Source organism: Ictalurus furcatus, chromosome 8 (genome assembly GCF_023375685.1).
Source record: "Ictalurus furcatus strain D&B chromosome 8, Billie_1.0, whole genome shotgun sequence".
NCBI lineage: Eukaryota > Metazoa > Chordata > Actinopteri > Siluriformes > Ictaluridae > Ictalurus > Ictalurus furcatus.
This window is the reverse complement of record NC_071262.1, coordinates 12,858,639-12,929,639: the sequence shown is the minus strand read 5'-3', so window position 1 is coordinate 12,929,639 and position 71,001 is coordinate 12,858,639. Positions and strand designations below refer to the sequence as shown.

The window sequence follows — 71,001 nt, the reverse complement described above, 5'->3', positions numbered from 1 at the left end:
TGTTCCAGTACTCACATGCTCTGAGTCCCTGGACTTTTTTCCACTTTAATTTCAATATCTTGCCTGTGGCGAATGTATAATGAAAAAGAAATAGAACTTGAGCATGAATGTAGCTGCATTGCCATATTGAGCTGACAGGGGATGCTGTGGTATAGTGCACCAGCAAATGTACATGGATCAGACATGACATTAAAACCCCCTGCCTAATATTGTGTAGGTTCCCTTTGTGCTGTTGATCAAACCTGGAACCCAGGGGCTGTGAGGCAACAATGCTACCTGCTGCATGAACGGAATGTGACGAGAACATTTTCCCATCCAATGATGTTAAGAGATACAAGCACCTCAAATTAAATCAGTTAATGGCAGCTGACTGCTTTTCACGCTGCGCTTATCGTTCTAAACCCCGCTTTTCACCCCACGTAGAGGAACGTTTCACACTTGTAATTTAGAAGCAGGGTTAGGACTGCTTTTTACCCGGGGTTTAACCTCGCATTGCTGAGCCAGATGCGTACAGTGCTGATAGAATGCTGTTAGAATGTTAAGGCTAGACGCTTGGCGACGGACACCCAATCAGAAATTGAACAGAGCGTGCCTCATATGATGTGCTTTGTACAGTCACGGAAACCCTGCTTGTTGTGTAAACAGTAGTTGCAGTGTTTGGGGGTAAAATTAAAAAAATTTATAATGTCAAATGGTGATGGACCACGCGCCAATTGGAGGCGAAGTTTTATTTTTTATAGTTATGGTCAGATAAGTCATTGTAGCAATTCCCTTTTTGGTTTGGAGGGAAATGAGGAAATGGGAGGCAGGCTTGACAACTCAGAAGGGGCTGTTTATTTACTTAACCGTTTTTATTTTCGCTTTTCAGGGAGTTTTTTACTGCTCATACACACACAACCCCAAATCCAAAAAAGTTGGGACGCTGTGTAAAATGTAAATAAAAACAGAATGCAATGATTTACAAATCTCATAAACCCATTTGTTATTCACAATAGAACATCGAAAACATATCAAATGTTTAAACTGAGGAAACGTACCATTTTAAGGAAAAAACTAGATAATTTTGAACTTGATGGCTGCAACATGTGTCAAAGTTGGGATGGGGGCAACAAAAGGCTGGAAAAGTAAGTGTTACTGAAAAGAAACAGCTGGAGGAACATTTTGCAACTAATAGGTTAATTGGCAACAGGTCAGTAACATGACTGGGTGTAAAAAGAGTATCTTGGAGAGCCAGAGCCTTTCAGAAGTAAAGATGGGATGTATATACCACAACTAATAAATAATAATAGATTTTGAAAATCGTTGTCAACGAACCTCATTATCGTTTAGTTGGTCTGCGCGGGGCATGGGGTACGTTTACTCACTGTATTACTTCTGTTCCGAAAACACGCATCGGTGAGTACAGACCAAAATTGTCTCCCAAATGATGCACTTACACTATGCACTATTCAGTATGTACTATGTACTTTACCTTCTAGTGTATGAATTGTAAAAGGGTAGTATCGTCTCCTGGTACGCTAGCAGTTTTTACTAACTGGAAGTATAAGCCGTTTCCCCGTCCATGGCACATGACGTCAAACGCACGTAATGCGAGGCTGCTAGCTTTAGATGAATACCCAGAATCAACGAAAATTAATTTCTTCAGTTTACTGTTTGTCAACGTTGCCTTTTATTCCCAACATGACCTCAGTCACAATCAGACAGAGATATAATAGTCACGCGACTGCAGAAAAACGTGTGCGGCCTCCCAGTCCTCTAAGGCAGGAGAGATACGATCACTTGTCACGTTCTGTAGAGGACGTGTTTAAAGCCTTCAGGTAGTTTTTGTTGTTTAGCTTTCCTTGTGTAGTAATGAAGGTCATGTAATGTTTTGTAGCATTTCAAGCATTGAAAATTTTTTTTCTTTCTTTTTATTCCTAGGATATATCCGAGCAGACGTTTTGTGGTCTATTATTTATGTTGACGATCCTTAATATTACCCAGTTTAGCATTCTTCAGTTCATAAGAAAGCTGTTTGTGATCATTATACTGTACAGTGTGTTATATATTTTAATACATCCTGTCACTTTACTGTTTCTCTTTGTGTTACAGAATGGTACACTGGCAAAACCCAACCATAATGCTCTTAAACAGCGGAGTGACTTCACACTCATGGCAAAGTAAGATTTGTAACTATACAATGAAATTTATTTTTAGACAACTACATTTTATATAGCGCTTACAGTTTTCTCTACATTTCATTCCCCCCTTTCGTGCCTCTCAGGAGAATTGGAAAAGACTTGAGTAACACGTTTTCTAAACTGGAGAAGCTCACAATTTGTAAGTACTTGGCTGATTAAAATGGGCTGTATTGTGCTGTATGTCCTGCGACGTGTGTCAGTAGGCTTTGCATTCGTTAGTAACACTACTCTTTTTTTTTCAGTGGCCAAAAGGAAATGTCTGTTTGACGACAAGTGTGTGGCGATTGAAGAGTTGACCTACATTATAAAGCAGGTCAGAGGTCATTCATAAAGTTTTGCATTCAGGTCTATAAATATTTGGATATTGACAAAGTTGTTGTTTTAGCTATTTAACACAGTACCTAGGAGTTGAAATTAAGTAATGACTTGTGAGCTCAAAGTGCAGACTTTCACTAATTAAGAAATATCACACAATTATACTCGATATCGGCATGACAGTGGGTTCGCCGTAGGTAATCGTAGCCATGCTGATATTTAGTATAACCTCATGATTGCGAGTGCAATATTAATTTTATACAACAGCTCTGTAAACAAGAAGTGAACATGAAGTAAGTGACATTTTGTACATAGCATGGCCAAATGTTCTGTTTATTTTTGCTCCCTTAGAGGAATTAGATTCCAAAGAAGCCACATTCATTTTACAGCACTAGCTGGCTCATGTTGATGTGTACTTTCCTTTTAAAGGTGCTTCCTGCAAAATTGGTGTCCTTTCTTCCTTTTCGTCTTCATCTGACGAGCTTTCATATTTTAAGTCAAAAGTTATATTCGTGAAAAGTACCATTTGCCGTGTCCGCTGAGGTCGGAACACTACCGTAGAAACGGTTTCAAACTAGGAAGTGGAATTTTACTTGGCAGTGGCAGACATCTGGAGTGATACACACAGTGAAGCATCCCAGAGTGGTTACAGGAAATATAGACACTCTTGGAATGCTGCTCAACCAATCAAATTAGTGGACCGAACTAACTCTTATAATGTGTGTTATTTCCTCATTATTACACTTACAAGTGCGCTTGTATTTGGAAACTGTTGCTGTTAGCTCTCAACAGGAAGTCCAGAGGGCTGTCCCTGCCAGTGAAGCAAGCTTTCTTTCATTAGGCTGAAAAATCAAAACAAAACCCATCAGAGAGATAGCAAAAGCATAGGTGTGGTCATATAACTACAGTGTACAGTACTGTGATAGACAGCTGAAAGAACAATAACTTTGCACAAATATTTATTACCTGACTGTACATAGCATTGCTGCTGGTTTTTTTTTTTTTTTTTTTTTGGGGCAAGTCAGTTATTTCCAATTAATTCTATTTATATAGCATTAACAAGGTAACAAAGTTGGTGTCTGAAAGTTGTCTGCTCTAAGTCACGTCATAAGACCGACTAATTTAAATGTATAAGCCTGTTTGCAAGCGCACAATGACGTGGAATTTTCTCATTTTATTAACATACCAGGAAACAATGTGGATTTCTCAATGCCTATACGGAAGCAAAGTTTGCGTTTATTATTAAAAAAACCCCCAAAACAAACAGATTATAAGTCTGTGTGGTTTTAAAACTATAAGTCTGTCTATATATTGATTTTGGGGCGTGTCTGTCTTTGTTTCAGGACATCAACAGCTTAAATAAACAGATAGCGCAGCTGCAAGACCTGGTGCGCTCCCGAAGCGGACAAAATGGACGTCACATTCAGACACATTCCAACACGATTGTTGTCTCCCTCCAGGTAACAAGTCTTATCTGGTCATCTCCAAGAAATCCTTTAGAGATGATCATCTCTCTCATGTTTCGTTCACATCGGCTAGACTGGTTATCCTGCCGTAACACGTAAAAACGCAACAGAAGCATCCTGCCTTGCACTGAAGTAAACTGTCCTCTGTTTTGATGTTTGCAGTCAAAGCTGGCATCGATGTCTAACAATTTCAAGTCCGTGTTGGAATTGAGAACCGAGGTAAAATTTATTTAGTCGTTCATTGTATCTCATATGCATGGAGCATAGCATTTTTTTCCTTACAGTGTATTTTTGTTTCTCTCCGTGTAGAATCTGAAGCAGCAGCGCAGCAGAAAAGAACACCTCTCCCGGGCGCCGGTGTCCACCTCACCTCTGCACGCTGACAACTTCAGTAAGTTAACAAGCCACTGCAGTTTCAAGTCCTCAGAACGGAAATAACATTAGCAGACATTTTCTGCATATTGATCCAGAAAGGACTTTGATCGAGTTTTTGTGTAAATAAAAGAAAGAACTCTATCTTAATTTATAGGACTGTTCTGCACTTTTCTTTTCAGGTAGCTCAGTATTGATGCAGAATGAATCCAGAAGCCTCGGCAGTGATGTGGCCATTGACATGGATTCAAGAGCCAATCCCCTCCAACTGCAACTTATTGACGAACAGGTATGATTCATGTTTGAAATACTGTTTATTACGGGTTTCAAAATGACGTGTGTCTGTTTTTGTTATTTTAGATGACTGAGCTTATTGAAGCTCTTATTGATTTAGTCATTCCTTGCTCTGGCCTCCATATATGTTCCTATAGCCTTTAAATGTGGCTTCAATATAACAACGTGATTTTAAATCAGTTTCTGTGACTCATTTCTCTTTTTTTTTGGTGATTGACGTCATGTGTAGGACTCGTACATCCAGAGTCGAGCAGACACCATGCAGAACATCGAGAGCACCATTGTGGAGCTGGGCTCCATCTTCCAACAGCTGGCACATATGGTCAAAGAACAGGAGGAGACCGTACAGAGGTGAGGAGGAGAATGCTTGAGTAGCGTTGTGTAGTGTTAAGTACAAGAATATTTAAGGACAATGTATAAATTTATCAGCTATTCCATCGGTTAAGTAAAAATTAGTGTCCTGATGCATTCAACATATTTAGGCTGCCTGAAAACTGACTAGGCTGAAAAGTGTTCGCTAATGAAATGGCGAGCTAGTTAGCTAATTAAGTGCACTAATACAAACTAAGGGTAACAAATGAGTATGTGATTATTTTTGGCCAGCACTTTGCCTACAAGCTGTGGTTTGTTGTCCTCCCGTTGCACGTATTATCTGCATCTGGCTAGCTTTATCCATCCCTATGCATGTTGTGCTAGCAGGAGAGTTATACGATGTGCTGGTGTTGCTCAACCTTTTATTTTGCTCGCTTTCGTACCTGCTTCCACATACCTGTGTGTTCACGATGCTGAAAAGATCAACTGCCATTCACACCTGCTAAATAATCCAGCTACTTAAGACCATTTTACCACCATTTCATCATTGTTCAGCCAATTTGTTTAGTGCAGCAGTCTTCAGGAACATATTTAAGTTGCAACATTGTTTAAACATAGCTACATACCAAATGAAAGTTTGTTTTGAAAAAGAATGTCAATAAGGAATGGCTATTTTTCTTTTTCTGGTTGTTAAATTATGGAACTATGAATAGAAAACTAAGAAAACAAATCAATATGCTTAAACGACACAGATGCCAGGGCTGATTTGTCCACGTCTGAAGTAGGTATAAGTTGTTAAGTAGCATTAAGGGGATGGTAATAATCAGCAGATAATTGAATAATAATAAAAATCACTGGATCTATTGAGTCAGTCAGCTGAATTCTTCATATTAATTCATTCTGTAAAATGAGTTAGAATATTATTTTGTTTTTACTATTCATTAGCCAGAATTATTTATCGTTGTTTGTGTGTGTGTGTTATATGCATAATGTACTGTATGAGACTGTATAAAGGCACTGGCATATTCTTATGGCAAACAGAGAGAGTATATAGCATTAAGAGTGGTTAAACTGGATTTTCATGTTTGATATCTGTATTGAACACCGCTGGAGGCTAATTTCTCCTTGTTGGTCTGTAGGATTGATTCCAACGTGGAGGACACGCAGCTGAATGTGGACATGGCCCACAGCGAGATCCTCAAATACTTTCAGTCGGTCTCCTCCAACCGCTGGCTCATGATTAAGATATTCCTCGTACTGGTGGTGTTCTTCATCATATTTGTGGTCTTCCTTGCCTAAGAGGAAAGGACCATGAGGAACGATGGGATTAAGAAGTGGACGGCGTGAAGCAGCCATGGACTCTTATTGGGCGATGTGCAAAAAAAAATAAATGAAGTAGACTGGACAACAATAGCTTTGCCACGAGAGCGGACAAATTGTACCACTTATGCGTTGTATGCTTTTACTGAGAATGAAAGATGTTAGTTAAATTATAGAAACTTGTGGGGTTAGTCTTGCTCTCTGGATAGGTGATGACGGCAGTTTTAAAACATCTTGCCCTATTCAGGGAGTGGTGTCAGATTTCATTCTTAGATTTTCTCTTTGTTACCTTGAGACATAAACATTATAAAAACTGAGCCTTCACTTACCATACTTATTTTCAGGAGAAGGTTAATTTTGTGAATGGTTTGATTCTGCAAACTGGTTTCATTCGATTATTTTTCTGACCGTGTTGTCAGCAATCAGTGATAACATGAATGATGTAAAAGACTCGCTTTTACGATAAATTAATATGATCACGTGTACAGGTCTCCTTATGATAAACATTCTAACTTACATGGTCGTCAGTCTGTCTCCTGTTTGTATAAAGGAGAATTAGTCATTTGATAAAACTAATAATGGCCTTGTAATGGCTTTTTACTGTAAATTGTTGAAAGAGTTCCTTATTTTCCAAACTTGTGTTTTCCAAAGCTTATAACAAGCTAGGTACTCTTGTCTCATGATTTTATGCTTTTGCATAGTGTAAATGAAGACTGTTTTTAGTGTTGATGAGTTGTGAGTTAACCTTAAAGTGAACCAAAACAAAAGCATGACTTTTAAAACAGTAATGTGAAATTGTAAAGTTTTGGATCAAGCTACATTAGGGTCCTCGGTCACTATGAATGCAGAGTTTGTAAGATACCCAGGTTTATATTATGAGGAACAAACTCAGCAGTAAATATTAAAAGATTAAGGCATCAATAGATATTAACATGAGCATATGTAAAGTATTTCAACCTTCAGTTTCTCATTCAGTGCTTTCATTAGACAATTCAATCTGCATACACCAGTGTACAGCATATTATTTAATGAGCAATTTTTTTTTTAGGCATGTATGTTTCATGACTTTTTTTTTTCTTTAAGCTGATTGACTTGCCTCAAGTAAGAACTGAACATAGTAACTGATTTCTGGAAAGGAACTGCATATTAAAAACACATTTACAAACCTGGATTATTTTTCTTTTAGGGAAATTCATCAGTTCACCTATGTAGTTTAACATTATAAACTTTGCTGTGCATTCTGGACATAAACTTGACATAAACTATACATAAACACTTAGGACAGTATAAGTGATGAAAAAACAAACAGAGTAGTGTGATATAGCCTGAAGTTTTCCAATAATAGCATCCATTTATTATTACATGTTAGATTATGTGGTGCATCTGCCATACAAGTCCCTGTGAATGAGCTGCTACCATGTAGAATGATAAGGTGTTAGAATTAGCATGTTCATATAAACATGTGATTAGCCTTGAAGCAGGCACTACTTTCAGAGTTGCTGTTGTAGAAAATTAATCAACACCTTCTGACCAATCAGATTTGAGGATTCAACAGCGCTGTGGTAGAAGCAGTTTTATTCATGTGAAACTTTGGAAATTATGTACAGTAATTATAAACAAATCTTCAAAAAATATGCAAAAAGTCACTAGGTTTCAACTGTTCATACTTTTGATCTTTGGTATAAGTAGATAGTAGTGTGAATAACAATGTAAGCACAAGCTCTCGTACACACTTTGTCATCTCTTACACACTTTGCTACTCTCTTAGATCTCCATCTTTCCCTTCTCCTCTCCACACTGCCCTGTTCCCTTGCTCCTCACTCTGTAGCTCTAAGCAGACCCATTTGTAGGGATTATTTCTGGCATGCTGTGGCTCCTCCCTCTTCTCGGCCGTGGCGCCCCTGATATCACCTGCTCCGCCGCTTCATCCTCTTCTTCCTCAGACCATGTGTTTTCCTCCTGCAGGTTGCTACGAGAACCACCGAAACTGCCCACGCCACGGCTAAGCGCGCGGAACTTGGATCGGAAGGTGACAAACGAAAGGCTCTTACTGCGCCGCTTCTCCCAATGGGCTGCGCGCACCTGCAGCTCTTCATCTGCTTGCTCCTCATCCAGACAGGCCCTCAGCACCGAGCGGAACAGCTGAGGGACCTCGTGCACTTCAGGCTCAATCTCAGACACTAGATTACGAAATCTGAGGATCATCCAAGAATGAGACAATAACAGTGGATAACATAATAGCATAATAGTGGACAGCATAATATAACAAAAATAGTATTATTAGTTGTAATGCAGAAGTATAGAGCCCAAACCATATTTACGTTACTAAATTTATTTCATAATAGCACACCATCATGGATATAAAAAACATGTAAAAAGAGCCCAGAAGGAAACACACACACACACACACACACACACACACACACACACACACAGCCTCTGAATTGTAAACGGGTGTAACACAATCAGTCTACATGGTGTCCCAGAAGTCCCCATACATAACAATTTTTTAGGAAAATGTTTGCCTTTGACAAAAAAAATGTATTGAAATCATTCTTATGGCTGGATTGGGAAGCTGTTGCAAGGCTGCGATGGACTTTAACAGAAACACTGTAAGCTCATCACATACGACACTGTTGCCAAAACTTATTAACAAAGTCAAAAAGCCTGGAAGTGTTGCAGACTAACCGAGAACTGGACGTCCACAAACATTTACTGATGAAGGCACAACCAACGTGGTGCTGACAAACATAGTCCCCTATGTATGGAGACTTTTAGGACACCCTGTTTAACTTATTATAATACAATATTCTATATTGTTTCAAGAACTTTGCTTTATACTCCTTTGAGTTAACCAGTCTTTTTTTCCCTTGTTATTTTCTTTTTTTTTCAGCCAGAGATCCCTATATATGAGAAAATGTCTGTCTAGTGTAATTAGCCACAAAACTTTCAGTAAATGTGGAAACGCTTACCGCAAAAACAGCTGACCAAAGCATTTGGCAAAATGTTGGAAATACCGTATAATCTCATCTGATGAGTTGCGAAGTATGCATAAGTCTACATTTTTGACCACCGTAGTTTGATAAAGAGACACTTCAGACAGTTTATTCTTCATATTAATGGATTACCAAACCCTCCTGGGCTCTCCATCTGGCCTGGGCCCAGGACAGCTTCCTTGGTTGCTCCCCCCCTAATGGCAGGGCTACAGTACAGTGATATTCTCAAGTACAGTTGTCTAGTAACTTAGAGCCTACCAAATTATGTCAGGTTCATGATCCTTCCTACCTGACAATGACAGGACCACACTGTGCAGGTGGGATCCGTGAACAGAGCTCCCGCAAGTCCACCACGTCTCTAGGCGTGAGCTCGTAGGGTACATGGGGTTGAGGCCCAGCCAGCCAGCTGTAGTCTGGTGAGGATGAGGATTTGCTACTGCGACGCACCTCGCTGGCTCTCTCCAAACAGATACGTTCAGTACGCTTCACCATGGCACCCAGTTCCAACATCAGGGTGTTTGTGACCAGCTCCTCCGGAGTGCGCTGGCCAGGCACCTTTGGCTCCAGTGAGAACATAGCAGACCAAGGGAACATCTGAGAGAGAGGAAGAAATATGGCTATTCAAGGCTATTTCTTTGATTTCTTTTTATTATTTTATGTTTTATATTACGTGTGTTTAAAGCATATAGTATGTTCACACTAAAGACAGTAGTGTGCAAATAAATGAAGTAAGTCCCTCCATTTCAGTCCTAAATATTAGAACAGTTATTGCACATTAGCCCTTACCTTTTCGATAGTTTTCATGCGCACCCATGAATTCTTGCAGCAACACAGCCTCTCTGGTCTATATGGTAATCACTTTGCATAAGAGTGTAATCCCGTAGAAATAGTGATTGACATGTCTTACCAACACGATAAGCTTATCTAGGAAGGTGTACATGGGTTTGTATGAGTGCAGATATAACAGACATATAACAGTGCTTTATAGTTGCAACTGAAATTTGCTAAATGCTTTGATCACAATGTAAAATGATCACAATTATGCTATATTGTCTGTGCATCTTGTATACATCAGTGCTGTGATAATTCAAATCAGACCACTTGTTTCCCAAAGAATATTTTTGTTAGATAATGAAACATATCTAAAGCTGAAGGCCTGATGTAAATATTTTTACTGTAAACAATATAGTTGGTGATAACGTGATAACATTTACTAAAATATTGCCGGATAGATTATTCGCAAGAAACTTTCACTACTCCAAGCCTACAATTAACATGTAGATTACTAAATACACATTACATAACCTGAGTATCATCTTAATTGTTACCTCTGTGCCCCCTTTAGTCTTTGCATGATAGTCAGGTATATCTGGCAGACTATGAAAGTACTATGAATACTTCAAGGGTTTCCACTAAGCTCAGCACTAACAGGGCATTATTCTTAGTTTGTATTATCTGGGATTATATAACAGTTACGTGCCACACGTGTCAGGAAGCACATGTTTCTATTGCTAATATAGATTAATGTGTGTAGCTCCTTTTTACAACAGGAAAACTGGTATATAGTCACAATTAGTTGTTCACAACAACAGCATATATGGCTGTAATAATTGGTTTAGAACAAAAGAACCTGGTCGTGAAAGCAGTAAAATGATTCAAATTAAGGATGCATAATTTATTACCATTTCTGTTCATGTCCAAGAAGACTGGTCAAAATGCGTTTATGTCTCTGTTTTCTCTTTGCACTTACATTTACAGTTCATATAATGAACTGTTCATGTGGCAGATGCTCATATCAAATGTGAGTTTCAAAAAGTGCAAATAACTGAAGGTCCAACATACAAAGCACATGGAGACTCAGTAGCATTCTAGTTGGTAACTTATACATGATATTGTCTGAAGAGGTCTTTAGACCTTTGATGAGGGAATAGAGACTCTGCATTGTTCTGACTGACAGAGGAACCAGTGGAATGATCTCCACAGGGGAGTCACACAAGAAGACTTAATCATTCAGTCAGTTGGTATAGTGTGTAGACAGTGAACACCTATCATATAGGCACACCTTATCAGACACAGCTAACTACTTCTGTTGGTCTACATTTACAGAATATACACTCAGGGGTCACTTTTATAGGGACACCCATACACCTGCTCATTTATGCAGTTATCCAAACAGTCAATGTGGCAGCAGCACAATGCATGAAATCATACAGATACAGGTCAAGAGCTTCAGTTAATGTTCCCATCAAACATCAAATTGGGGAGGGGGATGGGGGTCTGAAATACTCAAAGCAGTCCATCTGGCACCAGCATCCATGCCACAATCAAAGTCACAGAGACACTTTTTCTTAATTCAGATTAATGATGTGCACATTACCTGAAGCTCTTAATTCGCTTTGGGGGTTTCCTCTGGGTACTCTGGTTTCCTCCCCCAGTCCAAAAACGTGTGTTGTAGGCTGATTGGCATTTCCAAATTGTCCATAGTGTGTGACTGGGTCAACTGGGTGTCTGTTCGACTGTGCCCTGCAACGGGCAGTGTGTCCCCCTGCCTCATGCCCCGAGTTCCCTGGGATAGGCTCCAGGCTCCCTGCCACCCTGTGAAGGATAAGTAGTACAGAAAATGGATGGATCTATATCTATATCTATCTATATCTATCTATCTGTCTATCTATCTATCTATCTATCTATATATATATCTATATCTATATATATATATATATATATATATATATATATATATATATATATATATATATATGTTGGAAATGAATCTAAATGCGATTTTCTCGTCTTCCTTTTTTCACTTTTGGGGGTAACCAGAATTTAAAATGCTATAACTAGTAAAAGGGAGACATATTTTAGTTCCTATTTTAGCCAGTCGTTTCGGGAACTACTCTATATACCAGAATATGTGAAATATCTGTCCATTTGAAGGCTGTCCTCAGACATTATTATGGTTGTATTCTGCCCACTTGGGGTTAAAACTGGAAGTGCGTCCTGCGTTGCCCCGCCCCTTTTCGTACGTCACTCACTCCACCTCGTGTCAAATGAACGTTGACTAAGCGCGGCACGAGACGCGATGCGCGCGCATTGTTCGGTTGTCGTTCCGTTCCGCCAGTTTACAAGAGCGTTATTTTTTTTCTGTAGTAATTCCACAACACATATTTACTCTAGAAGTCATTTAATAAGAAATTAAACGTCTGAAATGGGTTATGGTCATTCACAAATCTCAGTAGAGGCGGTAAGTGATAACAGAATGGTTTGGGCTAGCTCGGTAACCAGCCGGTTGTTTCTAATATAATGTCATTCTTTGTATTGAGCGACTGGTTTGTTTTGGTCGTTTGTAACCGTTTAGCATCAGGTGTAGCTTCCAGGCGGCTGCATTCATTCGCTGTTTTCTCTGTGTTTGATTCTGTACGCTTGTGATAATATCCGCTGTAATGAAGCAGCTGTGACATGGGAGTTTGTTTACTCTTTTGTTATTAGCTGCTTCGTTAGCTAGAGCGTTAACGTTCATAAACGGGTTAAGTTTAGTTAAGAGTGAAAAGCGTTAGAATCACATGAACACAGCTGAAATACTCCAGTGAATTTATTTGATTAAGTTTTTTGTTTTTTTTTAAAGCCCGATTTCTTAATACAGATGTTGCCAAGACAGCTGTGGTATGATCCTTTGTGCCATTTGGTGGTGGTGGTGGTGTTGGTGTTATTAAATGAGTCCTGTGCTCACCCTGTCTTTTATTTTGTTAATCAGGAAGATCAGAAAGGTTGACCCATGCGTGTTCACATGGCCGTCTGAAGTGATGTTGAATTTGTGCTCCGGATTTTCCACATTCCTGTTTGTGTGACACCTTTCCAGGCCTAGATGAATGGAAATGAATCTCCACTGGATACCTTATAGCGCGATTTCGGTTTAAAATATTGTGTGCGTTATCTTCCACTGACCTTTGTGTTGTTTATTGGCTGTTACGCAAGTTCGCCAGCAAAATTCCCTTGAGTGTGTTTCCATGAGAACCTCAACAAGGATACAAACACACTCAGACATGCAGCTCAACCAGCTTAAATCTGCATCATCTAGATCTAGTCACTCTCTAGACCTGTTGCTGGAGCTCGTGGCAAGTAGGGACAGAATTATTTCCCTGAGGCAGAGTACAGGTTTCTCACTGACTGCAGTTATTAATCCTGCACAGTAAACAGACTTGGCGCTTCCCTTTTCACACATCCTACACACTAACTAAAGCCGGGTGCACACTGTGAGATTTTTAATAGTCCTTTGTGACTGTTGTTGTCGTCAGACTGTTCGAACACGATCCCCGCTGTAAGCTAGGTCACACTGTAGGATCTCAGTTGTCATTAATGTCAGACTACGACAGTCAAGACACACAGGAAAACTCGTACGGAGTAGGAGATGTAGGACAAGCTACACTACTAGACACTGCCAGAATTTAATCGGAGGAATAATTTGATCGCAATGGCCGTTAATCGGCTGTCGGGGAACACGTCAAACTAGCGATCAATGACGCTTAGGATTATAGGAATCTTTTAGGATTCTCAAAATTTGTCTCAGACCACCAAATTGTGGCCAAAATCATACAGTGTGAACCAGGCTTTACTCATATCCCTTCTTTCTGTTCTCCAGAACCAGGAATGATCAGCCTGTGCCCCAGTGGACCTCAGTAAATGGTTATTGTCCTGCTGTGCACGTTACGATGAGCTGGGCTGCGGAGGACTGGACCTCAGGGCTTTCCGGCCTGGTCCTGAAGAAAGTTCAAGAGCTTCAAGTGCAAAACGAGAAGCTGACCCGAGAGAGACAGCAGAGACAGTTCCAGCTGGACAACTCTGAAGCAGCACTACACAAACAGAAGCAAAAGGTCAGTGTACACGATTCAATTCTATAGCGTGCTACAGGGACGACGTAGTTTTGTAGGCCAACCCGGAAGTTAGCATCACCCTCATTCCCTCAGCCAAAAATCCTAAAGGATTTTCCCATTGGTTTTGGTTTACCATACAAGTCTGTGTTAGTGTAGAATGAGCTGTTACTATAGAAATGGTAACGTATTAGAACGAACGCAGTAGCATTAACCTGTGACTTTTGAATTACAGTCTGCACTACTGTCAGAGCTGTGCTGTGTTAGAAAATGAATCAACAGCTTCTAGCCAATCAGTGAAATTAAAAGCCCTTTATTTAACTTGGAAATCTAGAAGGTGTATCCGTGATTTTGGTGGAGGTTAGTCGCAGCTGGCTGATTTGAATTTCAAACACTGCACAAACACAGCTGCTCCCTATATTGCTCCCATTACAGTCATGCTCCAGAAACACTTGCATGCACACTGTCTAGGTTGAATGCTAGTCTGAGAGAAGAGCTTTCAGAGGTGACAGACGAACAAGATTGTCAGGCAAGTAGAGACGTCCTGATTGGTTGGATATTGGTGGCTCACAATTCGCTTGCTTTCAGTCTTAAATAGTACTTGAAATTAGAAGTAGTGTGTCACACATCGTAGTATGTTGTAAGGAGTATCTCAAAGGTACCTGGATGGTCTACTATTTCCTGTAGATTTTTGAAGTGTGGATCCATGTGGACCACAGATTATTTATTTATTTATTTATTTACTTACTTACTTACTTACTTACTTACTTACTTACTTTAGCTAATATTGCCCATAATTCCTTGTGAAAATGAAATGTGGAAAAGTCAATCAAGGGAATAGTAAATTAAGGAAGAAAAGCTGAAATGCAACGAAGAGTTTGTTTACGCTGACAGTGTGCGTAACTAGGTGACAACGTTCTTTTCCGTTACGTGTTGTCGTATGTCCAAGTACTCGCATACTCTTGCTACACACTCAAAAGTATGTACTTTTTTTCTTCGCAAAAAGAGTACATGCTTTTAGTGCATGGTATAAGTAGGTGAATTGAGACCGAGCATTTGTCTCTCCTTTATATATAGCTTGGGTTTATAGACCGCCACTAGTATGTAAGGTAAGCCTGCCCAATTATTACAAAACATATTCTGACCCTACCTTTGAACGTCAGCTTGTTTCAGTAACACACAAGCAAGCGTTTCATTAGGTGCAATTATAGATGAAGCAAGATCTGTTGCGCGTCTATATCCACGGGGATTAACTCCCTGTTCTTGTAATTGTGGGAAGAGTGTGAAGACGCATAAGAAGAAAAATTTTAGGGGTCAAGCACCGAAGGTACGTAGGCACCTATTGTATCTGTTCTTCCCCACTAGTAGTCTATGGTAGCCCTGTGAAGCGTAAGTAGGAAAATGATTACATTTGGCACACTCATAGATATGACCATGAATAGTATCAGGACCAATTATGGGGTCTCTAAGACCATCTCTGTAGCGGCACCACTAGTTAAAAAATTTAATTTTGAAATGGTTATAATTGTTGAACACTGTCCCAGGAAAAATAAATTTAGTTCATCAGTTTATTCTCTTCATGATGGTCGCAATCCATATCTCACATTAAGACTCCACCCATTACAGTAGTCACCATTTTGAAATGTACAGCATTCAGTTTTTTCATTACTCCTATTGAAAATATTTTCCAATTCTTACCAAAATTGGCTCAGAGCATCAGTAGACAGAGCCACATATAAATGACTGAACAGCATTTTGATATTCATATCTGTTCAGAAGTTATGATTTAACGCTGTTGACCCCAAAATTGGATCAGAGGCTTTATCTCGGCCAGACTTTGAGCAATCATAACGCACAACTTGGTATACTTCATCAGTACAATGATCCGAGGGTACTGAAATTTGAAATCCATGACAAAGTTGAGAACAGTGCCATCTATAGCTCATGAGATTTGTAAAATGATTATTTTTGCTTATAACTTTTGAATGCTTTGACAGAAAAATTATGATCTTGGTGTCTACGGATTCATTGGTTCATGCCGAATCCGTGGATATCAATTTTGCCAGGATCGGACAAACCACCTGTCCGACATTTTTAAATATGTCACATATTGTAATATCTTTTAAAATATTTGACACATCAGCATAAAATTTCGTGGGGCTCGTTCATAGCATGTGCTCTAGGGACCTGAGAAATTTGAACATGTCCAACATGAGTTTTTTTTTTTGTGTCATTACATGTGTGGCATGCTGTGATAAACGACAAGCATTGATTCTAAAGGTCCTGGGTTTGATTCCTGTGTGGTGCAAGTTCTTAAAAGTTTGTGTGATGTTTTGTCTTTCAGTTCTTTTCTTTTGTGGCTCAGCATTGCAGTAACCTCTTAGCATGCAAATAAATGCCTCTGTTCTGTTCATTTGCTATTCAATCTTATTCTCTGCTGTGCTTCTGAACCTGTCTTTTATTAATTCATGTACATTCTATGTCTCCTCTTCGTGTTCTTCAGGCTCCGCATTGCGCTTGCTGTGCCTTTGGTGCTTGGCCCCTTTAAACGCTGCTTGCAGCTTTAATTGAACTTATTTCCCTACTATGCCATACATAAGAGTGACTTTGAGCTGAGTCACATTGCAGCTGCTTCCTGGAACACTGTTACAGATGTACATGAGTGTGCATAAATATCCCATAAAAAGTATGAAAGGCAAACCAGATGTGACTATTCTACGGTATGTCAAGTCCTAATGTATAAAATGAATATGCTTTGAGTCCGTTGTTTTCGCCCTGTTTCAGTATGAGGAGGTGCGTGTGGAGCTGGGAGCGGCTCAGAGGGAGCTGGTGGGAGTGCGAGAGCAGGCGCAGGGAGAGGCACGGGTTAGGGATCGCCTGTCCCAGGAGCTGCAGGCCAAAGTGGCACAGGTGTGCACTCTAGAGGGCCAGCTGGACTCAACAAGAACACTCGTGCAGAACCTCACGCAGGAGGTTAAACGGTGAGTCAAATGGTTAAACAGCATAACCACACGCGTTTGTGGCAACCACATAGATGACGCATACTCACTGTAATTGGCACAGTAAGAACGTATGTTTTCTGTGTGGCAGCTGTGTCAACAGGCCGAGGGCTTGGCTGGAAAACCAAACAGCTTGTTTGTTATTTCAATTCCAGTGCCATGGTGTCTGTGCTGGTGTGGGAAACCAGTGAACTGGCCCATGTTTCTACCAGTTTAAGAGCCAAACAATTACGTAATCAGATGTGGAAGATTCCCATCTGAAGTTATACAGCACACTTACACACACGATAAGATAAGAAATACAGGTTGTTGTTTTTTTTGCCTGTTTTGTGTGTGTAGGACATTTTGTTAGGAATTGCAGTTCACTGTTGCAGTTTTTAATGTCCTTGTTTTGTTTTCCACAGTAATTAAAACCCTTTGCACTGTTCACACCTATTTTAGGATTTTCATGAAAATAACTCGTTTTGCTGTTAGGGCAATAAAATGATGTCTCCAGCAGGATTGTGGTTCTGAAGCCGAACTGATTGTGATGAAATGTTTTGACATTACACACTAGTTTGACAACCAGCATAGTCTGCATGTTTGTGGAAAAAAAAGGGGTTTCTGTGTTTATTTGTTGTGAGCTGAAAGACCAGCAGTGAAGAATAATAAAAAGCTGAGTGAATTTGATGTTTTGCTAATTAAGACGAAGGTTCTTAATGATTTTAAAGCTTCTTCTTGTCCATTCCCTTCCTCTCCAACCATGAGGCTTGAGGCAGAGCTGGAAAAGGTGCAAAAAGAAAGTGTCTCGGGGGAATCCATGTTGTTTTCCACACCCTGCTGGAACATGAACTCACCCTGGGACCAAAGTGGTATGTTCCTTTGTCTCTCTTGTTCTTGCTGTTTTGTTGTTGCTCCCTGTGTTTCCTGTTAGCCCTTTATTACTGTCTGTCCTTTCTTATCATTAAAGGCCCCACCACAAAAGGGGGGAAAAAACCCATTGTTCAGTAATTTCATCAGTGTAATTACATTTTACTCCCATATGTTTTCAAACCCTGCCTGGTAATGATTTTTTTTTTTTTTATGCTTTCAGGTAAGAATAGTCTCAGAGGAGAGGACGTCAGCCAAGCCCGAGTGAGTTTCCTCAAACACCATCCACATAATGAAAACCTGCTTGTCTCTGTTGGCCAACTGTGTGCTGTTTTGGATGATTCATTTGATTTTATAACAGCATAGTTTATGGAACTAAAAAGATTTTTTTCTGTTGCTGTCTAGCAACAGCTACTGTTTGGAGATTGCACCAAGCCCTCAGTGAGTGGTGTTTCATCTCCGTTCCCTCAGCAAACACACAGAACGCCACCCCTCAGGCACAAAATCAACCAATCCGAGACTCGCCCCCCTTCCTCTGTGTTTCCGTGGGAACGGGATGCCACAAGGTCCACTCCCAGGGGCAAACCGGCATCCACTCTCACATCCTCCTCCTTCACTTACAGTGACGTCATCACTGACACAGGCGCACGAGATGATGGGATTGAGGAAGCACTGAGGAAAGAGATAGATGGTAAGGGTCTTCATCATAGCGAGAGACTTCTCATGAAACTGATGAACGTGAAAAAAGCACAAATCATTTTGTGTCCAGAATGATGTACATCACTGTAGTTGCTTCTCAGAATGATTGAGAAAGCAGTCGATCATTAAAATTGGTGTTATGATCAAATTATCCACAATGCCTCGTATTTGGAAAGTGTTGATAATATTTTGAGGCAGGTATGTTGAGGAGAAATAAATATCCACTGATAATAGCAGCATATTATTTTAGTAAGATTTTCCATGAATATAATAATGATTGTTGAACAGTAATAATAATAGAATAATACATAAACGTTAGTGAATGGGGTTCAGTAAAAGAGAGTAGGTGTGGTAAGCTGAACAGTTCTAGTTCAAGAACTCACTGATTGTTCTGTTGGGCATTAATAAATGGTACTCTTGGTTATGTCAAAGAAATTATTTGCAGTGGTTTGCCATTGTAGCTACTCGAATAGTCAGTGAACCGCGGCAGGGTGTGTTTGACTTTTGCTCCTTGTTATTACTGAAGTCACGGGTTTCTTCCACGGTCAGTGAAACAGGAACTGGATGTTTGAGTTCTGTCGCTGAGCTATTTATTATATCTGTCATAAGACGCTGGACAGATGTGCTGGGAAACACAGTATGTGCAGGGTTAACATGTCTCTTTTTTTTTTTTGTAAATTACATATCACTCTTTCATCATTAGAGGATTGGCCAGTAGAAGACTAGATAGAAGAGACCTATCTCATGCATTAGTGCTCAATTCTCTGTGCTGTGACCTGCTATTGTCTTCATCTCCCTCTGTGTGTGTGTGTGTGTGTGTGTGTGTGTTTTCACGTGTGCGGACATGTGCACTTAATGGCTAAGAAAGCTTAATGAATGTATGTGCCTAAATGTACACAGTAGTGTGTGTTTAGTGGTATGCGAGTGCATGGACAGTTGGATAGTATCCATTGTGAAATGGGTGTGTAGTCATTGCTGAGGTAATCTGTGTGTGTGTGTGTGTGTGTGTGTATGTATATATATATATATATATATATATATATATATATATATATATATATATATATATATATATATATATATATATATATATTATGTATATGTGTGTGTGTAAAAAATACGTTATACCCCTCTCTCTTTCTCTTAGGGTTGCGTGTACGCGTCTCTGGATTTCAGCAGGAGCTGCAACTGGAAAAAGAGCGCTGCAGGGAGTCCGAGTCTCGTCTTGCTCAAGCTCAGAAAGAGCTCAACTTGAACGAGCAGAATCTGACGCGCTCCAGAGACGAGTTGGCCCGTGCACGCACACGCATCACGCAGGAGGAGGACAAGGTGAGCATGGGCACACCCAGGCTCATAGGGCTCTTGATTAGCTGGCTAACAGATATGATCTGATGTACCTTAAGCCATATTAATTAGATACATTATACAGTACTGAATTTGATTTTGCAACTTTTTACCTTTTCTATGTATCATGCGTCACTCGTTATCACAATATTGGTATAATACAACATCACTGAGGACTGCAATATGCAGCTGAACAGTTTTTAGTTTCTTTACTGTGCACTGAGCACTTTGATCAGTCATGACAGTGATGTGATCTCAGCTTTGCCAGTTTAATACATTGTAAGGCATATCTATGGTAGCCTGGAAGTGCAAAACACATTAAGAAACCATAAACAAGACGGCACTTGTGCCCGATGCTCCCTGGGATAGGCTCCAGGTTTCCCCGTGACCCTGAAGGAGTAAGCGGTAGAAGATGGATGGATGGATGCATGGATGAAACAAGACGGCAAATTCAGAAACATGTCAGCATGAACTACAAATTGATTTGTTAGTGTGTTTTGCACACAGGCCACCATACATATCTTTAATACAACGTATACCAGTATAAACTTCAATATAAAATTATTTTTTCCCACTACTACAGCATATTTATTGTAAATGGTAAATGGCGCACTTATATAGCACTTTTATCCAAAGCGCTTTACACTGTGTCTCATTCACCCATTCACACACACACACACTCACACAAAAGTGATAGCAGAGCTGCCATGCAAGGCGCAAACTTGCCATCAGGAGCAACTTGGGGTTCAGTGTCTTGCCCAAGGACACTTCGGCATGTGGAGTCATGCGGGCCGGGAATCGAACCGCCAACCCTACGATTAGTGGACTACCTGCTCTACCAACTGAACCACAGGCGCCCATATTTATCCTTGCTGGTATGGATTATATGAAAGCATTCTTGCACTAATATCTAAGGTTGATAATAAAAAGTGTGGGTGTAGGTTCAGGCAGCCGAACAGCGGGTGAAGCAGCTACAGGAGGAGCTGAAGTGTCAGAGGCAGAACGCAGAGACCAGCCGCTGCAATGCAGAGCAACGCAGGAAAGACATGGAGAGAGAGCACCAGAGAGTGAGTACTCTTGTGTGCAAGACTTCCATTTGTTTATTAGGTCATTTCATGTCTACTGCAACAGTTTCATACGAATAACAAGATTATCTATTTGTGATGTTGCATTGCTGTTTTATGAAGGCCTTTCTCATGACTGTGCTATACAAAGCCCCTGTCGCAATGCTCACACACATGCTGTAAATAAATACCTGTGAGTACATATGAGACAAAAGAAAACAGCTTAGACCGCACTGGAGGAGATTTGTAGTTTTCACGTGAACAGTTTTTTAGGGTTGTGCCAGGTGGTAAGGAAACTTGAGGAACATTCTACAAAAGACTTTTTACAAAAGTCTTAAAAGTCTTCGGGAGTTTTCAGACCAGTAGATCCGTGCTTTTCGAAACGAGGACTTAAATTGTTCCAATGTTGCAGCTTCTCCTTGGTTCACTTTAACAAAGCAACATTTTAAAACATACCAAAATCTGTTTAAGTCACGTTTGAGTAAACTGTCCTCTCATTGGTCAGAGTGTGCCTGTTTATGTTCCAAGGTTCCGATCATTACATTTACATTTACATTTATTCACTTAGCAGACGCTCTTATCCAAAGCGACTTACAAATGAGAAAAATACAAGCAAAGCGATATATCAAGCAGAGAACAATACAAGTAGTGCTACCATACAAGATCCATTAATTGAGTTCCAGAGGAAGCAAAGTGCACAGAGTAATGTAAAGTAAATAAATAATTTATTTATTTTTTAATTATTATTATGAGTTGGTTAGGTGTTCACGGAAGAGTTGGGTCTTTAGCTGTTTTTTGAAGATGGTGAGAGATTCTGCAGTCCGGATTGAGATTGGAAGTGCATTCCACCACTGAGGAACAGTTAGCGTGAAGGTTCTGGAAAGGGACCTTGCGCCACGCTGAGTGGGAACTACTAAACGTCGCTCGCTGATCGATCACAGATTGCGAGAGGGAACGTAGGCCTTCAGGAGAGAGTTGAGGTAGGAGGGTGCTGTTCCTGACAAGATCATAGCGGTCATCCATCATAGCGGTCATCCATCAAGATGGATAGATGGCAGCTCCGCGAGCTTATTGTGGCTTTCTTTTAAGCTGTAGTTATTATAATTTATCAGTTTGAGTGGGAAATGAAGTTTCACTGAGCAATTAAAGCCCATCTTCTTGAGATGCTCGCTAAACACCTTGTAAACCTCAGTGTTTTTATCAGTCAGACCAAATTTTAATGATGCATTTTACCTCGTCTTTGGCCCAAGTTAAACCGTGATTCATGTTGTGAGCCATAAGCAAAACAAACATGCTTTTTAAACAATGCAGTTCCCATCATGCATTGCTATACATGTTGGTTCATTGGTCTTTTGTGTCTGATTGTTTTCTCACCACAAGCGAACTGCTCCAGAGTTAGTTTGCACCCGAGGTTGCTGATACATGTCTAAATCAGTGTTTCTCAAATTGTGGTCTGCGGACCACTGGTGGTCCGCAAGAGACCCCTAGTGGTCCGCGAGTAAATGTAGTAAAATATCATTTTAAAAACGGCGTTTCTCAAAGTAGACGATTGATGCCAAATGTAGTTGTAAGTGTATTTCAATATAATGAACAGGCATGTGAATTTAAACCGTATTATTGGAAACGGCTATATAGTTGTTGGACTTCAGCAATGCAGCCGACCACTTTGCGACACTGCCTGGTTAGATACGCCAGTTTATTTAATTTGCGTCAAAAAACGATAAGCGTAACTTAAATAGAATATAGACTTCTGCTGTGTGCGTGTACACTCAGCCTACTAAATTTCTCCAGTTATACATACCATACTCGTTTATCAGACTGTGTTGATCATGGATATGTGGCTGAAGACAGGGTCAATTATAAGAAAATCAAGTGAAACATTTGACACAACAGGCAAGATGCAATGCATTGATGGAAGTGGAGCTAGCATCGCAGTAGAGTCGGATGCCAGATGACAGGAAAAGAAAAGGAAAACTCGACATGAAGAAAAATCCGGTGCGAAAGTGAAATGAAAATACCACAGTAATTTTATATAAAATTTGTATTAGAAGGACTAGGGATGAGGAGGATCCCAAACCTCTCACTCTCTTCCCTCTCATGCCCTCTCATTCTCTCGCGGTATCCCAATTCCACCCTCTCACTCTCTTCCCTCTCCCGCCCTCTCACTCTCTCGCGGTCTCCCTCTCCCACCTTCTCACTCTCTCCCTCTCCCGCCCTCTCACTCTCTCGTGGTCTCCCTCTCCCACCTTCTCACTCTCTCCCTCTCCCGCCCTCTCACTCTCTCATGGTATCCCAATTCCACCCTCTCACTATCTTCCCTCTCCCGCCCTCTCACTCTCTCGCGGTCTCCCTCTCCCACCTTCTCACTCTCTCCCTCTCCCGCCCTCTCACTCTCTCGCGGTATCCCAATTCCACCCTCTCACTCTCTTCCCTCTCCCGCCCTCTCATTCTCTCGCGGTATCCCAATTCCACCCTCTCACTCTCTACCCTCTCCCGCCCTCGCCTGCCCTCTCTCTCTCTACCCTCTCCCGCCGTCTCACTCTCTTGCGGTCTCCCTCGCCCGCCCTCTCACTTGCTACCCTCTCTCACCCCCACACGCTCTCGCGTTCTCCCTCGTCCGCCCTCTCACTCTCTACCCTCTCCCGCCTTCGCACTCTCCTGCCCTCTCACTCCCTACCCTCTCCCGCCCTCGCCTGCCCTCTTACTCCCTACCCTCTCCCACCCTCGCCCGTCCTCTCACTCTCTCGTGGTCTCCCTCTCCCGCCCTCTCACTCTCTTGCGGTCTCCCTGTCCCGCCCTCTCACTCTATCCCAGTCTCCCTCTCCCGCCCTCTCACTCTCTACCCTCTCCCGCCCTCTCACTCTCTCGTGTTCTCCCTCTCCTTCCCTCTCACTCTCTACTCTCCCGCCCTCTCACTCTCTTGCGTTCTCCCTCTCCCGCCCTCTCACTCTCTCGTGTTCTCCCTCTCCTTCCCTCTCACTCTCTACTCTCCCGCCCTCTCACTCTCTTGCGTTCTCCCTCTCCTGCCCTCTCACTCTCTACCCTCTCCCGCCCTCTCACTCTCTCGCAGTCTCCCGCCCTCTCACTCTCTCGCGGTCTCCCGCCCTCTCAGTCTCTCGCGGTCTCCCGCCCTCTCACTCTCTCGCGGTCTCCCGCCCTCTCACTCTCTCGCGGTCTCCCGCCCTCTCACTCTCCCACTCTCTCGCGGTCTCCCGCCCTCTCACTCTCCCACTCTCTTGCGGTCTCCCGCCCTCTCACACACTACCCTCTCCCGTCCTCTCACTCTCTCTCGCGGTCTCCCTCTCCCGTCCTCTCACTCTCTCGCGCGGTCTCCCTCTCCAGTCCTCTCACTCTCTCTTGCGGTCTCTCTCTCGCGTCCCCTCACTCTCTCTCGCGGTCTCCCTCTCGCCCTCTCACTATACCTTCTCTCGCCCTCTCACTCTCTTGCGATCTCCCTATCCCGCTCTCTCACTCTCTCTCACGGTCTCCCTCTCCCGCCTCCCTCTTCCACCCTCTCAATTTTATTACAATATTACTTCAACCAGAGGGTTTTAAGTTTTTTTTTTAAACTCTTATACATATTTGTATATGCTTGGCTTTGAAAATATGACTTTGTAGAGTCCCAGTGTCAGAAATGTAATGTCATAAAATGTTACTTATCCATTCCTAAACCTAACCTTAAATCTTTGTCAGTAGAGCCCTGCAGATGGCTGGGTGGTTGTGTAGATGTTTGGATGACTAAACTAAAATGTGTTTTTATATAGGAGCTGTTGGAGCTGCAGAGAGAGAGGCAGTCTATGGAGAAGCAGCACCAACAGGAGACTAACAGACTCAACCAAGAGATCCAGCAAGCCAGGACAGAACACAATACACTACAGTCACAATATGATAAAGTAAGTTCTACATATGCAAACTGCACAGCATACACTTTAACAGAATATTTATTTAGGTCAAATTTACATCAACAGAGCATTCATGACTAAACTGAAAAGAATTTACTGCCCATCACAATTTCCCTTTGTTTGTGTTTCTATTAGAAAAGTTTTTGTAACTGTGCTACTTTTTTTTTTATCTCCTTCAACCAGTTACTCTTTCTCTTTTCTCTGCATTTCTCTCTTTCTCTTCTGGGAGTTACAGTATGCATTCCACAGGTCAATGTACTAATGTCACCTCTTTGGCTTCAGCTGCTATCTCACATTCTCTCACTCCTTTTCCCACTCTTTCGTTTTCTCCTTTTTCTCCTCTTCCTCTTGGCTTTTTGACAGAAGGCTCTTGATTCAAGGTCAGTGTTATTGCTCTCTGTGTGGTTTCTCTCTTTCTCTCTGTAGTAATGCCTTTATAAATGAAGTGTGCACTGGGGGTCAGTAGGCTTGATGAAGGGGTCAGTAAGTGGAGCACAAGAGATATGCACATTGCATGCCCAGCTGTCTCTCACCATACTGATGCCAGTAACAGTGTATTATGTTTCAACCTGAGCAGCCATGTGTAGTGTGTGTTTAGTTGTTGTTTCCATCTTTATTTGCTTAGCAGTAAAACAAACCTTGTCGAAGTCCTTGACCGACAGTTATAAAAAGAGTCCTTTCTAAATTAAATCTATTGCAAACTTTCTGAATTTAATCCAATCTTGCAAATATATACAGACTGTGAATTGACCATTGTTTAGTGTACTGCATGTGTTAATATAATGTAAACCACTCTATACGTCATGGGTTTATTAATCAACATAGAACTCGGTCTCCTCAGAACAATAAATACGTTTTTGTTATTGTCAACACTTCCAAATGTAGCATCTTACACAATTTTATATATCTTTGAACAAAGTTCATTCTCCTACAACCATACACAAGGGCTTCATTTTATATCTGCTTGGCAGTAGGCACACAGCGCTTTCTTAGTATGCTATTCATCAATGTATGTTTAAGCGAGAGTCTGATATATTGATATATAAGCAAAACTAACCAGCAACAATCAGAATGAATACTTTCATGTGGTATATCGCACAGTCAGTCCCTCCAGGTTTTTTGCAATCGGAGAAATTAACGCCAAGCAAGCTCCACAATACTTGGACGAGCTTGAAATTACGGCAGATTTTCTGCAGATTTAGGCCAAGACGTGTCATGTGACGTCATCACAACGTGCATTCAGCTAAAGCCCACTTCGATTCAAGTGCTTTGAACATGAGTACAGGTAAAACATCTCATTTACCAACAAGCATCATCGTGAAAGACCATACAAAACAATTTTGAGCAAAAGCAGTTTCACCAATTCAAGTAGATTTCTGCAAAAAAAAAAAAAGCACAAAAACATCGTAAATTTTTTTAAATAAAAAAAACTGCAGCAAAATCAAGCATTTTTGGCCGCAACAAACAAACTCTGCAGAATCCTATATGGACTGGACGGTCGTGATTTTTCCTTACAGCCAACACAGGATTATATTTAGTCCACCAGTTCTTATACATTTATCATTTTTATTATAAACGCTCAATCATGTGGGTGATCCAAACAATTTAAGTCTAATAATAAACAACTTTTTAAAACATGTTATTAAACAAAGAATGTAAAAGCATTGATATGGTGAAGCTTTTTAAAATTTATGGAAGGAGTTTCCAGTGTCAGGGCTTTCAGTTTCCTCAGTTTTCTCTTTCCTTCAGAACAGCAGACATGGTGAGGGAACAACTCTTTATAGCAGTTATAATACAAGTGATGATAATCGAATTTGTTTCACAGATGCTCCGCATTATGATATGTAAATTACATGTATAAACAGAAGTATGACACTTCATCCTTTAATGAATAAAAATTGTCTTTGAAGTATGCTGTAGTATAAGAAAAATAACATGTTTCAGGATGCTTAATTTATAGGAAGATAATGAACTTTGCCTCATGCCACCCTTTTGAATTTTATTCCTTGCATATTAACTGAATGTTTTGTGTGTGGTATGCACTAATAATCTGGGTATCATTACAGCTAACGCATGGTGTGACATGATCATTACTCATGCTGTATGCTTTAAATGGATCCATTTGTTGGCCACGGTACTAAACCCATGAGCCATGGTTATTTCTTTTTGTTTTTCCTGTTATACCTCGTCAGCATGTATGAACCATGTTTGGTGTGGTTAAGGGATTGTTTTTATTACAAAAAGCATAATGGCCTCCATGAATAATTCTGTAGGTTGTTTTCCGCCACACTCAAACGTGCAACACCAGTCTTTGTCTTAAGCCTGCCTTTTCTTTATCATCAGTATCTTTTCCCTTATTTAAATTACATTACATGCGTTAAATGACATTTTCACTAAACCAGCCTGCAATTAGAGGCAAGTATAGCTCTGTTGTAGCTGTATGCTGGTATACACAAGTGCTACATAGATCAGACACAAAACAAGTAAATTGGGTTACAAATGATGGCCTGTTTAAATTTTTACTTTCAATTTTTTTTTCTTTTCCCTAAATGTAAGCTCCTGATTTGTTCTGTCCTTCACAGACTCAGCTGGCTCATTTTCTGTTTCTCTCTCTCTCTATCTCTCTCTCTGTGTTTAGCTGGCTCTGCAGAAGCAGGCTGTAGAGAGGGACCTGGAGGGAGTGCAGGGCAAGCTGAAGAGCACACAAAGTGATCTAACAGAGAGCCAAAAGCAAGAGGCTGTCACACAGGCAAAACTCACGGTATGACGATCATCTTGCATATACATGCAAATACCCAAGCGCAAGCATTTTTCTTATAACCTTTTAAAATTGTGTGGGAAAGAGCTAAAGGGCAGTAGGGCAGCTCTTATAGCTGCACACCCTTTTTGCCATAACTATACACACAAACTATATAAAATATAAGAGTAAATGGTTTATGTGAATTATGGTAATTTAGTGCCATTTCTCAGACTGCTTATCTTCTATTTAAACCTGAGCTACAGTTGTATTGCTGTGAAAAGCTATTGATGTAAATCTTTTCTGGATGATTAAATGCTTCAGCTTCACCAGAAGTAAGATACTTGAAGAATCAGGAGACCAAGAGCCAGGGTATAGTTAAAGGGATGGTTTATGCACGTAAAGACACCCTAGACACTACAGCGTTTCGTAGTCTTTATAAAATTTATGTTTTAGACTAAGATTCAGTTGTCTTTTATACTCATGTGTACATGCATACCCAAGGCTAGTTAAGGAAAACATAAGAGAAAAACATGAGAGAAAAACATAAAACAAAACATTTTTCGGGTTTCCTTTACGGAAACCCGAAAACATCATGAGACAATGAGTAAGCAAAAATCACACTGAACTGATCTTGAATGATTGAATCATAATCATGGAAAATAAGGAAAAATATTTCACAGTATCCTGATTTCTTCTGGTTTTTGTGTACATCGCATACTAAATGGTTTTAGATCTTCAAATGAAATACAACATAAAACAAAGGCAACCTGAGTAAACACACAATAGATTTTATTTATTTATTTTACTGAAGGAATTTCTTTAAAAAAATTTTTTATCTAATACCCATCATCAATTTGAAAAACTAATTGCCCCCTTATACTTAAAATCTGCTTCTACCACCTTTAGCAGCAAAAATTGCAACCAAACGCTTCTAATAACTGGAGATTAGTCTTTTGCTTACTACTAGGACTTGCTCCTATGCTTTGGATCATTGTCTTGCTGCATAATCCAGTTGCGCTTAAGTTTCAATTTACAGACTAAAGACTGGACATTCTCCTTTAGGATTTTCTGATAGAGAGCAGAATTCACGTTTCCATGAATTATTGCAAGTTGCCCAGGCCCTGAAGAAGTAAGGCGTCTACATTTTCACACAAGCCCAGTTGTATTGGATAAATTTTTTGCTTCAATAAATAGCATCATCATTTAAAAACTGCATTGTGTGTTTACTCAGGTTGTCTTTGTTTTAGATTTGGTTTTAATTTCTGAAACAGTTTAGTATGAGAGAGGCACAAAAACTGATGAAATCAGCATGGGGCAAATACTATTTTCACAGCACTGTACAGAAGTGGTGTTACAGTGCTATTGATGATCTGGCAACATCATAGCTGCTAGATATTCTGTCATTATCACCTTAAAAACGTAACACGTTCTATAGGAGCTCTGTCTCTGTATTTTTATATAATGTGTGTCTGCTGTGCAGGGTGAGGTATATGCAAAGTGTCTTGGGCTGTAAATGCAAAAAAGCAAGCCTGCAGTTTCCTTTTTGTTATTCCACAGTGTAATATTATGTTATTATTGCACACTACTACTTCCCTTTATTGATGTTTGTATGTCTTTGCTTGGACATTTTGTACTTTTACACATGTTTTTGCATCTTTTCCTTTTAAGTCATTTGACTATAAGTTTAATTAAATTTTCTTGGCAATGCTGGTCTTGACCTCTTTGGTAAGGTTATATGATGATGATTATATAACAGTTCATATGATGAATAAACGCTGATTAAATATTAATTGCGCCCGCAGAACACAGGACTATAAACATTAACAATCTGTCACCACTGACGAGACCCTTTTTCTGTTCTGTTCTAATACACTTCCTGTTCTGGCCTGTAGGAGTCACTGAAGGAAAACGAGGGATTGAGCGTGTCACTGGAACAGTTGAAGAAGAGAGAGAAAAGCTTGGAGGCAGAGGTGAAAAGACTTACTGAGGAGTTAGCTGAAGCACTGAAACTCATTAAAGAGTTGCAGGGTAAGGAAGGGACCATGAGTGGGTTTTTCCTGTTTGTGCCACATAAACACAGAACCACATCTTTTCATATGTGACATACAGTTGCTGAGTACTTTATTAGGAACCACTGTACACTTACTCATTCATGAAGTTATCCAATCAGCCAATTGTGTGGCTACAGTGCAATAAATCATGCAGATACGGGCTAGCAGCTTCGGGTAATGTTCACATCAGAATGGGGAAAAATGTGATCTCAGTGATTTTGACCGTGGTATGATTGTTCAAGTTCAAGTGGCTTTATTGTCATTTCAACCATATACAGCTGGTAGAGTAAACAGTGAAACGAAACAACGTTCCCCCAGGACCATGGCGCTACATAAAACAACACACTAACCACATGAGACGACACAGAACTAAATAAGATCTACACAAAGTACAAATGCAAGTATATGTACAAATGCAAGTACAATACTACTAAAACAGGATAATAGGCACAGTAAGTGACAGTGTAGTGCCGAACAGTAAACAGTTTTAGTGTGGAAGTGGCCGATATAATGGGTAGCGCAAAAGATAGGCACCAAGGAGTAACAATATAATTTAAAATTGGTATAAATGTGAACATAACATTCCATGACTTGGTATTCAGCAGATTAGCTTATACCAAAATGGACATAGCAGTTATTGTGGTAGCAGCCAGGTAAAGTGTATAATAGTGGCAATAAATCAAATACTATATTTTTATAATACAGTAGCAGCAAAAAATGCAACAGAGTCTATGCAGGAATGCAAATATTGCAATGGGAATGGGATGGTGTTCAGTTCAGAGAGTGTACGTACACGTGTGTGACAGTCCAGTCTCTGAGTATTGAGGAGTTTGATGGCTTGGGGGAAGAAGCTGTTACACAGTCTGGCCGTGAGGGCCTGAATGTTTCCGTACCTTTTTCCAGATGGCAGGAGGGTGAAGTGTGTGTGTGTGAGGGGTGTGTAGGGTCCTCCACAATGCTGGTGGCTTTGCAGATGCAGCGTGTGGTGTAAATGTCTATGATTGAGGGAAGAGAGACCCCAATGATCTTCTCAGCTGTCCTCACTATCTGCTGAGGTGCAATTTCTGAAACAGACAGTGTTGTAGCTTCTCAAGATGCCTTCAATAGTTCCTCTGTAGAATGTTGTGAGGATGGGAGGTGGGAGATGGGCTTTCTTCAGCCTTTGCAGAAAGTAGAGACGCTGGCGGACTTTCTTGGTTATGGAACTGGTGTTGAGGGACCATGTGAGGTTCTCCGTCAGGTGAACACCAAGGAATTTGGTGCTCTTGACCATCTCCACGGAGGAGCCATTGATGTTTGATGTTGGTGCAAGATGGGCTAGTTTGAGTGTTTCTGTAACTGCTGAGCTCTTGGGATTTTCACACACAACAGTCTCTAGGGTTTTCTCAGAATGGTGCAATAAAGAAACATCAAGTGAGCAGCAGTTCTAGCGACAGAAAAGCCTTGTTGATGAGAAGAGGTCAACGGAGAATGGCCAGACTGGTTTGAGCTGGCAGAAAAGCTACAGTATAACCATTCTCTACTATTGTGGTTAGCAGAAAAGTATCTCACAATGCACAACACCTCGACCCTTGAGGCGGATGGGCTACAACAGCAGAAGACCACATCGGGTTCCACTTCTTTCAGCCAAGAACAGAAAGCTGAGGCTGAAGTGGGCACAGGCTCACTGAGACTGCACAGTTGAAGCATAGCCTGGTCTGATGAATCACGATTTCTGCTGAGGCACACAGATGGCAGGGTCAAAATTTAACACAAACAGTATGAACCATGGACCCAACCTGTCCTGTGTCAGCAGTCCAGGCTGGTGGAGGTGGTGTAACAGTGTGGGGAATGATTTCTGAGCACACTTTGGGCCTGTTAATACCAATCAATCATCGCTTGAATACCACAGACCATTTGAGTATTGTTGCTGACCATGTGCATCCCTTCATGTCCACAATTTACCCATCTTATAATGATTACTTCCAGCATGATAATGCACCATGTCAAAAGCAAAAGTTGTCTCAAACTGGTTTCATGAAAATGAGTTCATTGTTCATCAGTGATCTTCCCAGTCAACAGATCTGAATCCAATAGAACTCCTGTGGGATATGGTAGAATGGGAGATTCTCAGTATGAAAATGCACCTGAGAAACTGCAGGAATTTTTTGATGCAATCATGTCAACATGGACCAGAATCTCACAGGAGTGTTTCCAACATCTTGTGGAATCCATGTAACAAATAATTGAGACTGTTTTGAGAGCAAATGGAGGCCATACCCAGTATTAGTGTAGTGTTCCTTATAAAGTGTTTTATGAGTGTACATCGATATAGAATATAAATGTATACAAATGGGTAGAGATGTAGTGTGCCATAGATATTTACATGCATATAAATATTTTTTTTGTTTTTTCTCTGTGTGTTTCCCATTTAGCCCAACTTGCAGCTCCTCCTCCACAAGTGGTCTCCCATCCTGTTGCTGGTGACAGTTTCAGTCCTGTTCTGTCCACTTATCCCAGTTACTCTCCACCTCGCCAGCACTCATCCCAGAGAAAGAGAACGCTAAAAAATGAGAGACCAAAAATATCGGACAGGCCGGGGCCTTTAGCCTGCCCTTCTGAGAGAGAACCTGGCGAGGGGATTGACTCTGAGCACATCAGCGAGTTTGGCTCTGAGGACTCACCCCCATTGAGCATCAGTGTACAAGAAGGGAATCTGTGTGGAGCGCAACGGTCTAGTGAGGCAGAGATGGAGAGCTCCATTACTGAACAAGACACAGGGATAGAAGATACAGACACCGACTCGTGCATGTCTGATTCAATCAGTGAGCGTATCTTTAAAGATGACATCCGCTGTGACTCAGGAAACCAAAAGTCGAGCTCTTTAAATCAGGGACAGAAACGGGACTCATCTTCTATTGTTGAATTAAAGAAAGAGAATTCAGCTCTCAGGGATGAGCTCAGGGACATTAAACGGGAGTTAGATCAGCGTCTGGATGACCTTGAGACTCAAAGGCAGGCAGAAGCTGAGGCCAGGACCAAACTGAAGCAACTAAGCAAAAAGCACTCAAGCCAGGCCGAGCAGCATCGCACAAAAGCCCAGGAGCTTAAAGAGAAAGGAAGCAAACTGGAGGCACAGCTGGAACAAGAGAGGAAGGAGAGTGCAAGATTAAGGGAAGTGGTAACTACTTTGGAGAAGGAGGCTGAAAAAAGACAGGAGGAAGGTGAGAGAAAAGAGGAAGAAACCAAAGAGGAGACCATCAAACTTAAAGAGGCCTTAGCTCAGATGGAAAGAAAGGAGGAACTTCTTGAAAAAGAGAGGGAGAAAATGCGCAAGGAACTAGAGGTGCTTCAGTCTGAGCTTTTTCAGGAACGTGAGGAGAGAGAAAGGGAGCTAGAGGAGGAGAAGAAACTACGCAAAACCTATGAAGTGGAAGGAGTAAAGATTGCAGAACTTCAAGCAGAGTTGGACTGGCTACAAAGTTCTTCCACAGTGGAAGACAAGAATGTAAACACCAGCATGCCTTTAACCTATCTGCAGCTTGGAAACCAACCAAACACCACAAACGATGTTACAGCATTAGAAAATGAGGTTTTCTTCTGTGAGTCAGTGAACCTTCCGAGCACCATGTTCTCCAAGGAACCAAAAAAAACCCTGATTACAGAATGTGGAACTGGGATAAAAGCTGGGGAGCACTCGCCATTAGAACAGGACACTACTTCAACTGGAAATCTGGAGGATCATACAAAGAGCACAAAAGGCGTAAACTTGGATGACACTACCGTTTTGGTATTGGAGGTGGAACGTATGCGAGTACAGAGAGATAGGGAAGCAGAAAGGGCGAAAAAGTCACAGAAAATGTTGGAGGCTCTTCAGAACCAGGTGACGAGTCAGACCCAGCAGCTAACTCTAGCATTTGAAAAACGGAGCAAGCACATTGAAGACCTTTTAAGGGAACTACAACAAAGAGACAGTGCCCTCCAGAGGCAAGGAGAGGAACTACAGAGCTGTCTAAAAGAGCTTGCCTCACTCAAGGTGGATAAAGAGAGAGTTACCAGCATGACCTCAAGCACTAAGAAGTCTGCTGAAGTTTCTGCAGAGCTATCTTGTGATTTTGCGATTAACACTACTACTTCAAATACCCATGAAGAGTCTGAACAAGAATCTTATAACACTGTGAAAAACAAACCACTACAGTCTGATCACCAGTCCTTTAAAAATGTAGAAGTTGGAGAGGATCCGTCTGGCAATGTCTCTGCTGCTTCATATAAGACAAATACGAGTCCGGTGACCTTAGCCACCAAGGAACATGTAACATTAACATCCTCAGATGTTCATGGAAAAGATTCTGACCACTATACTGACAACACTACTGCAGAGGAGCTACCAGAACTACTGACTATTGCTCAGCAAGACAATCGTCATGCGATTGAGACTAATGCAGAGAATGCACAGAGCGCTGTTGTATCTAGTTTCACAGAGACAAAAGAACTACCAGAAACTTTACAAAAGCTTCTGGAACATTCCACAGTTAACACAACCACCATAAAGATGGTAATAAACAGATTGCATGAAGAACAGAATGAGCTGTCTTCGTTAAAGGCCAAACATGACCAACTGACTTTGCAGCTGCATGAAGTGTCAAGGCAGGATTTCCTGTCCCTCAAGCAAGAGCTTGAACAGCTGAAATTAAAATTGAAGCAAATCGATAATGAACCACGTTTATCGGAAATGGATTTAAAACAAGACGAGTCTAATCGTTTGACAAACGCAGAAGAAGAGAGTGTGTCAGTCGCAGATGTGGAGGAGAAGGTTGTAATTGATGGGAGTTTTGAAGACAACTGGCCAAAATGTGAAGATGAACATGAGGAGAATGAAAATGAGACCTGCATCTCAGCACGGATTCACTCTCTTCATGAACAGGTACGTACGTTTCTGTTCAGTTCATGTTTAGTATCGAAGACCTTTTAGTGCCTTTCTTTTTTTCTTCTTAAAAACTATAATTGTGCTTTTCAACACCACATTCAGAGCCACATAACTGCAAAGTTTTGCAAAATAAATTTTTATGTTGCTATTTCCACTCACCACAGTTAAACACATACTTCTGAGAAACATCTAACATCTTCACTGTGGTCCTGTTTACACATCTGGTTTATCATGCATGGCTACTATCAGATGCACAGTAGAACATACAGTGGGGGAAATGATTATTGCATGCTTCAACATTTTTTTCAGTAAATATATTTCCAATGAGGTTATTCACATGAAATTTTCACCAGACTTCGGTATTAACTCATGAAATCCACACACACAGAAATCCAAACATTAAATCCATAAATAAAGTTATGTGTAATAAAGTGGAATAACTTATACTTCGTGGAGAAGCCTTTGTTTGTAATGACCGCTTCAAGACACTTCCTGTATGAAGAAATTAATTAGCTGCAGTATGCAGGTGTGATTTTGGTCCATTCTTCTAAACATATTGTCTTTAAATCTTGTTCATTTGGATTCAAGTCAGGTGATTTGGGCCATTCTAACACCTTGATTTTTTTGCTCTGAAACCAATTGAGAGTTTCCTTTGCTGTATCCTTTGGATCGTTGTCCTGCTGGAAGGTCCACTCATGTCTCATCATCATCATCCTGGTGGATGGCAGCAGATTCTTCTCAAGAATCTCCTGGTAAAGGGCTCCATTCATCGTTCTTTCAATTATAAGAAGTCCGCCAGTACCATGCGATGAAAAACAGCCCCACACCATGATGCTTCCACCTCCACACTTCACTGTTGGTATAGTGTTTTTAGGGTGATGTGCAGTGCCATTTCTTCTCCAAACATGGTGTGTAGTATGACGGCCAAAAAGTTCAATTTTGCTCTCGTCTGACCAGACTACACTCTGCCAGTATTTCATAGGCTTGTCCAAATGAGTTGTAGCAAACTTTAAACGAGCTTTGACATGCCTTTTCTTTAGTAATGGAGTCTTGCGCGGTGAGTGTGCATAGAGGCCATGGCGGTGGAGTGCATTGCCTATTGTTTTCTGTGACGATGGTACCTGCTGCCTCCAAGTGTTTCTGGAGCTCTTTCCTAGTGGTCCTTGGCTGTTGGGCTACTCTTCTGACTATTCTTCTGACTCCCTGGACAGAAATCTTGTGAGGAGTTCCTGTGCATGGCCAGTTGATGACGGAGTGATGTTGCTTCCACTTGCGGATAATGGCCCCAATGGTGCTTACTGGAGGATTCAGAAGTTTTGATGTATGTCTGTATCAGATTCATCAATCTGTTCTGCAACAATAAGGCTGTGATGGTCTTGGGAGAGCTCTTTGCTTTTACCCATCATGAGATGTTTCTTGTGTGACACCGTGGTAACGAAAAGCCTTTTTATAGACCTTCAAATTACTAACCCAGCTGATATTAATTTGCACAGATTGGGGGTATAATTACTTACGGATTTCGGCTGGTTGCTTGTCTTACCTTGACTTGGAGAACTGCTTTTTCTTAGCGTGTTCAATACTTTTTTCCTGTCATTCCACTTTATTACACATAACTTTATTTACGGACTTTAATGTTGTGAATTCTTTATATTTCCAGATTTCTTGAGTCAATACTGATGTCTTGTGAAAAGTTTGTGAATAGCCTCATTGGAAATATAGTTCCTGAGATAAATGTTGACGCGTCCAATACTTATTTCCCCCACTGTAACGTTGCTGCCCAGAACTAAGCAAAAACAACTACCTATCTTTGGCTAAGCGGCTCTGCACACTACCTGCGAGCTAGATTTTGTTTTTGGCTCAGTATGTTGTCTTTGCTGGTAACAACTCTCTCTTTCAGTGCATGACGACTACTTAATCAATACTGACTGTGTAAGAGATTTTCTGGGAAGTTATTCTCAAAAATATCTTTCTAAGAAGTAAGAACAATTAGGGACTTTGATCCTTTTGTCAGTTTATATATATATATATATATATATATATATATATATATATATATATATATATATATACACACACACACACACACACACACACACACACACACACAAGGTATCTCACAAAAGTGAGTACACCCCTCACATTTTTGTAAATATTTGATCATATCTTTTCATGTGACAACACTGAAGAAATGACACTTTGCTACAATGTAAAGTAGTGAGTGTACAGCTTGTATAACAGTGTAAATTTGCTGTCCCCTCAGAATAAATCAACACACAGCCATTAATGTCTAAACCGCTGGCAACAAAAGTGAGTACACCCCTAAGTGAAAATGTCCAAATTGGGCCCAATTAGCCATTTTCCCTCCCCGGTGTCATGTGACTTGTTAGTGTTACAAGGTCTCAGGTGTGAATGGGGAGCAGGTGTGTTAAATTTGTTGTCATCGCTCTCACACTCCCTCATACTGGTCACTGGAAGTTCAACATGGCACCTCATGGCAAAGAACTCTCTGAGGATCTGAAAAAAAGAATTGTTGCGTTACATAAAAATGGCCTAGGCTATAAGAAGATTGCCAAGACCCTGACACCGAGCTGCAGCATGGTGGCCAAGACCATACAGCGGTTTAACAGGACAGGTTCCACTCAGAACAGGCCTTGCCATTGTCGACCAAAGAAGTTGAGTGCATGTGCTCGGTGTCATATCCAGAGGTTGTCTTTGGGAAATAGACGTATGAGTGCTGCCAGCATTGCTGCAGAGGTTGAAGGGGTGTGGGGGGGTCAGCCTGTCAGTTCTCAGACCATACGCCGCACACTGCATCAAATTGGTCTGCATGGCTGTCGTCCCAAAAGGAAGCCTCTTCTAAAGATGATACACAAGAAAGCCCGCAAACAGTTTGCTGAAGACGAGCAGACCAAGGACATGGATTACTGGAACCATGTCCTGTGGTCTGATGACACCAAGATAAACTTATTTGGTTCAGATGGTGTCAAGCGTGTGTGGCGGCAACCAGGTGAGGAGTACAAAGACAAGTGTGTCTTGCCTACAGTCAAGCGTGGTGGTGGGAGTGTCATGGTCTGGGGCTGCATGAGTGCTGCCGGCACTGGGGAGCTACAGTTCATTGAGGGAACCATGAATGCCAACATGTACTGTGACATACTGAAGCAGAGCATGATCAGTATGCAGTATTCCAGCATGATAACGACCCCAAACACACCTCCAAGACGACCACTGCCTTGCTAAAGAAGCTGAGGGTGAAGGTGATGGACTGGCCAAGCATGTCTCCAGACCTAAATCCTATTGAGCGTCTGTGGCGCATCCTCAAACAGGAGGTGGAGGAGCACAAGGTCTCTAACATCCACCAGCTCTGTGATGTCATCATGGAGGAGTGGAAGAGGACTCCACTGGCAACCTGTGAAGCTCTGGTGAACTCCATGCCCAAGAGAGTTAAGGCAGTGCTGGAAAATAATGGTGGCCACACAAAATATTGACACTTTGGGCCCAATTTGGACATTTTCACTTAGGGGTGTACTCACTTTTGTTGCCAGCGGTTTAGACATTAATGGCTGTGTGTTGATTTATTTTGAGGGAACAGCAAATTTACACTGTTATACAAGCTGTACACTCACTACTTTACATTGTAGCAAAGTGTCATTTCTTCAGTGTTGTCACATGAAAAGATATAATCAAATATTTATAAAAATATGAGGGGTGTACTCACTTTTGTGAGATACTGTGTGTGTGTGTATATATGTGTGTGTGTGTGTGTATATGTATATGTATATATATATGTATATGTGTGTGTGTGTGTGTGTGTGTGTGTGTGTGTGTGTGTGTGTATATATGTATATGTATATGTGTGTGTATATATATGTATATATGTATGTGTGTGTGTGTATATGTATATGCATATATACGTGTATATTTATTTATTTATTTATTTATTTATTTATTTATTTATTTAATACTGGAGAAACAAAATTTCAAACCCTAACACCCATGATTGATGTAAAGATGGAGCGATTGCAGCCATGGTTTTAAACTGGTCTTGCTCACAACTGGAGTTACCAACATTTTCTAGCACATAATCTCAACTACCACTGGGTTGGATCTTCACACAACACTTTTGTTCTCTATTCAGTTTTAATGTCCTATCTGAGATATTGGTTTTGAAAAGGTTTTTTTATGTTCATTCCTCTTTCTCAGCTGCAAGCCCTGCGGAGTGAGCTTCAGCTCCTTTCTGAGAAGAACAGACACCAAGCTGAAGAGCTCCAACTTTGGAGACTGTCTGCCATGACCCCTGAGGAGACACTGGATCAGGAATGCAACCGCAGCCCTATAGTTGTAGTGCGAGAGGAACGACTAGTCCTCTCATGCAGCCCCACTATGTTACACTCCCAGAACATACAGAGGAGGTACTCATGATCCAAGTGTTTTACTCTCATTTGTTATAGATAATACACAACGAGGGTGAGAGCCTGGGATGTATGGAGTGTAGTTTTTTACAACATATAATTATGAGTGCAAGGGTACTTGAGGCAAGTGACTGTGTTTGAAAAGTTTGTGTTGTATTGTAGGTACGTACACAACATTTCTGACTCCACATTAATTTGAGCTTTTGTTCCAGTAGCATGGTGCAGTATGGAGGTCTTTCCCAGCCCATAGGTTATTGTGAACCTCTTACTACAGACCACCAAAGAGCTTATCAGACCTCATCAGGAAAGAGCACAGAGGACTTGCCATTAATTCTTAAGGCAATGGTAAATAAGATGAATCTTTCTTGATGTGTGTTCTAAAATGTTGCTATTGTGCAGAGATTAAATTATTGCCATTTTCCAGGGTGGATGGTTGCTTTTGCCTTATTTAGTTCATTTACTCTCTCCACAGGAACTGATTGCTGATGACAATAGTGCGATAAATGATGTAAATGATCACCTAAAAATGGAGCTCGAACCCACGAATGGCAAGAGTGCATCTCCGGACTTGTCCTCCGAAATGGAAAACTCTGATCACAGGCATGATTTAGCTCATCATATCAAACAAGCAGGACTGAGCGAGGATCAGCAACCTGGACACCAGCCTTGTGAAATCGCTTTCCGACCAGAAAGCAGAGAGGATGGTTTAACAGAAAAGGGAATAAAGACCAAACTAATAGGTCCCAAGCTCCATATGGAATCAGCAGACGGGAAAGGTTCTGATTTGTCTAGTCTGAGGTATGATGAGGTAGTGACTGCCACACAAAGTGATCAATCTCATAGAAACAGGACAAAGCAAAAAAACGAACACTCTCCGGTTCTAGACAGTCAGACTTCTATCTCTGTCCAAAAAGAGGATAATGCTGTAGACCAGCAACAAATATCAGAGATCACTGGGTTCACCAGTAGTATAGACAAAGCAGGTACTAAAGAAGTGAAGAGTGTGTGCACTCAGACAGAAGAGTATGACAGAGAGGAAGTTGAGGACTTTGGAAGCCCCAAGCAGAGACCAGTTGTCCTCCATACCAGCACCCAGACCCATGATGAACAGGCTATGCAGAGTGAGGAGGAGGAACAGAATGATGAGTACACTGAATCGCCTCCGCTCTCTTCTGCCCCTGCAGCTGAGATCAAAAAGCTACTATTTTCTGGCTCGTTCCCGATCCCAGCCGATCCAGTTCACCTTGCCGAGCGAATTAGGCGCAACCGTAGTCGCATGTCTGCAGCATATGATGACACGGAGTATGAACCCTACGGCCTGCCTGAGGTCGTAATGAAAGGTGTGCAGCGACTGTGCTCAGAGCTCTCAGCCCATGTCTGTTAGCGCTGTTCAGTCTGAACAGATTCTGCCATGCAGCTTATCTGTAACTGACGACTTGGATGACCTTTCTTTCTCTCTACAGGTTTTGCTGATATTCCCAGTGGTCCTGCTTGTCCATATGTTTTGCGTAGGGGGCTTCTGGGAACAGATGCTTTACCCATCTCCCTCAGAGAGCCACCACTCACAGAGGCTGAGGAAGAAATTGACCCATAGCAATCTCAAACAGTGTGCTCCAGGTAATCACACTGTGCACACACGTTTCAAAGGTGTTACTTCTTCTTTCTTTTCAGCAACAGGTGTGGTCAATCTCTACAATAGCAAACCTGCTGATCTTCACACGTTTGCGTAGGAGCTATGCAACATCGGATTACTTTGCCCCCACCCCTTTAGGGGCAGTACACATTCGGGTTAACAGGACTGCAGTAAAGTCGCAATATAGAAGATGTGACTTAACAAATAATTAAGTTAATGTGTATGTACATACGTATACTCACTGGCCAATTTAATAGGAACATCTGTACACTACCTTTCCATGCATCTGATCAGCCAATCACGTGGCAGCAGCGTAATGCATAAATGCCGATGCAGGTCACAAGCTTCAGATAATATTCACATCAAATGGGGAAAATGTGATCTCATTAAAACTGGGCAGTTGAAGGAAAAAGACCCGGTGACATCTGAGCTTTTGCAGTTTTTCCAACATTCCTTTGTCCAGTTTCAGGGAGCCTGTGCCCACCGTAGTCTCTGATTCCTGTTCTTGGTTGACCGGAGTAGAACCCGACGTGGTCGTCTGCTTTTGTAGCCCATCCACTTCAACGTTTGATGTGTTGTGCATTTTGAGATGCTACTCTGCTCACTATAGTTGTAAAGATTGATTATTTAAGTTACCATAGACTTTCAGTTCGAACCAGTCTAACCATACTCCTTTGACCTCACTCAACAACAAGGTGCTCCAGTGAACAGAACTGCTGCTCACTGGTCACCTTTGTATTTTTGCATCATTTTGTGCAAACTCTGAGACCGTTTTGTATGTGAAAATTCTAAGAATTCAGCAGATTCTGAAATGCTTAAAGTAGCCCGCCTGGAACCAGTGAGCATGCCATGGTGGAAGCCACTGAGGTCACAGTTTTGCCATTACAGTGTTTGATGTGAACATTAACCGAAGCTCTTGAAATGTATCTGCATGATTTTATGCATTGTGCTGCTTCCACATGATGGCTGATGAGATAACTGCATGAATGAGCAGGTATTATACAGGTGTTTATATTAAAATGACATGTGAGTACATTTATAACAAATTCAGATATTAAGAGAGATTTTGATCTTTCAATCTAGCAAAAAAAATACACTAATAATATGTTCGCAAGTCAGCTAGGAGAATGGTAGGACATTTTCCATAATTCAGTAAGATACAACATTTCTCATTTTATTTGAATGAGTTTACAAAGACTTCTTAACCTTGGGTTTTCATGTCTTTCTGCAGGGAAGATTTAAAGCTGCCTGTTTCATCCTGAATATAAGTGGTCTCTACTCTTTAAATGGAACTCTCGTACTCATTTTTGCCAATTTCAGCCTTCTGGAGCACAATCATGTTCTCTCAGATTGTGTTGCATCATTCTCACTATCTGAAAAATTCCTTTGGAGCAGATATGTTTACATTGTTTTGTGATGCATGCTAGCTTTCATTTTGAAACACATGAACTTTTTGAACATCCTTGTTCATATTTTTATTTCTTTTTTTACACTGCCCTAGATTATTGATTGTTGTGAATGTGGTACGTTAAAGGCCTGAGGAACGTGTGTGTGTGGGGGCAAGCGTATGACTCAGACCAACCTGAGCCTGTTTCCGCTCCATGTATGGTGATCTGTGAAGTGTGCACACACATACACACACACTGTGCAGTGCTTGGTTTATCTTAGTTCAGCTAGACATTTGTACAAGTCCTTTCGTATAAGAAAGGTTTAGAATTGTAATTTTTAAAAATGAAATTAATATATTTAAATGATATTTGTTTTAGGTTTTCTAAGATAAATTTTTGTTTTATATGTTACGTGAACAAAGAGCATTTGTAATGCTGAGTGCTTGTATTGATATTAAAGAAGTTTAGTTTACTTGGGACATTTTGAAGGAGATGACTTACTAATGTGTACACTTTGTTTGAAGGACTTGTTACTTGTTTTGAGTTGGAGTTTCTCCCCCACCAGTGATTTGAGTTTTTGGTCTATTAAAGTTTAAAATATGGCCTTAAAAGTGCAACTTGTTTTTTTTTTCCATTGTAAATGTGCATTTGAACCGCATGTTCATATCTCGAACAACTTTCAACAGCTGTGAAATTCATGCAAGGAGTACATCTTCTGTTAATCCTTGTAGATGTTTAATGTATTTGGAAAAACTCACTCACTGGTAAAGAAACTGAAAGTTACTTTGCTTATGGGGACATGGACCCAGATCATTCATCTTCACATTGCAATGTTAAGTTGATGTCTTTGGCAGTCGGTTATTTCTGGATAAGGAATAAAGACATAACATTTTCACTGATGCACAGGTCTGTTTCCCATTTAAGCTGTAACAATTAGTCATTTTGATTTACCACTGGTCTCAAACTGCACTCCTGACTAGTAGTGAGCTACACTGATGCCTTTGGCTGAAAATACAACTCCAATGGGACAGCAGTCAAGCTTTGGAGGTGACAGTGAGCTTTCTGAGGAAAATAATGGGCAAATATGATGAAAAAGATTCAATCAACTGATTAACTAAAACCGACTTTCCTTCCTCTAGCAAACATTATCATGTAACCATGTTTTTTACCCCACAAGACCATACCAGAGTTATTGCCACCCATAATAAATATTGCTCTGATTGCTCTCTTTGATAAATTACTTGATTTTGTACTGTAAATATAAGGTTCCTCACCTGGAAAATCCCTCTGTCATCCATTAACATAAAAAAGTGGCAGATGGTTGATGACCTTGATGGTAAGTCTGGTAATGGATATATTTTGCAAAGTGCAGTTAAGAACAAGCATTTTAAGTTGGACTGTATTCATTAATTAATTAATTGTAAATTGAGGGTGGGTGGAGTACTTTAACAGATAATTGTACCACTTAGGAAAACATTTTATATTTAAATGTTGTTATAAACTTAAAATACTCTGAATAATCCATATGGTTAAGTACAAAAGATCACACATTGTGCAACTTGTATACTATATACAGTCCCCTTCAAAATTATTCGAATGGCAAGGTCAATTCTATTTATTTATTTTTTTATTTCATTTATTATTGTTATTATTAGTTCTTGTTGTTATTATATATATATATATATATATATATATATATATATATATATATATATATATATAAAAATTTTTTTTTAACAGTAAACTCAAGACATTTGAGAAGAGAGTTTAGAATTTCAGCTTTTATTTCCTGGTATTTATATGTAGATGTGTTAAACAGCATAGCACATTTGTATCAGACTACCCAATTTGTAGGTAAGCAAAAATATTGGAACATGTGACTGACCGGTGTTTCATGTTACCCAGGTGTGTCCAAATCAATTGGAGTTTCTGATCTGTTAAAGTTTTGTTTAGCAGTGAAAGTCAATCACCAGATCTTAACCCAATTGAGAAGCATTTCACCCCCTGAAGGGGAGACTGACTGGAGAATCCCCCGAAACCACCAACAACTGAAACAGGCTGTTGTAAAAGCCTGGAAAAGCATCATAAAAGAAGAAATCAACAGTTTGGTGATGTTAGTGAGTCACAGGCTTGATGCAGTTATTGCAAGCAAGGGATATGCAACCAAATATTAAGTGTTATTTACTTTAATTTACCACAGGACTTGTGTTCCTATAGTTTTGCTTACCTAAAAAAATTGGCAGTCTGATCGAAAAGATTCTTTGTTTTATGTTGTTTAACACATCTCAGTATAAGTACGAGGAAATAAAAACTGAAATTTTAAACTCTTGTCTCATATCCCTATATTGATATCAAACCCAAATGTCGTTGGTGTGTAGCAAAAATGAATTGACTTGCCGTTTCGGAGGGGATTGTATTTTTGATCATTTTTATTAAGGTTGCCAATTCTTAATTTAGTTGATTTTGAATATCAAATTTTAAACTCAGAGTTGAATGAGATTCATACAGTATATCTCAGAATGCTTGGATTATATTGGTTCATGCTTTAACTTTCTTTTAATTATTTTTTTTATACAGCCATATTTTTAAAGGGTGCAAATAAAATAGGTCATAAATGAATAGGTATTCTTCAGTTTCCAACCAGCCATGAGAGCATTTTCACTTGATTTGTTTTGTTTTTGTAGAAAGATGACAATAATTCAAACCTGTCTACAGAAGACAAACATCACTTGAGAGGCTAATGTTAGGAATATGCCAATCTTGAAATGTTTATGTATGCATTATGGGACATTAAATGTCTACAAAGATGAACAAGGTGAAGAGCTTGAAGCTAGAAATAGAGAGCCAATCACGGATCATGAAAATAGTTTAGAAATATGAGATGGAGAGGGATAAACAGGCAAGACTTATTTATGCATTATGTGTCCTTCCTATCTCTCGCTACACCCCCTCCTTCTCCAGGAGCCCTCTGATCTCTGTCCTCGCTCTGTTTTCTGTCCAATGTCCTCTGTTCTTTCTCCTTGCTTGTGCTGGCAGGCTGATGTAAAGGCCTGAGAATGGGGAAACACCCGGTGAGTGTTTGCACACAGTTGCTCTCTTATTGCAGAGAGGGAACTCCTGACCGTCACTCCTGGAATCTTACAGTTTTGACTTTTCTTACAGCTCTTTATTTTTCACTAAGGTAAGAGAACATGTGCAACTTGGAACCTACATTAGAGCAGAATTTAATTATTTATTTGTTATTATTATTTTCATGTTTATATGGTGAAAGTAAATCTGTGTCTCAGGCAGTTGAACTTTTCTAAGTTTCTGGTGTAGGATTTCCCTCTCTGCCTTACTGGTTAATAAGCTATGAAGTCATTTACACTTACACCACAAAAGTTGGTGTATCATGAATATTTGCATATCAATGTGTGTTTAGTAGAACTTTACTAGTTTAGTTAACCGGTTTATTTAATTGTGCATTTGAACATGTCTGTTTTATCTGATACTGGGATGGTTAAATTTAAACTGTGTGAGGTATAGTAATAATATTGTAAATCTGAGAGACTTAAAGTGTATCAGAGGTTTAGCACTTTATTAATTTTATGCACAGTTTTATAAACATTGGTTAGAAATGTACTGCCTCTTGTTTTTCTTTCTTTTTATTGTTTGCTGTGAAATTCAGTGAACAGCTCCTTCTAATATACGAATAGAGTTTTGATAGTGTGTTAATCAAAACTTTTCAGTTCGTTTTAGTGCGTAAAATTCAGGTTTGATCTAATTGAAAGGGGATATTAATTAAAACAAAATGTCATAGCTGTTGATGTCATTTTACAAAGAAAAAAATTGCTTTTGTAATGAGAATTTAAATCTTGTTTTTAAAAGCATGCCTATAAACTAGTGCTTTTTTGGCAAATTGTTCTACTCTACTCACACACCAATGCACAGTGGAATTCTTACATACACACGTAATGACTCAATCTGCTTTAGCACCATGCCGCGCCATGTGATCTGCTGCCAATAATTTGCACATCCTTGCTGCTAATGTTCTTTCTGAACCAGATTCTTGCACATCTAAACGTGTTTATTGTACACCTCATTTCCCGATTCCATCGACCACTGCACAAAATATGTCTTCACTATTGCTGTAACCTGTGTACTGCACATATTCATACATTTCTATGCATATATATCTCTTTTCCTATTTAATGTATGTAAAAAGCTCTATGGGCAACTGCACACTGAATCGTATTATACTTGAACAATGACAATAAGGGTATGCATATTCATATTGTATAGACACTTCCTGGTGTCTATACAAGCTGCTTCATGTGGACATGTTGCTATAATGCTGTACAGTATGTCCTGCTGTACATCAGGGTTCTGTCACCAATCTTAAGAACACCATGTTTACACAGACCTCCGCCAGAGGCTCTGTTACTATGGCGTCATTTGTTGTGTTCTGATCTGTTATGCTTATGATAATCTGTCTCGTGTCTGGTTTGCACCAACACCTCTCAACATGGTGCTGTTTAGCCATTTTTTTGGCTGCTGTACTCCACAGGTTTCAGTAATCAAGGCTGAATGTGCAGAAGAGTCTTCTGTAATGGATGATGACAAGACTGCCACCTGGGATGACAGGACAGTGTCATAGGTAACCGTTTTGGGTTTTTAGACTTCATAGGCAACATAGGCAAACATTAAACGTAACCTTTCATTCCCCTGTTTCTGCTTTTCTGTCTTGACATTATTAGGCAGAGCAGACAGCTATTAGCAAGCACATTTCCCTTGCAGTTAGTTGATGTGGACCTGACGAAACATACCCAGTGCGCCTTAATTAACACTCTGAACCTCCTGGTCAAATCCCAGAGGATTCTGATGAACCATGCGCTGCTCGACGCTGCTGACAATCCTGACAGCCGTGCTGCTGTATCTGGTGATGGGAGCGTTGGTGTTCGGCTGGCTGGAGGCTCCCAAAGAAGAACAGGCTTATGACCAGCTGCTTAACTCTCGACTCACATTCCTGCACAAGCACAACTGTGTTCAAGAGAGCAGCCTCAGTGAGTTCACTCAGGTACATATGCTCAGGTAAACATAAACATCCTACAGTATCGGATGCATATTACAGCCATTAGCATGAGTTCATATAAGTAAACATACACAAACATAATGTGCACAAATGGCAAACAGTACAAAATGTATTCCAGTGGTTTTCAAACTTCTCTCAGCCTGGAACGATTTATTTTAATTGCATTTACACTCATGCAACACTTTATTAGAAACCCTATACTAATACTGGGTAGGGCCTCCCTTTGCTCTCAAAACAGCCTCAATTCTTTGTGGTATGGATTCCAGAAGATGTTGGAAACATTCCTTTGAGATGATTGCATCATGCAATCCCTGCTGATTTTTCAGGTGCACTTTCATGCTGCGAATCTCCCGTTCTACCACATCCCAAAGGTGTACTATTGGATTCAGATACGGTGACTGGCATTGGTATTCAAGCGAAGATTGTTTAGTATTAAAGGGCCCAAAGTGTGCCAAGAAAATATTCCCCACACTGTTACACCTGGACTATTGACACAAGGCAGGTTAGGTCCATGGATTCATGCTGTTGGCTCCAAATTCTGACCCTGCCATCTGTGTGCCTCAGCAGAAATCGAGACTCATCAGACCAGGCTATATTTTTCCAGTCTTCAAATGTCCAGTTTTGGTTAGGCTTGGCCCACTGCAGCCTCAGCTTTCTGTACTTGGCTGACAGAAGTGGAACTTGACATGGTCTTCTGCTGTTGTAAAATCCGTCTCATCTGATTCGAGAGTGATTGTCTGAGTTACTGTAGCCTTTCTGTCAACTTTTACCAGTCTGGCCATTCTCCGCTGACCTCTCTCATCAACAAGGCGTTTCTGTCTGTTTTTTCCTTATTGCACCATTCTGTGTAAACCCTAGAGACTGTTATGCATGAAAATCCCAGGAGATCAGCAGTTATAGAAATACCCAAACCAGCCCGTCTGGCACCAACAATCATACCATGGTCAAAATCACATTTTTTCTCCATTCTGATGGTTGATGTGAACATTATCCCAAGCTGCTAGCTCGTATCTGCATGATTTTATGCACTGCACTGTTGCCACATGATTGGATGATTGGATCATCATCATCATCATCATCATCATCATAATAATAATAATAATAATAATAATAATAATAATAGAATCACAGACCCCCCCCCAGAGGGTTCTCCAGACACCACTTTGAACCATTACTGTTTACAGCAGGATTGGATTTAAAATGTGCCAACTTTGTAGGAACAGTATTTTTCCCTTTAGGCCTTCTTATATGGATTGCCAAACATTGTTATCTTTAAAATGCCATTGAAAGGTTTTCAGTATATCTGTTTCTGTCATAAAGGCTTAATTAGATTTATTACAGTAAGGTGGCTTTGAGGTTTTCAGTAGTCCTGTTTGTCGGTCTTGGCATTAAAAAAGTTATATTAAGATATCTTGTTTCTTTTCTGGCTAAGATACATGACAGTAAAGACTGTAAAATAGAAAAATGAACACTAGCATCTTCCTTCTTCCGAAAATGGACAGTTAATTCCTGTACTTATTCATTAACTAAAGTTAATTTCTAAATACATGATTATTTGTTTAAGACAGTCATATCTGACTAGCAAGTGTAAGCTATCTACTGTAGATACCTACTTTAACTAGCTCAGTTACGGTGTAGTTTTTATGTATAATTAGCAACAGCCAGTTGGCAGATAAGTAGGAATTGTACAAATTGTCTGTCAAGTAATAATCTGTTCACTTGAACTATCCCTACTGTATGAAGATTTTTTGATTTAACTAGCATGCTCACTGGCTGTGGATAGCTAGTAAAGCATTTGTTGCATCTGTAGCTAGAGAAGTACCTAGGTAGAATGCTTTGGAAATGCTTAAGATGAAAAAACAAACACCCAACTGCAATAATGTAGGCTACTTGCAATTCATATAACCAGAAGAACAGGAGCTTAGTCCCCTGTATGTAGATCCCCTATTATCACCACTACCACCACCATCATCACTGTAACCACTGAATACTAATCTCTACAGCAAGTGATTGCTGCGATTGAGGCTGGTGTGGATGCCAGAATCATGTCTAATTTCACCAGCAGATGGGATCTAGCCAATGCCTTCTTCTTCTGTGGGACCATCATCACCACCATTGGTGAGAGTGTCACAGTTTTGCTTCGCTGATAATCTTTGCTGTTCATTGGCTATATTCATCCTTTTTGGAAGTACCTGCTTAATGTTGCATTGCATTGAGAAGCTTTAAATACTGTATCATCTTCTCTGTGCTCCCCTCTCTGCAGGGTTTGGAAACCTCTCCCCGAAGACAGAAGGAGGCCAACTATTTTGTATATTCTATGCTTTAGTGGGGATCCCCATGTTTGGTATCCTGTTAGCTGGAGTTGGAGATCATCTGGGCACCATGCTCAGGAAGGCAATTGCAAAGATAGAGGCTCTGTTCCGGGTGGGTGCTTTACAATTTCCTCTATCTTGATCCTTTAATTGGTCACATTTTCAATGTTTCTTTTTATTAGATTAACAGACAGGTAATGTTACAAGGCAGGCTGTAAGATTGTACACAAGATTACTACTAATAAGGACCAGAGCCAGAAACCAGGAAGATTTTTGCTAGATGATTTTGATGATGTCCCAAGTATAAGTGGCTAAATATCTCTGAGTGTATCACAAGCCCATGTACTTTGTCTTCCTGCTGAATTCTTAATTTGATGCCTAGTGTTTGCCTAATTTCAAGCTATATTATATAATAATGTTTATTCCGTTCCCTTAATTCTCATGGACAATAGCAGAAGAAGGTGAGCCACACCAGTGTACGGGTCATATCTGCAGTGTGCTCCATTCTGATTGGCTGCTTGATCTTCATTGCCTTACCCACCGTGGTCTTTCAGGAAGTGGAAAACTGGACGCTTCTGGAGGCAGGATACTTTGTAGTGATCACACTGACAACTGTGGGCTTTGGTGACTATGTAACAGGTACGCAGTCACCTTCTTAATTCTTTTACAAGGCAGGAAATTACATTTACTTATGGGTTTACAGGAAGCCTTGTGGTTATCTTCCTCTGCCATGGATAACATTCTGTAATTTAGCTAATTCCCCTGGTGATTTGTGGAAGAGGTTAATTACAGTGAAGTAATTTAACGAGCCAATTAAGTGACTAATGTTTATATCCATGGATATACATCCGGATATTCTATTCTCCAGTGACTTAGCCTTGAGACTATGTCCAAATATTTTGGCTAGAGCTGTCTAAACAGTTACAGTTTTACTGGAAATTTGAATGTAGTACTAAAAGGGATTTTTAATCTGAAGACCAGATCCAATCCAAGATTCATTTATCTTATCTTAGAGAACCGGAAAGATGGCATTCCTATATACAAGCCCCTCGTGTGGTTGTGGATTGTGTTTGGCTTGGCCTACTTTGCCTCCATCCTCACTATGATAGGCAACTGGCTCCGAATGCTCTCCAAGAAAACCAGGGCAGAGGTAGGTGTGAATGTGTTATAAATTTTTAAAGAGTGTGTATTTCTGTAGCATCAATAAACATTCACTATGCCTTTTCTATCTGATAGTTAATATGTCTTATAAACATTGCACATATAAACAGTGTCTGCCGATTTCTGTCTCTGCCTTATTGGTTGCTGAGTTTAAAAATAATTTGTACTATATGGATTAGTATGCTGTGAATATATTCAAAGCTGAATGCCATACTGAAAAAATTCCTGAATTCTTCTGGAATGTATGTATATATACATTTGTTTTTTTCCTAAGATGGAGGAGCTAAGAGCACATGCTACAGATTGGACCCAGAATATCCAGAACATGTCTATGGACTTTCGCATCCCTGTCCCTCTGGACCTTAATGATCCCTTCCAGCTCCATCGTAGGCGCAGAAGGAAACGCCGCCGTGGTGCCCACCATCGGCACCCAAGGCTTACTGTGGACGGACTTCCTCATGGAGTTTCTCTGGAGGTTAATTCCATCAGGGAAAATGGCCATCTGTTTGTGAACTGGCCTGGTTCCCGGTTTAACAGTGCATCAGACACCAGGTTAGTAGGACGTAGATCTCAAATGTTCTCTTTAATATATGCAGTCTTTTTGATCCAGCTTTTTTAAAAATCCTGGTCAATTACAATGTAATATGTCATATGCTGGCTTTGTCTAGATTATATACGAGTTATGAGAAGAGACCTGGATCATGCTTGGCACCAGGACAAAACTCAAGGCCTATCTCACGCTCTGAATTGAGGTCTAATTCCAAGGCTGGATCAGGATCCACATCCAGGTCAGTTTCAGGATCAGACTCCAGATCTGAGACACCATCAGAATCCTGGTCCCAGTCAGAGTGGAACTCGCAGGGGTCTGGGTCAGGAGCTGAGCCTGAGAAAAAGCAAGCAAGCGTAAATGATATCCCTGTTGTTTTGATCGGAAGCTGTGCGAGTCTTCCACCTCCTTCTCCTGCTCCTTCTTCTCCCCCTGAGCCCTCTCTCCTGGACTTCTTTGGTGAGAACTTGGCCTACATTGATGAGTCCTCGGACACACTAAGTGACCGCATCAAAGTGTCTGGAGCTGGCTCAAACCGGCCTCGCAGGCCCAAGAAAAGAAGCATAAGAAGGCAGCTTCCATCCATGAGTCCGTTAGGACTACAGAGAGCATGCAGCAGTGAACTTCATCCCCCATCATATCCACCAACACCTCCGCCAATAAAAGACTGAAGACATTAGTCCCCAATCTCTGCAGGAAATGTGAAACTTGAGTTTTTCACTCCAAGCTTAACAACGCATACGGAAATGTGTGAGTAGCCACAAATCGGAGTTAATTTACAAAGAAAACAATGTTTTCATGGATAAAGTCATATCCCTGTGGCTAGCTTGAAAAAGATGTTAACAAACATACATGTGTTCTGTGTTTGATACTTAGAACTCTTACCCAGTGGTTGAATTTCAGAATAGTCTTGGGGGTTGTGGTCAATTACAATGGCAGAGGATTTGGGAATATAGTCATTATATAAGGCCATAATATAGCCTACACACTATATAAAGCCCACATAAAAGATAAAATCTAAAACCCTTAAGAGAGGTCTTCAGTTGTCCCTCTGGGAAAACCCTTCTATGTAGATCCCTACAAGTGATGATTTCTCTATCAGAAAGAGATCCAAGCTAGAACCCTTTTGCAAGCTAAGAATACCTTGAAAAAAATGTGAAGGAAAAAAAAAAAGTGTGCACTAATGTTCAACTTAGGTAGCATGTTTTCCCCCCAAATGTCATTAAACTGCTCTGGAAATATCTTCTTTACCATGAAAGAAGGCTAAAGCCAATTTTTTATAACCTATTTAATGGAGTAGCATAGTAATATATTAAAATAATCCCCAAGATTCCAAACTCAGATTTACCTTTTTGTTAACTTTATTAACTGACATGTTTCACAGATTAATGTTGGTTGTATCTATTTTTTCCTTTATAAGGACTTTTAAGATATTGTAATCAGTAATAGACACCTAAATAATGTATAATATACATTAATGAACACGGTTATAAGAAATCAAAAAAGGTTGGAAATGGGGGCGGGGGGGGGGGTGTTGCTTTACAAGTGGTATGCACATGTTCATGTCACTAATACTGATACATGCCTTTGTGATATGGCTGTCAGTCATTGAGTCTTTCAGCCAATATTAAAAGGTTCCGAAGTGCAACATTCCCAATTTTACTACTATTGTTACTATTGTCCCTTCCCAGTGTAGACGATCTGCATATTGAGGTTTATGTGGCCGCTCACAATGTACTGACTACATTCCTAATCAAGACAGCTCTGACTGTCAAAAAGGCTTACATGGCACAAAAGTTGAGATTGATTCCTATGAACCGGACATCCTATGCAGGTTTCAAATGACTTGTCTTGTTTAGGAATGCTCCACTAGTTCAGAAGTAAATATTATTATGAAATCTAGATCCAGAATTGTTTCACCCAAGCAGTCCAGTGAGGTTGCCTTAGATTGAAAACACAGCCACTGAAACACACTTACATTTCCATAAATCATGTACACTCTACCATCTTTATTAACCATTCCTACAGTTTTTTAAAACACACTTTGCATTATTTTGTACTAGTAGTTTATTACATAAAGGACTTTATGATGATGTTTCATAATATTATATAATAAGTATTTATCTTTTGATTATGTTTTTGCCTGATCTGCAGTTCTTGAAGAATAAGCAGAAGGTATTACATCAATTTGAACCTTTTACAAATATTTAATGACATTGTATTATCTGATTAGATTTCTTGACTCTCTGAATGTATATGAACCTAATGCCATTAACTATAGCTGCTGGATATTGTTTCTTTTAAAGCATTTCATGAGAGGCTCAGGTATGAAGTGAACCCTAGATGAAAAGATGGCGCCCTCTTATGGCTGTCTGACATTTAATTTGACTGGCTCTTTTTTTTTCTCCTTCAATGTTTCATATTTTTCCATGATTTTGACTTCAGCTGTAGATAAGTAAATTGGTAGAGATCTGTTTCTGCTTGAGTGTCCCTGATGCAAGTATTCAACATGCAAGCATGTTTAGTCTTTAGCTGGAGCACTGGCTCTGAAATCACTCGCTCTCTCTCTCTCACTCACACACATACACACACACACACAGAGAGCGAGAGAAACCATATTCTCAACATAACATTTCCTTTCCCAAAATAGACTGCCATACATCTAAACCTCCGTTTTAAAATATATATACACCCAAAACCTGGTATAGATTGCAAAGACAAACATGTTTATGGGAAAATCTAAACAAACTGCATAGGCAGTTGTCTGGTGCTGGACTGGTTTAAATGCTCAGGGTGGCAGATGAGAATGAAAGAGGAAAACGTTACAGGCCAGCGAGAGACAGCTCTTGGAATGACTTTTGTAAGGGCCCTGGCAAGCCAGGCTGTGGGGATAAGTGCCGGGTGCGCTTAGTGAAGGGGGTATTTAGAGCCAAGAGGACAAACACATGATGGTAGTTTAGTGAGGAGTCTCACCACAGGGCCGGCAAAGCTTCCCTAATTTCTACCTCTGAGGGCCTACAGCTCAGCCCCACCTAACACTGCTTCTCTACACCCACAGCACTGATGTCTGCATCTGGACACTTTTTTTTTGTTCTATTTTGCCCAGAGAATCAATCCTAATCTGCTCTTTATTTTATATATGCAGTCTAAGAGGGGCTAGAGATGGTAAACTTTTAAGCTTCATAAAATTTAGAAGTTACTAAAGACAAAAATTTGCCTCTTTTTTCCTATGAACCAAGTGTAAGCTTAAATTTTAATTAATTTAAATTTAATGTATAATATAATGTGTAAAATGGTGTTGAAATAATAAATATTGTCTAAACTTAAGACTATGGTTTTAATCATTTTAAGTGCAAAAATATGAAGAGACACATACTGGGCTTTAGCAGTTTAGTCAGATTAAGCAATTAAACTATACAGTGATTTAAAAAAGAAATTATAATTCCAGGATTACATAGGCAGGTTGAGCTTTTGTAAAACTGCTATGCAGACTGTGGAGTGAGGAATGTAGCTTACTCCTACACAACATTTTGAGGTCTTCATTTTATCCCATGAGTAAACAAAATTATCTTTAGGCAGTCAAACCCACGGGCAAGCCCAATAAAAACAATAGACAAAGCATGGAAATATCTGATCTAATATACCTTTGTGTATCTAATCTCACAATCTAATGTCAGATTGTATTTCCTAGAACTATATAAATATGGTTATCTTTGCTATTTTGACTGGTTTGAGCTGAGAACCTTAGGAAATGTCTGAAGAAATTAATTCTCTGTCTAAGTGGTAGCATGCAGAAACCCACAACTTGATTAAGAATTATTTTATGAGTGTATTTGGTTGAGAAAACATTGCTGAGGTAAAAGTTGATACCTGTGATTTCCAGACCATCTGAACAAATCTAAATTTCATTCCACTTTCATTAAAAGTCACACTCTTGAACACTGGTCTAATGCACTGTATGAAAACAACCATCTCAAGAATCTTACTTAATTTGAAAATATTTTGCTCCACCATCAATGCCTTTTGCCTTCTATAACAAAACTGATCTAGAAAAATTAGGTTACTTTTAGCACTGTATTATAAGTAAGTCTAAGTCAGTCAACTTTTTATATTTTACACAAGATCATCAAAACATCCTTCAGAAATAAGGAGTTACAGTCAAAATATTGTGTACCATATATCATTTTATAAAAACATTTCAAAAATAGTAACACGTGTAGTTTGTTATTTTTTAAGGCAACCCTGGTGTTCGTGTCATGAGGATGAAAATAAATGTACACAGGCACTTAACCGCCACAATGTCAGTAAATACATTGTAAATTATAATTAACTGTGAATTTATTCCTTGCTGCCCATAGGCATTTCATTTCAAAAATGTCCAATCCAGCCCAATTTGACTACACTTTCATTAAGTGTCCACAAAAAGCCTATGAATATGACTTCCATCTGAACCAAGCCTGGCCTGGTTTACTCTGTGGTTTGGATAGCTTGTAGGAAGGAAGTAGGAAGGAGTGTATGAAAGTTGTTCGTGGATTTGATAGACGGACTATGACATCTGAGCGTGAACCTCACCTAGTCTAAACCTGGAGCATTCTGAAACTGAAATTAAAAGAAATGTTTTAAGAGGAAATTTCCAGACTTGAATGAGTTTATGAACTTACAGACATCCACTAACCTCAAAATAATAATTGCGCTTTGCACCGAAGATGCACTCTTGGCGGAAATGGGTGGTTTTGCATGGTTTGTCCTACGTAAAGGTTCAGTGTAAAAATAATAATTAAAAAAAAAAATCCTGCAACATTGTTTCCCTTGTGAAAGGGTCCCGGGAGACTCCCTTTAATGGCGGCTGGACAATAGGGGACTCCAGGGCACCACCCCCTTCAGGTTATCCAGAGAATAAGGCTACTTAATCATGTTAAACATAAATTAAATGTATATTGCAAAATAACCATATAATAAAATCATTTAGTCGTACTATTCGCCAGGTAGTCATAGTATTTATTAAAAAATCAAAAATCTAAATTGTATTTTGTTCATACAGTATCTGTGTGCAGGGCACCGGTCAAAACTTTTGAAAAGCAGGTGACTTGAGGCTGCTCTCTAATTGGCTTGCTTCAGATTGTCCTCAGAGCACAGCTCACTGCACCCCAGACACGCCCACTTTTGTTGTTAGTGAATCAATATTGTTTTTATATTTTTTGACCTCGTGTGATTGGACCGTTCTCAACGACTCTCTTTCCCACTCTGTCAGTGCACTGGCACTGCAAGAGATCGTTAATGATGTAGAAGTAGGCACAACATTTCTTCCAGATGAAAGAAAATTTAGTTTTATCTTTACAAAAAAAAAATAAAATACATTTCACGAGGCTTTCAAATGAATTTGAAAAAAGGATAAAGGAGCTTGGACTACATCAACCCAACTTACAAATTCAGCAGCAGTCAAGTGATCGTGGAGGAGCTTACACCCGGGGTTTCTCCGGCACTTGTTATGGCAAACGGAGTTGACTAGCTGGATGCGATACGAGTAATGTATTTTATTGTTTTCCTTGTTTGCTGTTTCAAAGTCCTGACACCCGAGCGTTGTGGACAACAATGGGGGTATGAGACTTTCTGAAATATGCAAACGACATGAAAGTAGCTGCAGACATCTTGACAGTGCTATGAGACTACAGTTTTTTGGGAAGCTTAGCATTGCTGAACGGTTAGATGAAGGCTACATGATTAGCATTAGAAGGCAAGGGCAAAATTTATTTTCAAGTAGTGCTCCTGACCATTGTTTAGGCAACATTACAGTGTGTTTTTAAAAAAATTATTACCGTTTGATTAAATTTATTTTAAGTGGTTACCTTGATTATTACTGATAATAAACCCACATTAAACTGAAATTCACTGATTTGTGGTATCTTATTGCATGCTTTAAAAGTTGGATTTTTCCATTTTTAGCCAAGCAGTGGTGATACATTGTTATATCACCTGTTAAATGGCTATTTAACAATTACATTCAGTCCCGCATTAATAACGGTGTAATTTTCACTTTGTTTGCGCCATCCCCAAAATTTTCAGCACCAGCCGCCACTGGGAAGAACCATTTACTATCTGAAGAACTCCCAAGGATCCCATTTTACATAAAGTGTATGAATGTATTGTAGTTAATATAAGTAATGGAAACTTGATCAACAATTAGCATCAATTAGCAAACCACAAGCCAAAACCAGCACTTAACAAAACATCATTAAGTAGTAACATCTGTGCACAAAGAATTTCATTCAAGGATAAATAAGAGCGGTGACATGTTTCAACTTTGGGGAACTCGATAAGTAAATCCCGCTGGAGTCCCCCACCAAATACCCTCCACATTATTCCTTTACCACAATGATTTTACTGGATTTCACATGTAATAATTGTCCAAAGCTTGAAATGATTTACACAGCCTTTAATTCAGCTGTCGTACTAGATCATCAGATATCACTGAATTGAACTACCTCACCCTTGTGGTCTCAGGCACCTTCATTTTTATGATCTTAACAAATAGTTGATCAGTGAAGTTCCATCTTGGGCTGGAAGGTGGGTATTTCTTGGGAGTAAGAATCAGGGAAAGTAGCATGCTTATTGGTCCAGATGTTCAATTAGACTCTTGTTTTTTTTCTAAAAAGTTTGGGCAAACTAGATGTTGGCAAACATGGACTAATTGTGTTTAAACACGGCAGTAAAAAGAGAATGACAATTACACTGTGCTGTGATGTCTTTTTACCACCAAACTAGAAAAGGAGAACAATATAAATTATTTTTTATTAGGATATTGAGCTCGGCATGGTGACTTTGTCATGGTCCTGTATTTCCCTCTGTTTCCCCTTTCCTTGTGTTTCCAGTGTTTTCTTTCCCTCTTGTTTCAGTTTTTTTGTGTGTCCCTGGGCGTGGCGCTCCAGATCTTGCACTTCTTGAGTGATTGCATCATTGGACTCACCTGCTTCTCATCAACTCGCCAATCAGCACTGTTTATAAACCCTGTGTCTTCAGCCACTCATCGCCAGATTGTCCCTGCTTCCAGTGCGGTTCCCTACTCATGCTGCCTGTCTGCTCACTTCTGGCTACGCCCAACACCACTTTGCCTTTCCCGTGGTTCACCGCTTCAGCACTCCGACCCGAGTTTGAGACCTGGCCTCGACAACACTCAAGCCCACTCACTCTCAGCTTCGTTCCCCATAACCCATGGTGCACAGACAGAGCAACCAACATCCATGCTGTGGACCAAAGCTCAATTCCCGACGTCAACCACACAATTACCACACACCTTTCTCTCACACCCTCACATCTGCATTTGGATCCCCTCGTCCCTGTGATCATAACAGGCTTAGTGGTTAGCACATTTGCCTTGCACCTTCGATTTGGGGGTTCAATTCCTGCCTCTGCACTGTGTGCATGGAGCTTGCATTTCTTTTTGTGCTTCAGGGGTTTCCTCTGGATATTCTGGTTTCCTCCCCCAGTCCAAGGACCTGCTTTGTAGGTTTGATTGAAAATGGGTGTGTGAGTGTGTGTGCAACTGCGCCCTGCTATGGGTTTGGCACCTCATTCAGGGTGTCCCTCACCTTGTGCCTTAAGTTCTCTGGGATAGTCTCCAGTCTCCCCCATGACCCTGTATAGGAAAGTGGTATAGAAGATGGATGGATGGATGGATGGATATTGAGCTCATCCATTACCCAACCCAAATTAATCAAATTTATTTGTGGACAGTGTTTTGAGCTTGATATCTGTTTGCTAGGCAGTGCAGACTGATTGGGGGACCCAACAACTGCTTGGTTTGCTTGCTCTCAAGTTTTGCCTCTTGAGAGAGAGCAAATAAAAAAGCAATATGTAGTTTAAAAGCTATATATATCCAAATTATTCTGGGCTCCCTGTTGAAAAAAAACAACAGCCAAGCTAGTTCATGCAGGCCAGTGCTGGTCTCGTGTTGGTTTATCTGGCCAACCAGGTTTATCTGGCACTCCAGCATGGCTGTGCCAGTAAAGCTGTAAAGATCTAGCTGACTAAGCTGTCTTTTCAGCAGGGTTCAAAAAGGCAGTTTTCATCTCAACAAAGTACTTACATTTTTTTGATAGATAACAGCAGGAGACAGCTACAGCCAACAGCTACAGGGTCCTAGTTTCGATCTCATGTTCTCTCCTGTGTTCATGTGGGTTTCCTTTGGGTTCTCCAGTTTCCTCCCTTTGTCCAAAAACATGCTGGTAAGCAGATTGGCTAAGCTGACTTGCCACTAGGAGTGAATGGTGCCCTGTGATCCTGGGGGAATTTTCCTGCCTTATGCCCAGTGTCACTTGGATAGGCTTCATATCCACCATGACCCTGATCAGGATTAAGTGGTTACTGAAAAGTGAGTACTGTAAGTGAACAGCAGGAGAGTAGGAGAGCCAGCCCAAGTACCAACCACAACTCTGACTTTGGGTGGCATGGTTTTGCAGCGGGTAGCGTTGGTGCCTTACAGCACCAGCGTTCCTAGTTCAGTCCTTGGTTTGCAAATATTCAACTTGGGCTACAAATATTCATAGTTCATATAGTTATACATACTTACTGTGCTATTTAACCTGGTCAGAGTCACAGAGGATCTAAAGTCCCGGTGACACTGGATGCAATGCACAGATAAATACAGGGCATCACACACACATGTATTCAGAGTAGCAATCTAGAGTAACCAGTCCACCTACTGGCATATTTTTTAGCAGGTGGGAGGAAACCAGAGAACCCAAAGGAAATATAACCGCTTATATATAATATTTATATAATTATATATAATATATATATTATATTTATATATATATATATATAATATATATATTATATATATATATATATATATATATATATAATATATATAATATATATATAATATATATAATATATATAATATATATTATATATATATATATATATAATTATATATAATATATATATTATATTTATATATATATATATATATATATATATATATATATATATATATATATATATATATATATATATAATATAATTAGTTACATTCAAAATTATTCAACCCCTATTGCAAATCAGGTTTATTGTCAAAATTTACAGACTTTCAGCTGTTTGCACACTTATAATGTTGCATTTTCAGTTGAATTTGTGGAAAAAACTTGAAGTATTCGTTGTGTTGAACTATTTCAATTTCTTTTGTTTGATTTGTTCATTGAAGACAGCTGAAAGTCTGTACATTTTGACAATAAACTTTGCAATCAAAATAAATTTTGAATGCAACTGTGTGTGTGGTGTGTGTGTGTGTGTGTATAATTTTATCACATAAACCTAAATGCAGCTACTAATGCTATGCTGACAAATAAATATGCCTAACTTTACACTTAGTAACCAAAACAAAACCTTTTGTCTCTTTGAATTGTTTTGTTTATTTGTTTTTTAAGTAAAAGTTGCAGTCTTAGTATTAAGCTTTCGGCCTGAGGCCGAATTCTCTGTTATTACAGCCCTTGTGGGGACACTGAGTCCCAACCGAGATCTAAAAACATGCCCACTCACTCTCTTCCACACAGAGGCACTTTTAACAACAAAATTGGTTTTATGCAATAACACATGTGTTTGTCTTACTATCCTTGTGAGGACCTTCCATTGATATAATTATTACTGCAGCTAAATTGCTCAATTTAACCCTAACCTTAACTTCAAAAACCAAAAGGAAAACTTTTGGCTCTTCTCCCCCACCTGGAGACAAACCACATGTTCCCCCAAGGTCAAATTTATCAGATATTCCCATCCTTGTGAGGACATTCTCTCTCTCTCTCTCTCTCACTCACTCACTCACACACACACACACACACACACATACACTCTGACTGGGGCAATGCCCCTTTTGTTAAGGCAATATAACTATATAACAATTTGTAGGTGGTCGGATATAAAATTGAGCCTTTAAACTTAAATCCTACAGACTAGGATGTTGCAAAAAAAAAAATGAAAAAAAGAGAAACGTCTAGTGGTTCATGGGAGAGTAACATTAAAAAGAAAGTAGACCCACTAAAATAGCCTCCCCCAAAAAGCTCTGAGTCGCACCGCAAAAATCCTAAGCATTGCTTCAACACCACACTCGACCTCAGACACACTCACACACTCAGAGGATAGCATGCACTCTCTTTCTTACCTCACCCGGCAGCTAAAGATTTAAACCAACTATTCAACATTGTGCTAAAATATATTACTAATATTATGCACCACTTTTTTTAATAGCATGTTTTTATAATGACGTGCTGCGTAATTCGTGCGCATTTTTACTCAAGTAATTTGTTTACCTATAGACTGTCCGGGGGAAGGAAATGATGCAAAAGGTAATTTGGTGATCTATACATATGTTTTCATTTGGCTTTTGATTGAACTCTAACTCGATATAACACGGCTTCGGATACTATGTGTAAGTTAGCAGCACGCGGAGCAACGTGATGCATCACAGTGCGCGCGAAAGCAGATAAAACCTGCACGTGAGCGCGGCGTGGGTCAGTCACCAGGTGCAGGCGGCACGCAGCGCAGCTACAGCACTGTACACTCAGAGCAGCTGAACAAACCCGGAGTCCAGCACCGAGCCGTGCACGGATTGCTTCTTCTTCTTCTTTTTCTTAATTTAAACAGTCATGTGGTTCATCAATATCGCGCTGCTTATCCTAAAGTTATCGGTCTCGGCTGAGGGCTTTTCGACGTGTCAGTCTTATGACTTGGACGATCATAAGTCGAAAAGGATAGAGGCGGTGCGCGGGCAGATCCTGAGCAAGCTGCGCATCCGATCACCACCCGACCCCGCAGTCGCCCCGCAGCCGGAATCCGTGCCCTTCGAGGTCATGCTGCTCTATAACAGCACCAAGGACCTGCTGAAGGAGCGCGCGCGCCACGCCGAGTCCGCCTGCGAGCGCGAGAGCAGCGAGGAAGATTACTACGCTAAAGAGGTGCAGAGAGTGGATATGCTGCCTCAGCGCTCCGACTCCAGTGAGTACTGAACTTTCTCACTCGGTTCACGGCAAGTGACAAATTCAGAAATCACGATGACTCTTAGGGCTGGGCCATACGATCATACTCTATCAATACTGCGATCAATTACGTCACGATACGCTTTTATGGCAGTATCGTCAGTAGTGATGGGAAGTTCGGATCATTTTACTGACTCGGATCTTTGAATCTTTCAGCAAAATGAACGGGATATTTTTTTCGAGTCATTTCGTTCATTTCAGAAGAATATGATTAAAATGTTACATGTTAAATTCCCATCAAACGTTGATCACATTTGGAATAAAAAATAAACTATAGGTTAATGCAGCCAAGGCCGAATTATGAGAAACAGAAATGATTCATTAATAGCTTAGCATTAGGTCTTCAGGCTATGCAGTCTGTTAGTTCACTTGATCTCCCAATCCGAGTCATTCTTTCTTTTGTCACATCATTTGTCACGTCTGTTCCCCGTAAACAGAAATGATTAGTTCACGTCTTGAGTCTTCAGGTACGAGTCGTTCATTACGTGACCTCCCGAGAAGCTAAAAGCAGTGGGGCTGTGACGTAATGAACTCGACTCGAAGTCGAAGACTCGAGAGATGAACTAATCATTTCTGTTTCCTGTACAGAACCGATGGGGATGTTGCAGCGCATGCGCAGTCGACACAAAATGGACGAATCACTTTCTGAGACAACTCGTTGTTCCCGAGTCATATTAAAGATTCATTCGAACGACACATCACTAATGTCAGTACTTTTATATCACTGACAGACTTCAAACAGTAGTCAGTTGAACATGGCTCAAATCAAATAGGTTATAATGCATTTATTATATTCTGAGTTACCAAATCGTCCATTCCTATTCTAACAGTGGTGCACATTATGAGGGGGTAAGGGAAGATGGTTCTGATCCCCCTAATTAACTATCCCTCCCAAGATAAGTCAAGATTGGTGGATTCTTCAAAAATTACGGGTACTAAATAATTTAGTAGTAAATCCATCGATCCATCCATTTTCCGTACCGCTTATCCTACACAGGGTTGCGGGGGAGCCTGGAGCCTAGGCGGCCATCACAGGGCACAATCACACAGACATTCACACACACAAGTATTCACCCCCCTTGGCATTTTTTAAATTTATTTTGTTGCCTAACAACCTGGAATTAAAATGGATTTGTGGGGGGGTATTATTTGACTTACACAACATGCCTACCACTTTGAAGATGCAAAATATTTTTTATTGTGAAACAACCAAGAAATAAGACAAGAAAAACACAAAACTTGAGCGTGCATAACTATTCACCCTCCACTTTGTAGAGCCACCATTCGCAGCAATTACAGCTGCAAGTCTCTTGGGTTACGTCTCTATAAGCTTGGCACATCTAGCCACTGGGATTTTTTCCCCCATTCTTAAAGGCAAAACTGCTCCAGCTCCTTCAAGTTGGATGGGTTCCGCTGGTGAACAGCAATCTTTAAGTCATACCACAGATTCTCAATTGGATTGTCTGAGCTTTGATTAGGCCATTCCAAGACATTTAAATGTTTCCCCTTAAACCACTCGAATGTTGCTTTAGCAGTATGCTTAGGGTGAACCTCCGTCCCAGTCTCAAATCTCTGAAAGACTGAAACAGGTTTCCCTTAAGAATTTCCCTTTATTTAGCGCCATCCAGCTTTCCTTCAATTCTGACCAGTTTCCCAGTCCCTGCCAATGGAAAAACATCCCCACAGCATGATGCTGCCGTATTCTTGGGTATAAGGTATTCTTGGGGTGATGGGTTTGCGCCAGACATAGTGTTTTCCTCATTGGCCAAAAAGCTCTGTTTTAGTCTCATCTGACCAGAGTACCTTCTTCCAACGTGCCTTTTGGCGAACAGCAAACTTGTTTGCTAACTTTTTTCTTTTTTCTGGCCACTCTTCCATAAAGCCTAACTCTGTGGAGTGTACAGTTTAAAGTGGTGCTCCAATCTTCGCTCTGGAGCTTTGTAGCTCCTCCAAGATGATCTTTTTCTCTTTGTTGCCTCTTTGATTAATGCCATCCTTGCCTGGCCCATGAGTTTTGGTGGACAGTCTTCTCTTGGCAAGTTTGTGGTGCCATATTCTTTCTATTTTTTCATAATGGATTTAATGGTGTGCCATAGGATGTTCAAAGTTTCGGATTTTTTTTATACCCAACCCTGATCTGTGCTTCTCCACAACTTTGTCCCTGACCTGTTTGGAGAGCTCCTTGGTCTGCATGGTGCCCCTTGTTCAGTGGTGTTGCAGACTCTGGGCCCTTTCAGAATGGGCATATTATAATTTTATATATATATATATATATATATATATATATATACACTGAGATCATGGGACACTTAGATTGCACACAGGTTACAGGTGAATTTTATTGAACTAATTATGTGACTCCTGAAGGTAATTGGTTGCACCAGACCTTATTTAGGGGCTTCATAGCAAAGGGGGTGAATACATATGCATGCACCACTTTTCCGTTTTAAATTTTTTTGAATTTTTTAAAACAAGTTATTTTTTTAATTTCACTTCACCAATTTGGACTATTCTGTGCATGTCCATTACATGAAATCCAAATGAAAATCCATTTAAATTACAGGCTGTAATGCAACAAAATAGGAAAAATGCCAAGGGGAGTGAATACTTTTGCAAGGCACTGTACTCACCAACCACAGACAATTTGGAAACACCAATCAGCCTACAACACGTGTCTTTTAACTGGGAAAGGAGACTGGAGAACTTTCAAGCTCTGCACACACAGAGCGGAGGCAGGATTCGAATCCCCAACCCCGGAGGTGCAACGCAAACATGATAACCACTAGGTCACCGTGCCAGTTTAGTAGTAAACACTACTAGAAATTTGTTTCCCCCAAACTGATCTCATAAGAAATTAGTAATAATTCAAATTAATGAGTGGTGTGGTTGAATTTCATGGAAATTAATTAGCAAAATAAAAGCTAACCCTGCTCCTAATCCTAACCTTAACCTTCATATCTTTTAAATGACTTGAGCAATGTGAATTGTTAAGAATTTTCCACTGTGAGACCATGGTGATTTTTGAAGCAGTGTGAGGAAAATCACACACTGTAACAGGCCATAACATAAATTTTTTATGTATGTTTGTTTGTTTATCTATTTATCCATTTATATATATTTTCTATTTATTGATTTATCAAGCCATACCTTGCCTCAAACTTGACTCCCAAATTGCATGCATTTATTATGAAGAGAAATGTGTCTAGGCAAAACTAGTTTTGCGAATTAGCTATCTACTTGTACATGTAATATTAACAGAACCACAGTTATGTGTTATGACTAGTATCCTTGTGCAAACATCCCTGGGGGTGGTGGGGGGTGATTTAACTGACCCCCAGTGAATGCTATTATATGATTCACAGTCTAAGTATACTGTTACTATTTGCACCCTACTTTTTTCTGATTTTGTTCAACCAATGATACAACCAGGTCTTTGAATCCCAAATGGTTCCAATGTTTTTTTTGGGGAGGTTCATAAGGGGATGGATGTTGATTTGGAACTGTAGGTGAATTTAATTACCTTGAGGTGAACATTCTGTAAAACCACCCAGACTTTAAAAGAATGCTCCTGTTGTTTCCACAGACGTGATAAACACAGTGCCTCAGAGTCCACACTTCAGAGTGGTGAAGTTTGATGTCACCAGTGTAGACAGGAATTCTAGCACACTTGTCAAGGCAGAGTTTCGCATATACAGGGTGCAGAACACACATGCGCAAGCCACGGAGCAGCGAGTGGAAATATACCAGGTAAATTCATTCAACAATATGTGTGCATGAGTTCAGGGTTATCTCTGCAGAGTTGGTTCAATAGAATAAACAACTAGCTGCAGGATATTGAAAAGAGATGACTGTTTAGCGAATAATTAAAGCTCGATTTGAAAAGTTTTCAAGTCTATAACTGCACCTCTTGTTCTCTCTTCCTCCAGATTCTGAAATCTGACGATGTTTCAGGTTCCCATCATAGGTACATAGATTCCAGAACTGTTCAGCCAGGAGCCAAGGCGGCGTGGCTGTCTGTTGACGTCACAGAGACTGTGAAAGAGTGGATGGCTTATAAAGGTCAGAGAGTTCAAGGAGTCACACCACACAGGAAGTAGGGCTGCACCACACAGACAAAACACTATATTGAGGTTATATTGCTGCATATTGCATTTGTGCTTGAAATATGCTGGTCAGCCCTTGATCTGAAATGGATAAAGACCAGCCTGGCTTGTTTTGACCAAAATTATTTATGTTTGTTGAACCATGTGAATGCTAGAATATATCAAAACACCCACAGAGGCGTTCATTTGGATTTCTTGGTCAGCTTGATCACGAACCTCCAGGCACGCAAAGTATATTTATAAAGATATTTTTCGAGTGTTCATTTGCATATTGCAGCATTGCTTCAGTAAAATGAACAAGCACTATATTGAAAAAGCCATGAATCATCTTGTGAATGTGATGTGACTGTGAATTCATCTTTTTCTCTCATTACCCCCCACTCAGAGAAGAACTTGGGCCTGATGCTCAGTGTTCATTGTCCATGCTGCACTTTTATTCCATCCACAAATAATATTGTGCCCAACAAGAGTGAGGAGTTGGAAGCTCGATTTGCAGGTTAGAGTCTTTCACTTCTCTTTGCTCCAATCTCATATCACCTACTTGCTCTGTATTCATGTAACTCCAAATCAGAAATGGATTTAGTGGTTGTTAACAATACTAATTGTTAGACAGACTTTAAACAAGTTAATCTCTATTTTACAGGTGTTGATGATGACCTGATTCGCCCTAACAGGAGGCCAGGTCTGACTAAAGGCCAGATAGAGTTCAGTACTAAAACACCACACCTCATATTGACCCTGCGGCCCACAGATCGTTTGGAGAACCCCAACAAAAAGAACCGCAAGAAGAGGGCAGCTGCTGACACTACAACATGCTCCAGGTACAATTAGTAATGCATAAAATCAAATAATAATAATAAAAAAAGGTTTTAGGGACATGTAAACTTACAAATATCTGTATGTGTGTGTGATGGCATGTATGAAAGAGTCTCTGTACTGGGTTGTACTGTAAACCTTCTGGCATACAATGTACTTAGTGTTTGCGTGCAGTGACTTGCTTAGGGAGTGCCTTGTATTTAAGTATGGAAAAAATAACAGAGATGTGCATAAACCTTGTCTCTGTGCACCTTCTCATTGCTGTATAAACTGTAGACAGTTGAAACATCAGGCTTTAACCAGACTGCTTACGGAACATAATAGTGTGGAGAAAATCATCCTGCTGAGTGATTTTGGGTGGTTTATGAGCAAAATATGAAATTTCTAAGAGCAAAAGTAAGATGGTATAGGATATAGTGACTGGTGGACACAAGCATCATACGATCATTTCATATAATCTGGCAGATAACATTATGTATTTGTATAATAATAGTTTTTTCATTCTTCAAAAAATTTGATCTTATCATATAAAAAATATATTGAATATAGACAAATTCAACACATTTGTGTCCTTTTTCGATTTTTTTTAAACAAATATAAGTATATTATATTATATATTTTTTTTCATTTCAAGCTATAAAAATAGTCTTCATTTGGCAGATAAATTTAGCTTATTTCAAGTATTTATTCCTAGAAAGAAGTAAAATGATCTGAAATGAGTAAATATACACTGATCAGCCATAACATTACTACCACTGACAACATACAGTATGCAGTGGTTAGTACCTACCAAAAGTGGTCCAAGGACAGACAACCAGTGAACCAGTGACAAGGTCACAAGCGCCCAAGGCTCATTGATGCGTGTGGGGAACGAATGCTGGCCCGTCTGGTCGGATCCCACAGATGAGCTACTGTAGCATAAATTTCTGTAAAAGTTAATGCTGGCTATGATAGAAAGCTGTCAGAACACACAGGGCATTGCAGCCTGCTATGTATGGGGCTTACAATGGGCACATGAGCATCAGAACTGCACCATGGAGCAATGGAAGAAGGTGGCCTGGTCTGTTGAATCATGTTTTCTTTTACATCATGTTGATGGCCGAGTGCATGTGTGTCGTTTACTTGTTTACCGCAAGCCGGCGGAGGCAGTGTAATGCTCCGTGCAATGTTCTGCTGGGAAACCTTGGGTCCTGGCATTCATGTGGATGTTACTTTGACACGTACCACCTACCTAAACATCAGTGCAGGCCAACTACACCCCTTCATGGCGACAGTATTCCCTAATGGCAGCGGCCGGATGATGCGCCCTGACATACTGCAAAAAATTGCTCAGGAATGGTTTGAGGACCATTACAAAGATATGTGACATGTGCTAGATAATCAAGTCCAGTCCATGGAGGCCCCACTTCGCATTGTACAGGACTTAATGGATCTGCGGTTAATGTTTTTGTGCCAGAAACCACAGCACAACTTCAGTCTTGTTGAGTCCATGACTTGATGGGACAGAGCTGTTTTGGTGGCACACGGGGGAACAGCAAAATATTACACAGGTTGTTTTAATGTTATGGCTGATTGGTGTACACTGTAGTTGTGATCGAAAGAGATTAGGTTCTAAATGCTGGATCGTGCTTTTAAAAAAAGCAAAAATAGTTTTATGAGAATCTATCAAAGCCTACCAAAGATGGATCCCAATTAGCATTTTCTGATGGAAAACAAAGTAATTTATGACCATAAGATAGAGCAAGCAAAGAGGATGCACTCATTTGTCAGTTTTTAGCTATTATTAACTGTACATTCTATGTACATTCTCTCATAGGAATGCAGATCAAGGCTGTTGCTTAAGGTCTCTGTACATCGACTTCCGTCGGGACCTAAACTGGAAATGGATCCATGAACCGAAAGGATACAAAGCAAATTTCTGTGCTGGCAACTGCCCCTACTTGTGGAGTGCAGACAATCACTATAATATGGTGTGTGAATAAAATGCTTCATATCTGGGAAGTGCTTTCTATCCAGTGTATTGTCCTATAGTTACAATAACAGGCATTTTTCTTCTAAAAGTATTCACAGAACTGCCCATTATGTCTCCCTTTGTCTTGTCCAGATTTTGCCGCTTTATAACAAAATGAATCCTGAGGCGTCTGCGTCTCCCTGCTGTGTGCCTCAGGACCTGGAGCCTCTCACTATCGTTTACTTCCTCGGTCGGACTCCACGGGTGGAGCAGCTCTCAAACATGGTGGTCAAATCCTGCAAATGCCGCTGACTGCTGGAGGTATGCGAGTAGAGATGCTGAAGAGATAGAGCGCACAGGAGAGGACGCAGGAGACACAGTAGAGTATGGACAATATCTGTGGATAGCCAGAAGAGCAAGCGAATACATCTGAGATGTTGGTGCGCATGTTTTCTTTTGTCTCAGGTTTCAGTCATTTGGAGTTGATTCAGAGAGTTGCACAGTATTAATCGATAATTGCAAATAATCTAGACTTCACCAAATGAAATTGTTTCAGGTACATAATGACATTCAGTCTTATTGTCCTTCATGTTTCAAACCGTTTTGCTATCATAGTGTTTTATTCTGATGCAGCTTCATTAAAAAGAAAGTATTTAAGAGATGGTAGTCAAAGAACCACTAGGCATTAGAGTGTGGACCTAGTTGTGCAAGAGCAATTTACTGTAGAACTGTAGAGCAGTTGTTGTTTTTTTTGTATTTTGATTACACAAAGTGTACATATTTTTCCAGACAGGTAAGGGTTTTATATGTTTATATACCAAATAAAAAATTAATTACACGACTCGAATTTGACACTTTTCATGTGCTAGGATTTTTATTAAATGAAATAAGATATACTGAACTGAAGTAGTGGGTTGGTTTCATTCATTCATTTGGAAGCAAAAAAACAGAGAAAACAGTATTAGCCTGTCATATATTATGGGGTATATATGATATTGGAGTGGCTGGCTGCACTGAAAGCTCACATTTGTGTCGTGAGCTTGGCATCCCAATGCGGTTGAGCCTTGCAGGGCTCTGGCATAAACAGGATGGAAACGATTGCCAGAGAAACACCAGATTTAAACGCCTGGCCTTCAGGGTTTGTGGTGACACAGCAGGGGAAAAAAAGACATTTGAGAAACCAGAGGCTGATATAGAGGGCGTGAAAAGCACTCTAAGAGACCAAGCAATCTTTATACACCAACCTCAGACTCACCTATATTGCTGAATCATGTGATTTTTCTATCTGTGGGAGGCTCTCTGTTGACTTGGCGTACATCTGTTTATTTTCTTCAATCCTTTCTCATCATGCAAAGCCTCAGTTTATTCTTTAAAGCCTGAAGCTATAAGCCTTGGCATTACATGGCACTGTTTGTTTTTTAGAGGAGACATTAAGTTTTCTTGTGTCACTCTAATGTTTATCTGTGTAGCTCTGCGGCTGCTGAGGGCGAGCTCTGGGAAATGAGAGGGTTTCTGTGTCTGGGTGCCAGAGTTAAAACAGGCAAAATGCCTCCGTCTTTCGGGCCCTATGAAAACAACTTTTTATAACTCATGAAAAAGGGATGCCGAGAAAGAGAGAGGGAGTCAAGAGGGTGTTAAATGCAGTTACATAAGTGGCTCCTAAATAGGATCAACAAAATATTGCATCTAAGCAACTGCTAAGTCATCGTGAAGCACTCAGCTTATTGCTCTGTGTGTCTGTAAACAAAAGCTAACCCTACAGTTAGAGGTTCTGTAGGTCTTCGACTTTCTGTAGGTTAAAGGAAAGTTTCACGGCAAAATCAAATATAAAATATATATTTTATGTCATCTTAAATGTAATTGATCAGATGTTTTTGATGTTTTTGAATTTATTTACTTCTAATGT

At 40.2% G+C, this 71,001-nt stretch overlaps 5 protein-coding genes across 12 annotated transcripts in view; 4 read left to right on the top strand and 1 right to left on the bottom strand.

Annotated features, from left to right (window-relative positions):
• stx5a (syntaxin 5A) overlaps window positions 1–6,703 on the top strand; it is an 8,176-nt gene extending 1,473 nt beyond the window's left edge. The window contains exons 3-11 of the mRNA XM_053630925.1: window positions 2,092–2,159; window positions 2,264–2,319; window positions 2,423–2,493; window positions 3,839–3,955; window positions 4,124–4,180; window positions 4,271–4,352; window positions 4,516–4,622; window positions 4,857–4,978; window positions 6,079–6,703. Coding sequence (XP_053486900.1) covers window positions 2,092–2,159; window positions 2,264–2,319; window positions 2,423–2,493; window positions 3,839–3,955; window positions 4,124–4,180; window positions 4,271–4,352; window positions 4,516–4,622; window positions 4,857–4,978; window positions 6,079–6,238 — 840 coding nt within the window. The 3' untranslated portion in view covers window positions 6,239–6,703. The remainder of the gene's footprint in view (window positions 1–2,091; window positions 2,160–2,263; window positions 2,320–2,422; window positions 2,494–3,838; window positions 3,956–4,123; window positions 4,181–4,270; window positions 4,353–4,515; window positions 4,623–4,856; window positions 4,979–6,078) is intronic.
• A 710-nt stretch (window positions 6,704–7,413) lies between these two features.
• Window positions 7,414–9,849, bottom strand: zgc:162144 (RD3 domain-containing protein). Its single transcript, XM_053630926.1, has 2 exons — window positions 9,545–9,849; window positions 7,414–8,453 (listed from the first exon to the last, which is right to left on the bottom strand). Exons 1-2 carry the CDS (start codon window positions 9,847–9,849, stop codon window positions 8,090–8,092), a joined length of 669 nt encoding a protein of 222 aa, XP_053486901.1. The 3' UTR covers window positions 7,414–8,089.
• Window positions 9,850–12,088: 2,239 nt separating this feature from the next.
• On the top strand, window positions 12,089–43,692 carry si:dkeyp-115e12.6 (centromere protein F). 3 transcript variants are annotated; one of them, XM_053630877.1, is made up of 17 exons: window positions 12,089–12,496; window positions 13,892–14,123; window positions 16,905–17,101; window positions 17,867–17,970; window positions 18,192–18,232; window positions 18,380–18,659; window positions 19,815–19,996; window positions 20,953–21,078; window positions 24,840–24,968; window positions 27,616–27,738; window positions 29,610–29,745; window positions 32,183–34,671; window positions 38,875–39,083; window positions 39,296–39,428; window positions 39,556–40,423; window positions 40,547–40,700; window positions 41,948–43,692. In XM_053630877.1, the coding sequence occupies exons 2-16, from the start codon at window positions 13,962–13,964 to the stop codon at window positions 40,675–40,677; spliced, it is 5,310 nt and encodes a 1,769-aa protein (XP_053486852.1). In that variant the 5' UTR covers window positions 12,089–12,496; window positions 13,892–13,961; the 3' UTR covers window positions 40,678–40,700; window positions 41,948–43,692. The 3 variants fall into 3 exon arrangements, with proteins under 3 accessions (XP_053486852.1, XP_053486851.1, XP_053486850.1); XM_053630876.1 differs by having other exon boundaries at window positions 12,090–12,496; window positions 18,374–18,659; window positions 39,299–39,428; XM_053630875.1 differs by having other exon boundaries at window positions 12,090–12,496; window positions 18,374–18,659.
• Window positions 43,693–43,850: 158 nt separating this feature from the next.
• Window positions 43,851–52,897, top strand: kcnk4a (potassium channel, subfamily K, member 4a). Of its 6 annotated transcripts, none has more exons than XM_053630933.1 (9): window positions 43,851–45,285; window positions 46,623–46,740; window positions 46,841–47,160; window positions 49,179–49,293; window positions 49,439–49,599; window positions 49,943–50,126; window positions 50,501–50,637; window positions 50,923–51,200; window positions 51,317–52,897. In XM_053630933.1, the coding sequence occupies exons 3-9, from the start codon at window positions 46,972–46,974 to the stop codon at window positions 51,864–51,866; spliced, it is 1,614 nt and encodes a 537-aa protein (XP_053486908.1). In that variant the 5' UTR covers window positions 43,851–45,285; window positions 46,623–46,740; window positions 46,841–46,971; the 3' UTR covers window positions 51,867–52,897. The 6 variants fall into 6 exon arrangements, with proteins under 6 accessions (XP_053486908.1, XP_053486905.1, XP_053486904.1 ...); XM_053630930.1 differs by having other exon boundaries at window positions 43,852–45,285; window positions 46,651–46,740; window positions 49,940–50,126; XM_053630929.1 differs by having other exon boundaries at window positions 43,852–45,285; window positions 49,940–50,126.
• An 8,669-nt stretch (window positions 52,898–61,566) lies between these two features.
• tgfb5 (transforming growth factor, beta 5) lies at window positions 61,567–69,936 on the top strand. The gene is made up of 7 exons (XM_053630935.1): window positions 61,567–62,184; window positions 65,809–65,972; window positions 66,152–66,284; window positions 66,714–66,824; window positions 66,972–67,149; window positions 68,961–69,114; window positions 69,249–69,936. Exons 1-7 carry the CDS (start codon window positions 61,836–61,838, stop codon window positions 69,405–69,407), a joined length of 1,248 nt encoding a protein of 415 aa, XP_053486910.1. The 5' UTR covers window positions 61,567–61,835; the 3' UTR covers window positions 69,408–69,936.
• Window positions 69,937–71,001: the final 1,065 nt, after the last annotated feature.

Bases quoted from the DNA above. Each gene is read 5' to 3' on its own strand.
- kcnk4a (XM_053630930.1), top strand. From the start codon at position 46,972: ATGCGCTGCTCGACGCTGCTGACAATCCTGACAGCCGTGCTGCTGTAT. The intron at 49,294-49,438 runs GTGAGAGTGTCA...CCCTCTCTGCAG, and splicing joins GACCATCATCACCACCATTG to GGTTTGGAAACCTCTCCCCG. The intron at 50,638-50,922 runs GTAGGTGTGAAT...TTTTTTCCTAAG, and splicing joins CCAAGAAAACCAGGGCAGAG to ATGGAGGAGCTAAGAGCACA.
- si:dkeyp-115e12.6 (XM_053630875.1), top strand. From the start codon at position 13,962: ATGAGCTGGGCTGCGGAGGACTGGACCTCAGGGCTTTCCGGCCTGGTC. The intron at 17,971-18,191 runs GTATGTTCCTTT...TTATGCTTTCAG, and splicing joins CTCACCCTGGGACCAAAGTG to GTAAGAATAGTCTCAGAGGA. The intron at 34,672-38,874 runs GTACGTACGTTT...CCTCTTTCTCAG, and splicing joins TTCACTCTCTTCATGAACAG to CTGCAAGCCCTGCGGAGTGA.
- zgc:162144 (XM_053630926.1), bottom strand. From the start codon at position 9,849: ATGTTCCCTTGGTCTGCTATGTTCTCACTGGAGCCAAAGGTGCCTGGC. The intron at 8,454-9,544 runs GTAGGAAGGATC...GATGATCCTCAG, and splicing joins TGTGGTCCTGTCATTGTCAG to ATTTCGTAATCTAGTGTCTG.
- tgfb5 (XM_053630935.1), top strand. From the start codon at position 61,836: ATGTGGTTCATCAATATCGCGCTGCTTATCCTAAAGTTATCGGTCTCG. The intron at 66,285-66,713 runs GTCAGAGAGTTC...CCCCCCACTCAG, and splicing joins AGAGTGGATGGCTTATAAAG to AGAAGAACTTGGGCCTGATG. The intron at 66,825-66,971 runs GTTAGAGTCTTT...TCTATTTTACAG, and splicing joins GTTGGAAGCTCGATTTGCAG to GTGTTGATGATGACCTGATT.